The sequence below is a fragment of the Lagenorhynchus albirostris genome, chromosome 3 (assembly GCF_949774975.1).
Source record: "Lagenorhynchus albirostris chromosome 3, mLagAlb1.1, whole genome shotgun sequence".
Classification (NCBI taxonomy): domain Eukaryota; kingdom Metazoa; phylum Chordata; class Mammalia; order Artiodactyla; family Delphinidae; genus Lagenorhynchus; species Lagenorhynchus albirostris.
In genome coordinates this window covers 116,851,171-116,909,960 of record NC_083097.1, presented here as the reverse complement: position 1 = coordinate 116,909,960, position 58,790 = coordinate 116,851,171, and the positions used below count along the sequence as shown (strand labels likewise).

At 47.1% G+C, this 58,790-nt stretch overlaps 2 protein-coding genes across 2 annotated transcripts; one reads left to right on the top strand and one right to left on the bottom strand.

Moving 5' to 3' along the window:
- Positions 1-21,132: 21,132 nt before the first annotated feature.
- On the bottom strand, positions 21,133-33,456 carry SLC4A9 (solute carrier family 4 member 9). The gene is given in 25 exon segments (XM_060143738.1): positions 21,133-21,186; positions 21,530-21,682; positions 22,088-22,261; positions 22,521-22,591; positions 24,463-24,533; positions 25,477-25,655; positions 25,802-25,963; positions 27,178-27,291; positions 27,417-27,604; position 27,779; positions 27,817-27,875; positions 29,148-29,404; positions 29,570-29,703; positions 29,878-30,043; positions 30,192-30,323; positions 30,689-30,843; positions 31,201-31,275; positions 31,277-31,289; positions 31,545-31,702; positions 31,855-31,910; positions 32,346-32,393; positions 32,396-32,443; positions 32,723-32,826; positions 32,828-32,882; positions 33,237-33,456. Coding segments are annotated over 25 exon segments (2,847 nt in total).
- An 11,687-nt stretch (positions 33,457-45,143) lies between these two features.
- HBEGF (heparin binding EGF like growth factor) lies at positions 45,144-58,490 on the top strand. The gene is made up of 6 exons (XM_060143739.1): positions 45,144-45,466; positions 45,657-45,830; positions 49,519-49,696; positions 55,431-55,586; positions 56,376-56,466; positions 57,052-58,490. The coding sequence occupies exons 1-5, from the start codon at positions 45,421-45,423 to the stop codon at positions 56,446-56,448; spliced, it is 627 nt and encodes a 208-aa protein (XP_059999722.1). The 5' UTR covers positions 45,144-45,420; the 3' UTR covers positions 56,449-56,466; positions 57,052-58,490.
- Positions 58,491-58,790: the final 300 nt, after the last annotated feature.

Below are 58,790 nucleotides of genomic sequence, written 5' to 3'. Positions count from 1 at the left end.
GCCTGCAAGCCACAACTACTGAGCCCAAGTGCCACAACTACTGAAGCCTGCGCGCCTAGAGCCCATGCTCCACAACAAGAGAAGCTACCACAATGAGAAGCCCACGCACCGCAACGAAGAGTAGCCCCCGCTTGCCGCAACTAGAGAAAGCCCGTGCGCGGCAATGAAGACCCAATGCAGCCAAAAATAAATAAATAAATAAGTTTATTTTTTTTAAAAAATGTGTGAAACAACCTCACTGAAGGAAGTGAAGGAAAAATATACTGACCTACGTAACTTTGGAAATGAGTGGTGGCTCTAAGACTAAAGACAAAAGGAACAGCACATAAGCGCTGTACTATGCTTGATCAAGTTGTTTCCCATGGAGATTATGCATTAACAGTTCTGAAACCACTATGTATGTGTACTGGAACTGAACAATTATGTAAATGGATGACAGATTGTGGGAGCCTACTTTCTCACTGTTAGAGTGGGAGACTACAGATGAGCAAGGGGAATAGGCTAGAATGATCTGTGTGGTGATGGGTTAGAGCTGGAAACATGAGTATGAACTCATATTTAGTTTACTATAGTTACAAGTGAATATATGTAGAAATATGTATAGGTATGTATATTACACAAGTTAGTATACACATATTTTTTTTTGCTCTGTCAGCTAGAAATGACATTCCAGTAGCAACATGCACACCTTATACTCCTGGTTTTTAATATCGTTCTTCAATAAAAGGAACCATGGCTGCTTAGAGAAATGACTGATTCTAGGACTGGGGCAGTAAATATATTGTACAAGATGAGCCTGGATCATCTTATAGTGCCAGAAAGTAAGAAAGTACTAAACATACACACATATACAGAATAATGAGGGTATCTCAGAGAGATACAGGAGCTAACTGAAAGAGCTCCCAATGGCCAAAGCTGGGACAATTTGAGCAAATAATTAGTATTGGATTATAACCCGAAGTATAAAATAAATATCCACGAGTTCATATGTATATAAGTAAATGATTGAATAAATAAATGAATGGAGAGAATAGATAAGTCTTCCATGCACAAGAATTCCAAATTTATGTAGATACTTTGCCCTCAAGGAGGTGAAGCATAACTCCCTTTTCCTTAAGTGTAGGTTGTGCTTAGTGACATCCTTCCAAAGAGTACAGTATGGAAAAGGGAGGGGGAAGGGTAACTTTATAGTGGAGAAACCTGACAAACACTACCTCAGACAGGTGTCAAGATTAACATCAACAGTGATAAATCATGTTAATAGTATGTATCCTTGATATGTGCAAGCAGTATGAGAACTGTCATAGTCAAGAGGAGCCTAAGGAGACATGATGACTAAATGTAATATGATATCCTGAATGGGATTCTGGAACAGGAAAAGGACATGAGGTAAACATGAAGGAAATCTGAATGAAGTATGGACCTTAGTTAATAATAATGTATCAATTAGCTAATAATAATGTATCAGTGTTGGCTCATTAATTGTGACAAATGTACCATACTAATGTTAAGATGTTAGTTACAGAGGAAACTGGGGATGGGCTATTTAGGAACTCTGTACTATCTTTGCAACTTTTCTTTAAATCTAAAACTATTCCAAAATTTAAAGTTTTTATTTTAATTAAGTTATTTTATTTTTATTCTTACATTTATTTATTTTATTTTTATTGTTCCAGTTTTATTGAGATATAATTGACATAATTATTGACACTAATTGTATTAGTTTAAGGTATACAACATAATGATTTGATACATGTATATATTGCAAAATGATTAACCACAGTAAATTTAGTTATTGTTATTTTTGATACATGTATATATAGCATAATGATTAACCACAGTAAATTTAGTGACATAAATTTATGTCACCTCAGTTAGTTTTTTTTATTGTGATGAGAACTTTTAAAATCTACTCTTATAAAAGTTCATTTTAAAAAATGTTTATTTCTTGGACTTCTAAGAATTTACCTTTAAGAGTTATTTAGACATGGCACAAAATATCATATAGTAAAAAAAAAAAAATCAATACAACCTAAATATCTAACAGGAATTAATTGATGTTAACTCGATTTTGGTATACAATTTGATTCTATAGTTATTAAAAATGAAGTTCACATTATATTAAATAAAAGATAAAATTATAAAACAAAGCATATATAGTATTCCCAATACACTAGAATGGATAGAATATTCCCAAACATCAAAATGACATACACCAGACAGAGAGTTTATCTGTGGATGGTGGGATAATGGGTGTTTTTATTTATTTTATTTATTTATGTTTTCAATTTTTCTATACATAGTATAGTACTCTGGTGATCAGGAAAATAAATTTAATATAGTTTGTAAGAAAAATCACTTTATGTATAAAATCAGGGAACTGATCAAATGGGATATTTATTGGCAGTGTTAGAAGAATTAAGCAGGAACAATTATTTTTCAGATAAAGAAGATGATGATGACTTCACCCTATGTGTTTGGTTTCAAACAGCAATGGGGGGAACTTAGCCAATATAGAACATTACATGGTAAGTCCGCAAGAAACCCTCAAGAGAAACATACTGAACAGAAACAGATAAAGGGGGACTTCCCTGGTGGTCCAGTGGTTGGGACTCCACACTCCCAGTGCAGGAGGCCCGAGTTCAATCCCTGGTCGCCGAACTTAGATCCCACATACCACAACTACGCCTGTGTGCCCCAACTACTGAGCCCGCGTGCTCTAGAGCCCATGCGCTGCAAGGACGAACCAGCACAGCCAAAAATAAATACATTAGTAAATAAAATTTTAAAAAAGGAACAAATGTTTTTACTGTAACTGGAAACAAATTTTTAAAAGATGTCAAGTTGTAGCTTTGCTTTCCACAAAAAGAAACATCTCTATGCACAAAGGCCATGTGGTTAGCAATGAAGGTGAAGTCACTTTCCCCCCAGGTGAATCCTTGGTGAATATATTTTGGGTATTGCCTCCACTGAAAGATGCATACTGAAAATATGAGTACTAGCAGCAATTCTATGAGCTTCCCGCCATCCCTCAGTACTAATTAAAAGGGAAGGTCAAGAATCACACTGAGGAATAAGTACCAGCAAGTATATAAGGGTTCAGCCCAGATGCACTGGTCACAGTTGCATGAGCACTTTGACAAGAAGAGGGTTCGAAGAGCCTGCAATCAGGCTCTCCCTTGGAGAAACACAGAACCCTATCATGTGCATCGCAATGAAGCCCCCACCTATCCCATTCCACACTTGGGAAACCTGAGGCTAACCACTCCAAACATCCTCTTGTGCCCTACGACTTGGGCAGCCACACCCATCTTTTGTAGAAGCTCTTCTTTACTGGTACCACGGCATTCTGCCATAGACTTTAGAAGGTCCCACGGACCTTCTAAACCATGGAATGGAATCTCATGGTTTGGAAACTGATGGGAGAACAGTTAAATAGTAAACCCCACAGCAAGAATCAGCTTATCTTTCAGGTCATGGTGGTCTGGCACGTAGTAAATCACTTTTGAATCAGAAGGGTCTTAAGGAGTCCTTTAGTCTTTTTAATAAACACTCCTGGGTCTTCCCTGGTGGCGCAGTGGTTAAGAATCCGCCTGCCAATGCAGCGAACACGGGTTCGAGCCGCGGTCCACATGCCGCGGAACAACAAAGCCTGTGCGTCACAGCTACTGAGCCTGCACTCTAGAGCCCGTGAGCAACAACTACTGAGCCTGCGTGCTGCAACTACTGAAGCCCACGTGCCTAGAGCCTGTGCTTCACGACAAGAGAAGACTGCGATGAGAAGCCCGCGCACCGCAACGAAGAGTAGCCCCTGCTCGCCGCAACTAGAGAAAGCCCGCGCGCAGCAACGAAGACCCAGTGCAGCCAAAACTAAATAAATTTATAAAAAACTAAACATTCCCTCCTTTTAATAAAGGAGGAACTGGAGGAATGGGCATTAGGGTCAATACCTTGCTGGAAAATCTCTGAGGTTCCTCTATGACCCTGTCTATCTAACCCTCCGATGTTTCCTGTAAGAATCAGAAGTACATCATTGTTTACCAAAGTCAGGAGCGAACAAGCCCAGGATTCCAGCTCGGGGAGGAATTTTGGCTTATACGTGAGAACTGAGTCATTCTGAAGGCTGATCTTGGAGACTCTAGTGGAGTGTTTGAACTCAATTCAGTTTACCACACCCCTTGCTCATCAAGGCAGGCTCATAAATCAGGAGACACAGCATGGCATTTACCTTCAGGTCAGGTAACAGTGCCACCTCCCAGATGTTCTGCCCCAAAGAAGTGGCATGGTGTCTACTATGGCCCCGAAAGTATACCCATAGATAGTCTAGTTGAGACATGAGTCTGGTACAAGTTCACAGAAGCTGTAAGGAAAATTGTGGTCAGGACTCTACCTTGAAACTTCTCACCTAGAGGGCCTTCTTAAATCCTGGCATTGGCACCACTGGTGACAAGGAAGAAAAAAACAGCCAGGGTTGGACTTTTCCAGCAGAGATCTAGTGGATGCAAAAGGTTTGTCAGTTGAAGAAGATTCCTTCACCAATACAAGAATTATGTAGGACAAATGTCTGAGAAATGGGCAAACCTGTCAGTGGCCTCTGGTGTTTAGCTAAAGCCCTAGACTGTCCCAATGCTTCTGCCCATAAGCTGGCAGCTTTTTTATCTGAGACTGAGCTGTAATAGAGAGTCTTAAGAAAGCAGCAATATTGCTCTATCTACTAGAGATTTTAGAGGAATACTAGGATTCCTGGAGAGTGACCAAAGGATTCAGAAATATTAAAAAACCCAAGAGCAATGGTGAGACCACTATTCAGTCCCTGATCATCTGCTGCCCAGCAGTTACACTAAACAAGTCCCATGTTGCTCTCTCATATACCTTTAGCAGGAGTGAAAATTGATACAGTCTTTAGGGAAATCAGTTTGGAGGTGCCTTCAAATTTGAAAAAAAATTTTTTAAAGAATAAATTTATTCTATTTTATTTATTTATTTATTTTTGGCTGCGTTGGGTCTTCGTTGCTTCACACAGGCTTTTTCTCTGGTTGCCGCGAGCAGGGGCTACTCTTCGTTGCGGTGCACGGGCTTCTCATTGTGATGGCTTCTCTTGTTGCAGAGCACGGGTTCTAGGAGCGCAGGCTTCAGTAGTTGTATGGCATGCGGGCTTAGTTGCTCCACAGCATGTGGGATCTTCCCGGACCAGGGCTTGAACCTGTGTCCCCTGCATTGGCAGGCGGATTCTTAACCACTGTGCCAACAGGGAAGCCCAGCCTTCAAATTTTTAAATGTGCATACCCTTTGATTAGCAAATCCACTTCCAATTCTGGGGGAATAGTGCCCAGAGACACTCACACATGAGCTCAAAAATATTTGTACAAGGAAATTCATTGAAACCTTGCTTGTCCATCAATAAGAAAGTGGCTAAGTTGCAGTACAGCTATAAAACGACCTGGTATACACTTGTTAAAAAGAATGAATGAAAACTCCAAGTAAAATGTTCATGGTAAACTGCTGAGCAAAAAAATATATGCAATTATTTCTGCTTTTGAGTAAAAATATTTTATTTGTACACTTATTGTTTTAATTTGTTTACAGTGATCATATAACACTTTTGCAATAATAGATTTCCAAAAGCACCCGCCATTATTACCTTTAAACTAAGAAGTTGGTAGATGATTTTTTTAAATTTTAAAATAGCTCTATTGTTGTAATGTTACTTGTCCAATAAATTAAAATTGGGAGGAAAAAGCAAATTCATTAAAATTTAGAATGTACTTTTTTTTTTGCGGTACGCGGGCCTCTCACTGCTGTGGCATCTCTCGTTGTGGAGCACAGGCTCCGGACTCACAGGCTCAGCAGCCATGGCTCACGGGCCCAGCCGCTCCGTGGCATGTGGGATCTTCCCAGACCAGGGCATGAACCCGCGTCCCCTGCATCAGCAGGCGGACTCTCAACCACTGTGCCACCAGCGAAGCCCTAGAATGTACTTTTTAAGGTCAGATATAGAGAATTATATTTAACTCAGAGAAATGTGAACTTAGGGGAGAACTATTTTACATATATTTTAATATACACGCACATACACACACATATATTGCCACAGTTCTCATAGTATGGTTTATAGACTCCTGGAGGCCCCAAGGCCTTTTCAGGGCTGTGGAATCAAAACTGTTTTCATTATAATTCTAAGATACAACTCTTCACTGTGTTGACTTTTTGATAGTATGAAAGCAATGGTGGGTAGAGATTTCCCTGGTGGTCCAGTGCTTAAAACTCCATGCTCCCAATGCAGGGGGCCCAGGTTTCATCCCTGGTCAGGGAACTAGATCCCACATGCTGCAACTAAGACCCGGGGCAGCAAAATAAATATTAAAAAAAAAAAGCAATGGTGGGTAAAAATTGCTGGTGCCTCAGCACGATTCAAGGCAATGGTATCAAACTGTACTAGTAGTTAATGTAGTCTTCTCCACTCAGCACGCAAAGGGGAAAAAAAGCCAAATTTAATACGAATATCCTTAATGGAGCAGGTAAAATTAATTTTATTAAAACTCAACCCTTGGGACTTCCATGGTGGTCCAGTGGTTAACACACCACGTTCTAAATGCAGGGGGCCCAGGTTCGATCTCTGGTCAGAGAACTAGATCCCACGTGCATGCCACAACTAAGAGCCCGCATGCCGCAGCTGAAGGATCCTGCGTGCCACAACTTAAGGATCCTGCATGGCTCAACGAAGATCCTGCACACAGCAACGAAGATCCGTGTGCCACAACTAAGACCCAGTGCAGCCAAATAAATAAATAAATATTAAAAACAGAAAACAAAACTCAACGCTTGAGTACATATATTTTAAATATTCTATGTGAGGAAATGGGAAGTATACATAAAGCACTTCTGCTATACATTGCTTGCCTCAAGAACATGATTGTCTCAAGGAAAAAGACTTAGGCAGCAAAGCTGAACTTTCCAGTTGCAAAGCTGAACTAACCACTTTTTCATGGAATACCATTTTTACATGAAAAGTGTGACTGACAGATAAGTTTTGGCAATTCAGACTTGTGTATTTGGCAGACATTTTCTGGAGCCTGCCATCTGAAGGGAAACAGCTGACAGTATTTGTTTCCAGTTATAAAATTCAGGCTTTGGGGCAAAAATGAGGATTTTGCAAAATTGTACCCACTACCATTGGTTTACAGTTTCCCAAAACTTAAAAGACTTTTCTGAAGAGATAGTGATAATACTTTTTAAAATATTTATTTATTTATTTGGCTGCGTCGGGTCTTAGTTACCGCATGTGGGACCTTCGTTGCCACGTGCAGGATCTTTTAGTTGCAGCATGCGAACTCTTAGTTGCGGCATGCAGGATCTAGTTCCCTGACCGGGGATAGAACTCGGGCCCCCTGCATTGGGAGTGTGGAGTCTTAACCACTGGACCACCAGGGAAGTCCTGAGATAGTGATAATATTAACAAATGTGGTTTTCGATATTATATAATTAAATGTGTCAGTATTTGCAAGACCTACATAACTCAGTGGACCAATATTTCCCAAATGACCAATGGCTGGTGTTACAAACCCATATACGAGTAAAACAACCATCCAAAGATAAACCAATGAATTTTAATGTAACAGAATATGAAAAGTTTATAGTTATGTTTTCAACCTTTACAAAATTAACAGTCGTTTAATTTTGGTGTGGTATTAAAGGGAGTAACCACAATTATCTGGAAAAGCCATTAAAATATTTTTCCCTTTTCCAACTACATGTCTGTGTGAGTCCAGATTTGGTTCATGTTATTCAACCAAAATACTATATTGCAATTGACTGAATGTGGAAGCAGATAGGAGAATCCATCCATCTTTTATTAAGCCAGACATTAAAAATTCCACCCTTGGGGCTTCCCTGGTGGCGCAGTGGTTGAGAGTCCACCTGCCGATGCAGGGGACACGGGTTCATGCCCCGGTCCGGGAAGATCCCACATGCCACGGAGCGGCTGGGCCAGTGAGCCATGGCCGCTGAGCCTGCGCATCTGGAGCCTGTGCTCCGCAACAGGAGAGGCTACAACAGTGAGAGGCCCGCGTACTGCAAAACAAAACAAAACAAAACAAAAAAACTTCCACTCTTCTCATTAAATTATTTTTGTTTTGAAAGATCATGGACTTGCCTGGTGGCACAGTAGTTAAGAATCCTCCTGCCAATGCAGGGGACATGGGTTCAAGCCCTGGTTTGGGAGGATCCCACGTGCTGCAGAGCAACTAAGCCCATGTGCCACAACTACTGAGACTGCGCTCTAGAGCTTGTGAGCCACAATTACTGAGCCCACAAGCCACAACTACTGAGTCTGTGAGCCACAACTACTAAAGCAAGCATGCCTAGAGCCCATGCTCCGCAACAAGAGAAGCCACTGCAATGAGAAGCCTACGCACCACAACAAAGAATAGACCCCGCTCGCCGCAGCAACGAACACTCAACACAGCCAAAAATTAATTAATTAATTAATTAATTTTAAAAAATATGTAACTCGTGTTCACAGTTATGCAATGAAATTACGGATTTTTAAAAATTCCTCAGTTTAAATTTCTGTTACAGTAAATATTGGTAGACAAAATATCAATAGACAAAGCCTACATATATAAACAAGAGCTCTTTGGGTCTGTAATAAGTTTTCAGAGTGTAAAGGGGTTCTGAGATCAAAAAGTTTCAGAGCTGCTGCAGTACTATAGTATAGCGGTTCCAGCAGTGGCAGAAGAATGGAGGAGATGACCTATGGAGACTCTGCTGGGTTTTCAGTCTTTTCCCACTCAGCCACTGCTCATCTTTAGCCCAGCAGTCAAAGCATGGGAACAAGAGCTCTGAACTGTGCTCTGGGTATCTCTGATGTGAGTTTATGAAAGGGAAAAGGCACTTCTTTCCCTTCTTCTCCCTGTCTAAGTCTCCAGATAAGACTTATGGGTTGTGCTGGGTAAAGAGAGAGACTAGGAAAGGGAAGATGAGAGTGAGGCACCTGCACAGCTATTAAGGCGTTTAGAAACTCCGAAGTTAGCTGGTAAAGACAAACTTTCAGGGGCCACGTCTGGTCCACTTGGGCTCAACAGCATGAACAGGAAGGAGCCAGGGACATCCCCTAAAGCAGTAATACTCGGATTCCCTTCCTCCTGCTCTGGCCCATTTCTTAAAATAGCCTAAACCCGGGCTTCCCTGGTGGCGCAGTGGTTGAGAGTCCGCCTGCCGATGCAGGGGACATGGGTTCGTGCCCCAGTCTGGGAAGATCCCACATGCTGCGGAGCGGCTGGGCCCGTGAGCCATGGCCGCTGAGCCTGCGCGTCCGGAGCCTGTGCTCCGCAGCGGGAGAGGCCGCAACAGTGAGAGGCCCGCGTACCGCAAAAAAAAAAAAAAAAAAAAAAAAAAAATAGCCTAAACCCTTCAATGGCCTTTAAGAACCAACAGTACCACCTGGTTAATTAGAATAGATCAACATGAAATCAAGTTTAAAGAGAAAAAAATGTAAACCAACATAATAACAACTGCTACTTTCCCATATACCTCCCGTTCCACCTCCACATTCACCTAAGCTGCTACTTTCCTCCTACCATCCACCCCTCCCCTGGCCTGAGCCCTTCTCTCCTTAGGCTATTGCTGATTCATTAGGGATATAGTCACTAGGATGGGGAATTTAGGCATAAGACATTTCACCATGATTTGATACTCCTTTGTGCCATTTACTGGCTGTGTGAACATGCAGATCACTCTCCTTCTCTGGACCCTCAGTTTCTGCATCTTCAGATGAGATGATCTTCCAGCTCTGTGATCCTATAGTTATTAATGAACAGGAGATATGTCCAGGCTGGAGCTAAGGACTCTGAAATAAAAGTCATTGAAAAGAGCAGAGAATCTAGAGAGGGAACAAAGCTCTAGTTTGCATCATTACACATCCCCTTTGGACATGGATATATTCATGGGAGATGAACAAACACAGGTCTCTGAAAACAAACTGGAGAAACCTCCCAAGGCCATGATTCTTCCCTTGGGTTCACTTAGCTAGTACGTTCCTAGAGTTGGTATTGGAGAATTCCCCAGTTCTTCCCCGGCAGTGGTAATTTCTTTGGTCTTGGAGGCCCTAGAGGCTTTCAACTTCCCTGTTGTGACTTTTCTAATTAGATATCGGGCTCTGGCCTCTACAATTCTTTTTATTTTTTTAACACCTTTATTGAAATACAATTCACATGCCACACAGTTCTTCCAAAGTGTATATTTCAGTGACTTTTGTTATATTCACAGAGTTGTACAACCATCATATCTATTTTAGAACATTTTCATCACCCTTAAAAAGAAATCCTAAACCCATTAGCCATTATCTCTCAACATCCCAGGTCCCAAGCCCTAGGCAACCACTTGTATACCTTTTTGTCTTTATACATTTACCTATTCTAGATAGTTCATATAAATGGAATCATACAACATGTGGTCCTTTATGACTAACTTCTTTTACTTAGAATGATGTTTTCAAGGTTCATCAATGTTGTAGCATTTATCAGTGCTTTGTTCCATTTTATTGCTGAATAACATTGCACTGTATGGGTATAACACATTTATTTTGTTTATTCATGAGTTTGGGTTGTTGGGTCATTTTGGGTTGTTTCTACCTTTTGGCTATTGTGAATAATACTGTTATGAACATTGGTGTTCAAGTGTCTGAGTGCTTGGTTTCAATTCTTTTGGGTATATACCTAGGAGTATAATTGCTAGGTCATATATTAATTCTGTGTTTAACTTTTATTTATTTATTTATTTATTTTTGGCTGCGTTGGGTCTTTGTTGCTGCATGCGGGCTTTCTCTAGTTGCAGTGAGCAGGGGCTACTCTTTGTTGTGGTGCACGGGCTTGTCATTGCGGTGGCTTCTCTTGTTGCAGAGCATGGGCTCTAGGCACGCGGGCTTCAGTAGCTGTGGCACGCTGCTCAGTAGTTGTGGCCAGTGGGCTCTAGAGCGCAGGCTCAGTAGTTGTGGCGCACGGGTTTAGTTGCTCCGCAGCATGTGGGATCTTCCTGGACCAGGGCTCAAATCCGTGTCCCCTGCACTGGCAGGTGGATTCTTAACCACTGCGCCACCAGAGAAGTCCTGTGTTTAACTTTTTGAGGAACACAAACTGTTTTCCAGGACTGCTGTACCATTTTACATTCCCACCAACGATGTGTGAGGGTTCTAGTTTCTCCACATCCTTACCAATACTTGTTGTTTACAGCCATCCTAGTGGTTATCAATGGTATTTCACTGTGGTTTTGAATTGTGTTTCTCTGCTGACTAATGATGTTGAGCATCTTTTCATGTGCTTATTGGCCATTTATATATCTAAATAAATGTTTATTTAGATCCCTTGTCCATTTTTAAATTGGGTTATTTGTCCCTTTTATTATTTTTTTTACATCTTTATTGGAGTATAATTGCTTTTGTCCCTTTTATTATTGAGTTGTAAACTAGATAAAAGTCCCTTATAAGATATATGATTGCAAATATTTCTCCCATTCTGTGGGTTGTCTTTTCACTTTCTAGATAGTATCATTTGGAGCACAGAAGTTTTAAACTTTTTTTTTTTTTTTTGTGGTATGCGGGCCTCTCGCTGTCGTGGCCTCTCCCGTTGCGGAGCACAGGCTCCGGACGCGCAGGCCCAGTGGCCATGGCTCACGGGCCCAGCCGCTCCGCGGCATGTGGGATCTTCCTGGACCAGGGCACGAACCTGTGTCCCCTGCATCGGCAGGCGGACTCTTAACCACTGTGCCACCAGGGAAGCCCAGAAGTTTTAAATTTTGATGGTGCCCAATTTATTTTTTTATTTTGTTATTTGTGCTTTTGGTGTCATATCTAAGAAACCATTGCCAAATCCAAGGTCATGAAGATTTATACCTATATTTTCTTCTAAGAGGTGGTTTAGCTCTTACATTTAGGTTTTTGATCCATTTTGAGTTAATTTTTGCATATGGTGTGAGGTAGGGGTCCAACTTTATTCTTTTGCGTATAGATATCCAGTTTTCTCAGCACCGCTTGTTGAAAACACTATTCTTTCACCATTAAATTGTCTTGGCACCCTCATCAAAAATTAATTGACCATAAGTGTGAGGGTTTGTTTCCGGACTGTCAATTCTATATGTCTTTCCTTATGCCAGTACTACATTGTCTTGATTACTATACCTTTGAATTAAGTTTTGAAATTGGGAAGTGTGAGTCCACCAACACAGTTCTTCATTTTTAAGATTGTTCTGGCAATTCTGAGTTGGCCTCTACTATTCTTACCCCAAGGGACAAGGCCTCATCCACACCACTTCTTCCAAGGTATACATTATGGTCGCCTACAACCCTAATCCTCAGACTCTCCAGCCTCATCCTGAAATTTTCTCTCCCTCACTCCTCCACTCTAGTTATGTGGGCCTTTTCTCATTTTCTCAAAGATTCTGAAGTCCTTCCTGCCTGAAGGCATTTGCACTGATATTCCCTTTGCCAGAAATGCTTCCCCTCCATCCCTTCCTCCCTATTCTCAAGGCTGACTTCTTTTTGTCATTCGGGTCTCTGCTTAAATGTTAATCTAAGGTAGTCACCCACCTTCTTTATCACATTAACTTGTGTATTGTACTTACCAGTGTCTGAAACAGTCTTATGTATATATCTTTATATATTTATTTATTTTCTGTCTCCCCCTACTATAATGGATACTCCAGGAGAATAGAGATCTTGTTTTATTTAACACTGAATTCCAACATACAAACACTGCCTGACACATAATAGATATTTAATACATACATATTTGTTGAATGAATGAATGAGTAAATGAATGAAGTGACCCATCATGCCCTGGACAGCTCCTGTACTGGGATTCAGCACCAAGAAGAGAGGTAAGAAGCAGTGAACTGGTCCTCAAACCAGGATTAATTACTTTCCATGTATTCATCTCCCATTTTGCACGAGTCAGCAATTTCTCCCTCCTTTTGTTCGGAAGTTTCCCTGAAATCCTCCTTCTAACATGTGACTAATTTGAGAAGTAGATACAGACACATTCCTGCCTCCCCCAATATCTGCTGTGAATTGCTCTCAGGAAAAATGACCAAAGATGTCTCTGACCTTAGTATATATGGACAAATGCACACTCAGGTCCATTTGCAAAGACAAAAATCTAGAGTGTTGGGAAGCATGAGGCACTGGACAAGAGGACAGAAGAACACAGAACTAGGAAGATGAGAACCCAGAACCTTAGGGAGAATCAGAACTTCAAGTAGACAAACAACAACAAACAAAAACAAACAAAGAAGAACTTCAAGTAGAGAACCCAGAAATTCACATTATAACAACGTTTGAGTCCAATTCCCATGAAAGTTTGAGAACCATTGTTCCACAGCTACAGACTGGAGAGGAGAGAATATAGGTTACTGATAGGGAGGGATTTTCCCTGGGGCTTGGGAGGCTCTAATAACTGTCTATGCAGCACTAGGTCTTTCATCTAAAGATCTTAAAGAGTGCTCACTTTGGCAGCACATATACTAAAGATCTTAAAGAATGTTATAGGCATTAATTAACCCTCGCAGCACCCTAGAATCCAGGCTCTTGTCCCCATTTTACTGACAGAAAACTGAAGTCTATGGGTTAGAGCCTGGAAAGGAATATCTCAGGCCCATATGGTCTGGACTGACCAAGCTAAGGGCTAAGTCTGAAGCCAGTACTTCAAAATCTTTCCCATGGGCTTCCCTGATGGCGCAGTGGTTGAGAGTCCGCCTGCCGATGCAGGGGACATGGGTTCATGCCCCGGTCTGGGAAGATCCCACATGCCGCGGAGCGGCTAGGCCCGTGAGCCATGGCCGCTGGGCCTGCGTGTCTGGAACCTGTGCTGCATGGCGGGAGAGGCCACAACAGTGAGAGTCCCGCATACCGCAAAAAAAAAAAAATCTTTCCCATATGACAGTGGTTCCCAATCTAAAGAGTATAGAGCTCTTGGGAATTCCCTGGCAGTCCAGTGGTTAGGACTCTGTGCTTCCACTGCAGGGGACACGGGTTCAATCCCTGGTCGAGGAACTAAGATCTCGCATGTCGCCCTGGAACAGCCAAAAAAAAAAAAAAAACTATAGAGCTCTTAAATTCATGTGTATGGGGGACTTCCCTGGTGGTCCAATGGTAAAGAATCCTTCCAATGCAGGGGACACGGATTTGATCCCTGGTCAGGGAACTAAGATCCCACATGCCGCGGGGCAACTAAGCCCACACGCCACAACTACTGAGCTCGTGCACCCTAACTAGAGAGCCCACATGCCACAAACTACAGAGTCCACGCACTCTGGAACCCACGCACCACAACTACAGAGGCCACACGCCACAACTAGAGAAGAGAAAATCCGCATGCACAACTAGAGAGAAGCCCATGCACCGCAACAAAAGATCCTACATACCTCAATGAAGATCCCACATGCCGCAACTAAGACCCTATGCAGCCAAAAATAAATTAAATAAATAATAAATCTTAAAAAAAAATTCATGTGTATGTTTACCATCCTTGACTGCAGGCAGATGATAATTTGGCTGGTTCCTTGTCACTCAGGTCTTACCTTAAGGTCACCTCCTCTGAGAAGCCTTCCCTGAACATCCATCTTAAGTAATGTCTTCTCCCAGTCCTTATATTACCCTGTTTGATTTTCTTCAGAGTATTTACCATTATCTGAGATGAACTTATTCATTGTTTGTTACTTCTATCCTTCACTACAATGTAAACTCCATGAAATCAGGAACCTTATCTGACAGGATACTGTTGATGTTCAGTAAGTATTTGCTGAATATTTAAATAAGTCTAGATGAAGATGTTTTCAACAATATGTAGATGCTGTTAAAATGAACAAAATATACAATTATCTAAGTTTAAATGATACTTTTGATATATATTTCTCTCCATCAATAGATACTTAGACTATAATGTTAGGATCCTTCTTTATAACATTAAAAAGAGCCATCAGAATTTCCACTTCTGACATTGTATGGATTAAAATTTCTGAACAACCTAAATAATTAAATGCTAGGTTAAACAACTAAAATGCTAGGTTAGATATAATTTTTAACTTTAAAATTCATAGACGAACTGGCACAAAAGTAATGAGTTAGCATGATCCTAAAACAAATTTTAACCAGAAACACTTTGCTGTGAAACATTTTCTTACTTCAAGAATGATACCATATTCTTCTGGTTTTGCTTCAATGTCACCAGCCTCTCCTCAATCTTCTCCTTTCCTGGTTGCTCCTCAACCTCCTACCTCTTAACACCAGAATGTTCCAAGATTTGGTCCTTGGATCTCTTCTCTAAGTCCATTACCTTGGCAATCTCACCTAGTCCATTTTAAATATAATTTATATACTAATAAACTTATAAATTTTTATCTCTGACTCAGACCTCTCCCCTGAACTTCACACTTGCATGTCCAGCTACTTATTTGACATCTCTGCCTTATTATCTAAAAGGCATCATACTTAAAATGCCCAAATATGAACTCAGTCAATGGCAATTCCATTCTTCCTGTCACTTATGCCAGAAACATTGGAGTCATCCTTGACTTCCCTTTTCTTTATACCCCAAATGCGTAGAGGGAGGAAAATGGAAAAGAAAATTAAAAGACAAGAAAGCTCAATCAATCCAAAATAAGATGAGAAAAGGGAAAAGAAACAGAAAAACAGAATAGAAAACCAATAAAACAAAACCAAATATATTAGTAATTACTCTAAATGTAAATGTACTGAGTTCTCTAGCTAAAAGACAGATTGTCAAATTGGGTTAAAAAAAACAACAACCATATCTCTCTATGTGCTTGTTATAACAGATACACCTAAAATATAAAAACACAGACTAAAATTCAAAGAATGTAAATATACAATAGAGGTAAATTCTAACCAAAAGAAAGCTGATTTAACTATATCTCTAGCAGACAAAATAACTTTTAGGCAGAAAGCATTCCTAGTCATCACAAAATAAGACCATTACAAAATAGTAAATGGATCATTTAACCAGGAAGGTATAACAGTTCTAAACTGGAAAGCACCCAATAACACAGCTTTTAAAAATATATAAAAGCAAAATTTGACATATCCACAAGGAGATATTGACAAAATCATTATCATAGTAGGTATATTAACATACCTCCTCTAGTACTTGATAGTTCAAACAGACCCAAAAAGAACTTATGAAATATATAGAATATTTTGAACAGCACAACTAGCAGCCTGTCTTAATAGAAATAGGTAGGAAATTGCTCCCCAAAATTGGAGAGTAAACATTCTTTTCAAGCACACATGGAACATTTATAAAAACTGACCACATGCCAGGTCATAAAGTTAGCCTCACAAATGTCTAAATGCAGTTAAGTTAGAAATCTGTTATAAAAAGATAATTAATTAAGGGGGAAAAACCATAAGTTCGGAAAATTTTTAAATGTACTTCTCAACAACTTGTGGGTCAAAGAGGAATTCATAGTAGAAATTAGAAAATACTTAGAAATAAATGGTAATGAGAATACTATATCAGAACTGTGGGATGCAGCTAAAGTGGTACTATGAAGGAAATCTATAGCAGTAGTGCTTACATCAGGAAATAACTAAGGCTCAAAATAATGAGCTAAGAACTTAGAAAATTAACAGAATAAACCTAAAGAAATGGAAGGAAATAATGAAGAGTAGAAATTAATGAAGTAAAAAAATATTCAATAGAGAAGATCAACAAAGCCAGAAGTTAATTATTTAAAAAGACTAATAGGGCTTCCCTGGTGGCTCAATGGTTAAGAATCCGCCTGCCAATGCAGGGGACACAGGTTCAAGCCCTGGTCCAGGAAGATCCCACATGCCGCGGAGCAACTAAGCCTGTGCGCCACAACTACTGAGCCTGCGCTCTAGAGCCCACAAACCACAACTACTGAGCCCACGTGCCACATCTACTGAAGCCCAAGCACTCTAGAGCCCATGCTCCATAACAAGAGAAGCCACTGCAATGAGAAGCCCACGCACAGCAAACGAAGAGTAGCCCCTCCTCGCCGCAACTAGAGAAATCCCGTGCACAGCAACGAAGACCCAACACAGCCAAAAATCATAAACAAAAATAAATAAATTTATTTTAAAAAAAGACTAATAAAATAGACTAACTTCTGGCAAGAGTAACCAGAACAAAAAAAGAGAGTGCAAATAATATTAAAAATGATAAGGGACTATAGCTAAATGTGCTACATATATTAAACAGATAAAGGTTTTAATAACTTTATGCCAATAAATATGAAAACTTAGATAAGATGAATAGATTCCTAGAAAAATACAATTCACCAAAACTGGCTAAAGAAGAAATAAAGGGCCTAAAAATCCTATATCCTGAACATAAAATGGTGTTAAAAAAAATACAGTCTTTCCCAGAGCTGAGGCCATGGAGCTTATGATGAAGCTAACCATCAGAGGCTGGGTTGGGTCACACTGTGACCCGCATTCCAAAAAGTTGGTCAAGTTACAGATTTGTTTACTTCAAAGGTGCTGCCTATGTGATGAAGAGGAAGACTAGGACTCTTCAATTTAAAAAAATTACATTTAAGGGGGACTTCCCTGGCAGTCCAGTGGTTAAGACTCTGCACTCCCAATGCAGGGGGCATGGGTTCAATCCCTGGTTGGGGAACTAAGATTCTGCATGCCGCACGACATGCCCAGAAAAATAAATAAATAAATAAAAATTTAAAAATTTAAAATTATATTTAAGATCTTGATACTTCATATTTCCTTTCTCTTACTGATATAGATATCACTGTTTTAGTATATTCCATCACCATTAAAAAAAACACGCAACTGATTTAGGCCCCCATTATTTAAATCCTTATTTGGGATCATTAATTTATATTAATAGACTATGTACTGTCTTTTTCATTATGTACCTTCCCCAAAAGTTACTCTCAACTAGTGCTGCAAACTGTGAAGCAGATTTCTTAAATCATTTTGGGAAAGCGTGGCGAAAGAGACAGCGCTTTTCATTTTTTAGGGTAGAAAGTATGATTTTCTCTTCTCACTGATGTTCACTGAATATTTAACAATCATCTGTTGCATTCATAACATTTCTGCATCATTTATTCAAACACTCTTTCTCAAAACATTTATTGAGCAAATGCTTTTTTGCCAGGGGCTGAAATAGCCATAATATTATAGAAAGAGGAGGCTCAAGTCTATAAAACAATTGTTCTTTTTTTTAATTTTTGGCCACACTGCCATGCAGGATCTTAGCTCCCCGACCAGGGATGGAACCCGTGTCCCCTTCAGTGGAAGCACGGAGTCTTAATCACTGGACCACCATGGAAGTCCCTATAAAACATTTAAGGGAAGAACTTCTCAAATTATTTGCCTATTAGTCACCACCTGTAAATTCTCCCCAGCCAACATAAAGCCAAAATTACCAAAATAATGCTGCTAAAACCTGCCCTGGACCAACTGAGATAAGATAAAGATAACATTTTCAGTAATGGAAAGGCTGTGTGCTTTGGAATCACAGTTTATTGTTTATGGGACGTTTTGGATCTTCATGTTTTGGGGAAAAAATTGTAGGCTGTTAAATAATTCAATAAAAACCTTCATTTTGGGAATTCCATGGCAGTGCAGTGGTTAGGACTTGGCACTTCCACTGCTGGGAGCCCGGTTTCAATCCCTGGTCAGGGAACTAAGATCCTGCAAGCCAAGCGGCCAAAAAAGAAAAAACAAAAACAAAACTTCATTTTACCTTTGTTAATTATAAATTAAACTTAACCTCGATTTTTTATATCCTAAAAATATATAGTCTATAATTTTTTTAAAAAATCTTATAACCATTAACAAATTTGAATGAACTTAACTTTCCTCAAAGCCACCACCAGGTCCAGATGGCTTCAGCAGTGAATTATTCTGAGTCAACAGTAAAACGGATAATTGAATTGTGGTATTGTCATACAGTGGAGTGCTAAACAGCAATGAAAATAAGCCAACTACAGCTGCATAGATCCATATGAATAATTCTCAAAACAATGCTGAGTGAAAGAAGCAGAGAACTCATATACTGTGATTCCACTTATATAACATTCAAAAATAGGCAAAATAATAAATACATAAGTATACATAAATAGATGTTAAAACTATAAAGAAAAGCAAGAAAATAATTACCATAAAATTCAGATGTGTTTATGGGGAGTTAGGAGTGCAGTATGCAAGGAACATACAAAAGGATTTCTGAGGTACTAGGATACCTCTTAACCTGAGTGTTGGATACACAGGTGTTCTTTTTATTGTTACTCTTTAATTTCATTCCTAGGCGTATACTCTGGAGAAATTCTTGCACTTGCAGAAGACATTTTATATACTCTTTTGTATATATGATATCTTTTTCAATTTATAAAGTTATTTATTCTATGCAAGAGGAATGTTGGATATGTATGTAGTACCAACATGGGGAAAACATCCAACACATACTAAGTATCAAGCATGTTATAGAACTCAATAACTCTGAACAATATACACTAAAATGTGAACACTGGCTACCTCTGGGATGATTTCCATTTCAAAATTATACATTCTGGAGTGTTCCAATATTTTGCAATAATCTCATTCACTTTTGTGGTCAAAAAACTAAAGTTTATTTTTATATGTGTAAAAAAACTGTTTAAAATAGAGAAATACTTTTCTGGAAAGAGGGACTTTTTTTCCCTTTTGCAAACTGAAAAGAGTTCCCTGACAACACCCTGACTGTACAAAAGAGAATTTGTGAGGACAGAAGTTTCAAAATGGGAAGGGCTTCTAGACTTAGGTTCCTTCAATGGGGTAAAGAGTGAATGGGGTCTGGTCAGTCCCTCTGGCTTACCAGACTTTCCCAACCACAAAGCAAACCTGCTTGTCCCCCGCCATTCTCCACCCCCGGCTCAGGAGGGTGAATGAGGTCTTGGCCAGCTGCCTTCCAGTCCTGCCCCAACGTTCCAGGTTCCCAGCCGACTGAGCATCTGGCAGTTAAGCCAAAGGCCAACAATGTCCTGACTTCTTGAGTAAATACCTGTGAACAGAGAGAAAACATAGTGGGGTCAGAGCAAGGACTACACAACAAGGCAAAGAACAGAGCCAAGCCGTGATAGGGGATAAGGAGAGCTCAGGAGATCTTGTTCTGGGCCATCCCGTGATTTTCCCTGTCTCCCTCCAGCCCCCAGAATTTTCCATTGCAACTGGTGGGGACTCGGGCTCTTGGGCTTGGAGAGACATGGCGAGGTGGAGCCCCAAAGAGTTCATTTCATCAAGGGGGAAAAAATTCCAGGCTTTTGCAGGTACTGTACCCTTTGTCTAGAACGTTTTCCCTCCATCTTATCCTGGCTAGCTTCTGTTCATTCTTCAGATTTCAAATTATGGACCACTTCCTCTTGGAAGCCCTACCCAACTCCCACCACTGTACATTCACCACCCTCCAAGAAGAGATCGGAGGCCTCTCTGCTGCCACAGCCTCTCCCTCCCTTAGCCAGCACTATCCCACTCTAACAGTTGTCTTTCCCACTGGAATTTTAACTTCCTGAGGTCAGGGACCATGACTATCTTACCACTGTGTATCTCTAGTACCTGGATACTCCAAAAGTACTCAGAAAACGTTTTGATAAATGGATGAATAAAATGAAGGAAAGGCAGAGAGGGCAAGTGACAAAGAATCTTTCCACTTGTCTGGAGTGTGGTTCTAAGCAGCCTATGGGAGGAGCCTCCAAGGCAAAGAAAGCTGCAGGAGGCTTTATCCTCCCTTCCTCTCCTCCCTGCTCCTTCCCATTCTTTTATCATTGTGCCCTCCCCTTCCCCACCTCCCTCCCCTTCCCCACCTCCCATCCCTTCCAGTTTGGTGTGAGCTTGAGCTCCCTCTACTGGCCAGACTTCAGTGCCACAGGGAGCCAAGCCCATGAACCCTCGCTTGTTTCCTTCTTTCCTCTGGAGAGACTCTGCTACCCCCTCCCCCACTAGGGGGTTCAGGAGGGACTGGAGCATGTAGAGAAAACAGGGCTGTTCAGCACACTGGAGCTTTCCAAGGTCTGAGCCCGCACCTCCCCATCCTCAACACCAGGAGCATTTTCCTCACACCCTTACCTCACGCTCAGTTTCCTGGAGCCCCAACTCCATACCAGCTAATTCACAGAGATGTTGATTTCCGGAGCCTATGGCTGATACATCAGCTCTGACTATGGAACAGAGATCCCAAGATGAGTTGGGAACAGAAAGACAAAAGACTGAGACAGATAGCAGAGAAAAAGGAACCCAGAGAGTGAAAGGATATAAACCCACATTAAGACAAAGATCAGGACTTTGTCCCCAGGCCTTTCCACCCACCCTGGGCTCATATGAAGAAAAAATTTCCCTCGCTCCTTCAGTGTGCCTATGTTAATACAGAACAAAGAGGAATGATTGTGTTGATCAGATCTTCAGACTTAACAGAGATATTACACTTTAGGGGCAACTGCTGGAGAAGACCTCTCTCCCACACCCCTGCCCTGTTCTCCTGAGAGGGCCCATCCTGGAGCTCACATCTTCATTGTCACTTCCACTGAATGAGTACTCTGGCTCCAGCCCCTTCTCAGTGATGCTTCTCTCCTCTGGCATCGGCTCATCCAGCCAGAGGAGTTCCTGTGGTGAGAAGACCCACTCCAGTGCTTTTCGGACCCCCACCAGGTCTAGCAACTGCAGGGATAGAAACAAAGCCAAGGGCTGTCAGCAATAGCCATGGCTCTTAACTTCCTCAGTGAGTAAGAACAAAGCCAGAAGCCACTTACATTATCACCTTACTGAGTAACAAAAGTGCCAGCCTTGCCTCTCCCAGGTCTTCAGTTTTCTTCTGGGCTTTATATCCCTACCTGTGGCTGATCAGCCCAAAGAGATTGGGAAAGGAATTGAACCAGGTATCCCAGGTCTAGCCCATCTGTAGTCATCTCTTGGCCATCTTTCTTTGTCCTAGGATTCCCAACCAGGCAGAGCCAAGGCAAGTGACAGACGGTAGATTCTTCCTCTCATTCAGGCCTTGGCCACCCTCCCAGGCTGAGTGTCCTGGGAGCCATCAGGACACCACCCAACTCTGCCCCGAGTAACCATGAGGAGGAAGATGATGGCTGCAGGGGTAGACTTGATTATCCAAAGCAGACCCAGGCAGGCAAGTTGGATGGCTGTGAAGAACTGGACCCTCCTCAGAGGCACATGCCACAAGAGCAGAAGGTCCGGCTGGTGCTTTGCTGGCATCAATAATAGCTGCACCCTCTTCGTGAACTGGGGGAACAAGAGGAGGAGGAAAGCAGTGTACTCAGGTAGCCTGGAGGGTGTCACTGTTAGCTATCCAAGCCCAGCGTTGGGAATGGTCAGAAGGCTCCCTTGGTCCCCTCCCCAACCACAGCGTGGCAGCAGAGTCCCTATGGCCAGGAGAGGCAGGAAAAGAGGAGAGGAGGGGAATTGGCAAATGCAGGCAGGAGGTACCAGCGGGAAAGAAAAGGAGAAGAGTGGGGTTACTTGGTGATTTTAATGGACTCACCTGGATGCTGCTAATTGCTGTCACCCCCATGTATAGGAAGATGCCATAGAGCAGAGGCATTGGGATGAATTGGTAGAGAGAAGTGGAGAGCTGGCAAAGTAGTTCACCTCTGCCAGCTGCCCAGATACCCACCCCCCCAGGCTCCAACCCCAGCCTCCAGCCTCCAGCATGTAAGCTACCCACTTTGTATTGCCTGCTTTCATTGAAGCTTCACATCAATCAGATGGAGTAAATTCTATAATTTTCTCCATTTTACAGATCAAGAAACTGGATTTCAGAGAGGCTAAGTAACTTGCCCATTACCTCTCTTACCACTCTTCTCTCTCACATTCCTCTCTGCTCTCTCTGTTCCTGCTATACTGGCCCCCTTTCCTTTCCTCACTATGTCCAAATTTACTTCTACCCCTTGCAAGGCCTTTTGCTTTGCTATTCCCTCCACTTATGTTTCTCTTTTATTCCCCCCGACCAGGGATTAAACCTGGACTACCAGAGAATTCCCTATTCCCTCCACCTAAAATGCTCTTCCCTGACATCCCTCTCACTACTCACGCTTCTCACTGCTCATGTCATGACACCCCAGAAACCAGCCAATCTAAAGTAGACCCCTGGGGACTTCCCTGGTGGCTGAGTGGTTAAGAATCCACCTGCCAATGCAGGGGACATGGGTTCGAGCCCTGGTCCGGGAAGATCCCACATGCCACAGAGCAACTAAGCCTGTGTGCCACAACTACTGAGCCTGCCCTCTAGAGCCCGCGAGCCACAACTACGGAGCCCATGTGCCACAACTACTGAAGCCCGTGTGCCTAGAGCCCATGCTCTGCAAAAAGAGAAGCCACCGCAATGAGAAGCCCACATACCACAATGAAGAGTAGCCTCTGCTCGCCGCAACTAGAGAAAGCCTGCACACAGCAACGAAGACCCAATGCAGCCAAAAATTAAATAAATTTATAAATAAATAAATAAAGTAGACCCCTGGTGCTCTTAATCACCTTATCCTCTTTTATTTTTCGTAGAAGTTATCACTATCTGAAATTATCCTAGTTTATAGCTTTAATTGTTTTTATCTGTCTCCTCTCACCAGAATGCAAGATATGGATGATCTGTTTTGATCACCACTATATCCCCAGTCCCTGGAACAGTGCTTGGCACATGGCTTATGCTCGGTAAAAATCTGCTGAATGAGAGTCACCTAGTTAGTCAGCGGCTGATCCGGTCCATCTGGCTCTTTCAACTACTCTCCTCTCACCCAGCCTCCATAACCTTTCCCTCCGCTAACCTCTTGTCGTCCTGCCTGTGAATTGGTGTAACCATTCTCCACATCCTCCTTGACTGCTTTGCTGTCTTGGCTTGTTGAACCTTTCTGCTGTTACTTGTTGCTTAATTTTTATTCATGTGTATGTGTTGCTGACAGGGGCTTGGTTCCATATTCTTCTTCAATATTACTCCCCTCCCCACCCTCTTCTCCCAGGTGCCTCGCAGAGCCTTGTACACAATAGGTGTTTATAAACATCTGGTGAGGGAGAAGTGAAGGGGTTTTGCCTCCAAGTTTTTCTGGGTTGTGATGATCACACTCTTAGTCTAAGGCTCATTGAGAGTCTGGAGCAAGGGTAGTGCTTGGGCCCTGGGGATGGTGGCATGTCTGCACCCTGCTCCACTGGGTAGAAAGCCTACTGGGTCAGAGTTTGGGTTCTCAGATAGATCTGAGAAACTAGGTCTCTTGGTGGTCTCTTGTAAGCTCCTTAACCTCTTTAACCTTCAGGTTCCTCGTTTTTAAAGTGCGTATGCCTCTCAGCGGTAATGTGAGGATTAAATGAGACTATGTATGGAGAAAACTTAACACAGTGCCCAGCATGTGGTAAATGTTCAGCCAATGTCAGTTCTTCCTATATTTATTATTATTACTGCCCTGCCCCCGATGCTGGCTTGTCTGACTAAGGTGCCTTGAGTATAGGTGCCAGGAAGATGGAGATTCTTGTGAGGATGAACACCGCCAGGCCCGTCGGCCTCTGCTCTCTGTGGGGAAAGGAGGAGTTAACTAGGGTCTGGGAGAGCCCCTAGGGTGCCCAGGCTGGGCACGCTGGCCAAACATCACAACAGACCCTGGCAGGAGGGAAGCGGAGGGATCCCTCGACAGTAACCTGGCAGGGAGGGGACCTTAGCTTGGTGTGAAAAGTTGGCAGAGAGGAAGGGACAGGTCACTTCAATACGGGGGTCCCAGTCCTCTTCAGCAGCTCTAGCTCAGGGCTGCTCTTTGTTTTTATCTTTTATTTTGATGGAAAATTAGCAATTTTTATACTAACATAAAAACTTCTACTTCATAATTTGCAAAGTTGATTTCACATACTTTCGACAGTTAGACTGTGTTTCCAACAAAATTGTTTTTGTGATGGTTACTTTGTAATATCAATGAGGTGTTTCTACACTGAGTGGGGATTATTAGGTAGCACCTCATCCTTGCTCAGCCCTGGCTGCTTCCACACTCATATCCATGATGCTCCTCTGGAGGCCCCTCCCAGTCTCATGGCTGAAGGAGGAGAGGGGAAGACCTGACTCACCCACCTCAGAGCCCAGAACCCACCCATTCACCCCACAGCAGCGCTCATGGGGCAGTGAGAGAGCCCTCTGGAGTCACCAGCTTACCTTTTTTTTTTTTTTTTTTTTTTTGCGGTACGTGGGCATCTCACTGCTGTGGTCTCTCCCGTTGAGGAGCACAGGCTCCGGACGCACAGGCTCGGCGGCCATGGCGCACGGGCCCAGCCGCTCCGCGGCATGTGGGATCTTCCCGGACTGGGGCACGAACTCGTGTCCCCTGCATCGGCAGGCGGACTCTAAACCACTGCGCCACCAGGGAAGCCCACCAGCTTACAATTTAAGCTGCCCAAATAACTCTGCCCTGTACCCAATACCCCACCTTGCTGCCCACGTCTCATTCCAGCCTCCTGAATACTGGCCTCACCTGATGCCCAGGAAGCTGGGAGCCTCCCCTGGGACACAGGCTCTGCTTTCTCTCCAAAGACTGTCCATGTGGGCCAGGGAGATGACAGTGGCTGAGACATACCAGGGCAGCCCAAGAGCTGATGTAAGCAGCATCAGCACGGACACACAGAGGAGGTCCAGGTGGAAGCCAGCCCCCTTCTGCAGATAGCGGTGGGGCAATGAGGATGAAGCTAGCCCAGATCTGGGCCCTCTGTCCTCTGGGGTGGGAAAGGGGGAGCCTGGACCCCACTCTGGAGCTCCTGTCCTTGGGCTAGGGACCTAGGGTCTTACCCAGCAGGCCTTACCCGCAGTCTATATTCGGTGCGGTTGAGGATGACCCCTGTGATCTGCTGGTCCATGAAGATGAGGATAGACAATAGCAGGGCAGGCAGGGCGGCTGCCACACTCAGCCACCAGGGGTTGGCTCCAAAAGGTAACACTAGCCAGCCATGTCCAGGTAGTGTGGGCTAGGGAAGGGCAGTCCGTGGACAGGTTGGAGAGGGTATCTCAAGAGCACCTCACCTGCACACTCCAGCCTTGGCACTCTTCCACAGCTCCCCCCCTCATCCTCCCCCCCTCCCCGCATGCTCTAAGACACTGAATGCTAGGTGGGAGCAGTCTGTATGTGCACAGCTGGTTCAAAGCATCCCAGTGCAAGGATGGCAGAGGGCAGAAGGAGGGGGACCAGCCTAGGGGCTGGGCTGGAGCTAGGGGCTTTGGACTTTGGTTCTCAGGGTCCTTCCCTCCCTGCAAGAGGAGGAGGTGGTGGAGGAGGCCCGCCCACACTTCTTGATGTACAGAGAGCTTCTCCCTAGGCACCCCGCACCCCCATCCAGCGCTGGGCAACTCAGGTTCACACCTGCCTTGATCTGGGGCAGGGGCAGGGCTGGGTGTGTCTGAGTCTGCCCTGATTACAAGCGTCTGCTGCGGGGGAGGGCCCCAGTTGCTGCCTTGGGTTCTGAGCCCCTGAGGCTGCCTCAGTTGGAGCCCCCGTGCTCTCCTGCCGTGAGGGAAGCTGGAGGGGAAGTCTCCAAATGCACAGGCAAAGTTTAGGTGCTAAGTCAGTGCTGAGCCTTGTCCTGTGTACTGTCATGCCCTGGGCAGGGAGCTCCAGCTTTACTGGATCAGAGCAGGCAATCGTGGGTGCCAAGAAGAATTTGGGGAGTAGTGTAGTGGGTAGGGCCATGCCAAGAGTAGGGAGAACATGTAACAACAATAGCTAGCATTTATTGAGGTCTTGGTATGTGCCAGTCCCAGAACTGCGATAGTGCTATGCACTATGATCTTCTGTGAATCGCAAAACAACCTATGACGTAGGAACTATGGTAGTTTATTATTTCCATTTTATAGATGAAGAAATTGAGGCTCAGAATGCGGGTTAACTTCCCTAAGTCACACAGCTAGGAAGTGACAGAAGTGGAACTCAGACCTAGGGCTGGCTGACCAGAACCCATTCTTTTAACCCCTTACCTATAATAGTAGCTACCTATTCTGTGCTTGCTATGTGTCTGGCACACGATGTGTCCTCACAACAACTCTGAGACCATTATTATACTATTTCTATTTTATGAGTGAGAAAACAGAAGACTAGAGAAGAAGTATGGGATCTATTCATCTTCCTCCTCTAGGGTCCTTTCTGTTGGCCCTGCTTTGCCCTCTGCCCTCCACTCCCAGGTCTCACCTTGAACTCTCGGGGCACCGTGAGCTTCGGCGTGGGTAGGCCCAGGAAGGCATCGAGGCCACAGCCCAGCAGGATGGCCAGGACTGAGAAGAAGTCACCCAGCATCTTGCACACCTGGCCACCCAGCAGACACTCAGGTTCAGGCCACCATCCCCTTCCTTCTGCCCCCTTTCCCATTTGCAGACAGGGCCCGAGGCCAAGAGCCAGTTCTCTCCCACAGAAAGAGAGGTGACACTTACCATGGAGGGGAAGAAGCAGCTGGTCTTTACGTGCTTGAGGGCCATGGCAAAGAGGAAGGAAGTAACGAAGAAGAGAATGGAGAAGAAGGCAATGTCTGGGACTGTATGACAGCCAGGCCCATGAGGATGGCCTCCCTGCCGGGCACACTCAGGTGGGGACAGCAAGGATGCATTGACCAGGCCTAGGTCTTGTGTGGAGAGGTGGTCCTGGATGGGGTTATGGGCGTGAAATAAATGTCCACTGATGTCCACTGAGACTGAGTACACAAGATAGGAGATCTGCAACCATAGCAAATGGCTGGGCCTCAGTGACCTATGAGGGGTGGGAAGAGCCTGGAACTACTGACTTCTTTGGTCTCCACCCTTTCTTTCCCGGGCCCTCCCAGGAATAGGCCCTCACCACGCTGAAGATATCATCTCTGTCTTTTGGCTTTGTGCTTGTCCACTGAGACTCATTTCCTGGAAGGAGAGAAAAATTCAGGTGGGGACTTCCCTGGTGGCACAATGGTTAAGAATCTGCCTGCCAGTGCAGGGGACCCAGGTTTGATCCCTGGTCTGGGAAGATCCCACATGCCGCGGAGCAACTAAGCCCATGTGCCACAACTACTGAAACTGCACTCTAGAGCCTGCGAGCCACAACTACTGAGCCTGCAAGGCACAACTACTGAGCCCATGAGCCACAACTACTGAAGCCTGCGCACCTAGAGCCCATGCTCCACAACAAGAGAAGCCACCGCAATGAGAAGCCCACGCACCGCAACAAAGAGTAGCCCCCGCTCGCCACAACTAGAGAAAGCACACGCGCAGCAACGAAGACCCAACGCAGCCAAAAATAAATAAATAAAAAATAAATAAAATAAATACATTTATTTAAAAAAATAAAAAAAGAATTCAGATGATTTTTCCTCCCCTGGAACCTTCTCTAGCCCAAATCAGGAGCCTAATTTCACTGGTCCAGCTGAACCAGACAGTTCTTAGTTCTGACTCATCTGTCTGCTGACTCTGATCACTACCAAGTCTGTCCTCAGGAAATTGCCTCATGCCCTTGTCGCTTCAAATTCCCTACCTATCTGTAACCCAAGTGCCTGGCACAGGGCAGACACCCAACAAATGGATGAGCACACAAATCTGTGTGTTTCCACTGGGGCCAGAATTAGTCTTGTTCATGCCTAGTACAGAGTCTGGAACTCTTGAGAGGACACGTCTTCCTCAATCCTGGTCCACGTGGAGGGAAATGTGCAAGTGTAATACTCCAAGCTCCTCTCCACCCAGTCAGTAACTTGGCCCAGGAGAAGAGCAGTGATTTATTTGATTGGTGAGTTTGGGAGAAGAAGCTGGGCATGCCTGGCCCTGCCCCTTCCTCTCCCTCTCTGGGGAGTAAGCTGCCTGCACCCTGCGTGCATTTAGCTCTGCTCCTCTAGGGTGAGACAGTCCCTGTCCAGTGCAACCATGACTGGGTGGGTAAGTTGATCCAATTTTGGTTTCATCATTAGGAAGCCCATACCCATAGATACAACAATGTTCTTCTCTCAGCACTGGCAGAAATAAAGATATTGGGTCTGCTCTGTTGACTTATTTTTCATCTGACTCAGAACCAGAATAGGGAAGAGTGCTGCTGGTTACTGGGTAAGTACTCAGCATTTTGCTGAACTTAACTAAGGGGGACAGTACGGGGACAACCCTTCCTGCATCCTCCCTTATTTTGCCAAGCTCCCTATTTTCCTCGCCCACCTCCTGGGTCTGTGTACTGGCAGCCATAGGCAGGAGAGCCAGGTCTCTGGATGGGATAGGCATGGGTCAAGGTCAGCATTTTGCCCATGGCATCATAAATGAAGACGAGGCTGATAAGAGCACAGAAGCCTTCCTCGGTGAAGTGGGTAAAGTAGCGCACCAGCACGCTGGCCTCCGTGGCCACCAGCACCAGGCAGAAGGTGGCCACCCAGATGCCCACCCACAGGCAGAAGGGCAGGTAGTCCAGGCTGTGATCTCTGGGGCATGAGAGACAGGCAGGGCTTGGAAGTGCCCATTCTGCTCCCAACCTACTCCAGGTCAGGTGCCCCTGGAGCCAGTTTCCACCCTCCCCTATTGACCCAGCTGAGACCAGGCTGAGGGTGTGCTAGTGAGGGTCAGGTGAGGTGGGGGAGTTTTCCTACCTGCTGAAGGAGAAGAGCAGGTGTTCAAAGACTAGCACTGGCCCGGTGCTGCTGAGGATGGTGAGGGGCTGGCTGGCCATCAGGCAGAAGGCAGCTCCAGTCAGTGCCGTGCCCGGGAAGCTTTCCAGCACCCCATAGAAGCCAACAGTGGGCCCTGTCAGCACAGGACCCTGGATTCCTCAGCCTAGGAACCCAAGCTTCCGAGGAGTCTCCTCAGCCCAGCCATAGACCCAGAGGAGGGGGAAGGGCATGGCTGGTGGAACACCAAAGCTACGCCTACTCCCCACACGCCCACCTCCGCCCCCCACCTGAGCACCGTCGGTGGCTTCTCCCAGCAGACCCCCGAAAGTGATGGCGTTAGTGACGGTAACCAGGTAAATGTAGAGCACGGCCGAGAAGCACTGGGGGTGCAGGGCGTCCAAGAAGTCTTTGGGGTACCACGAGGCCTTCTGGCGCACGTCCTGGACAAGGAGCCTCCCGCCCGTGGGTCATCAGTGATCCAGGTTCCCGCATCCCACGTCCCTGGGGCCAGGTGAGCCTCCCCCGCCCCCCCACAGTGAGCGCACACCTCGGGGCCCGTGTGACTCCTCTCCCCGCCCAGGACAGCTACCCTCGCTCCCACCCCAGCTCTCCACCCCTGCCAGTCCGCCGCAACTCCGGGCTGGCCACGTGCGGCCCGCGGCCGTGCCTGTCCTCAGCCGGGGTCCTTCGCCGGGCAGAGGGACTCTTGGGCTCCCACAGTTGCGAGGGGAGCCTGAGGACAAGGGGAACCCGAGTTGGCTGAGGATCCCCGATCAGACCACAACTCGGCGCCGGAGTTCGCAGCACCCTGCCCCCTGGCGGCGGCTCGTGTCTCTGCTGGCTGGGGGCGCGGCTCTGACCGCGGAGACCCGGGCCTCATTTCAACAAGGTCCAGATCACATTCTGACCTTCTAACAAGAGTGAAAGCCAGGCTCCGGCAGGGGAAGGTTCCAGGTCTCACAGCGACAGAGTGGTCCAGCAGAACTCAGGTCTGCTCCTTTCCTGTCCCCTCCCCTACCCCACTGCCCCTCCTCAACAGTGGAACTGGACCCAAGGCCTTTGGGGAAGGATCTCTATGGCATGATGACCCCCAGATACCTTTTGTTCTCAGAAGGCAGACATTTAGGCGGGGTAATCTGAGCTGTTGGGTCCCATCGACCTAGAGGGAGCACTGTCACCTCCTCTAGGAAAGCATCCAGGGCTGCCAGAAGGTCATGAAAGTTGGTGGCCCACCGAACTGACCACTGGAATTGCTGGGGATAGGGGCACAGAGGGGCACTAAATACAGATCTGCACCCTTACATGCATTTTCACAGTTTCAAAACTAGACACAAGTCACATAGGCAGACGAGTCATTCAAGCATTTATTCACGCATGCATGCATTCAGTGAGTATCTGTGGGTGCCTCCTGTGTGCCAGCCCTGTGCTAGGTAAGGGGTGGAGGTGTGGTGGTAGCCAAGGGAACTTCAGTCCTCATACTCACAGACATGAAGCCACACTCTGCTTCACTGCTGTACTGATCACACGTAGAGAGTCCATATACTCACTGACACAAGCGCGCACACACGTATACACACACACAGAGACACACACGTGCCTGCCCAGCTCACCGGGTCACTGAGGAGGATGGCCACTGCCTGGCCCATCTCATGGTGGCCCCTTCCCTGTGTGGGAGGGCCAAGGAGGAAGGCAGAAGAACCTGAGGAAGGAACCAGGTCCCAGAGAGAGTCAGAGGCTGCTATCTCATAGGGCAGCCCTTGCCTCTGACCTCACTACCAACCCCCTATACACACTCCTGTGCACACCTTCTTTGCAGCGCTGACTGCCACCCCTCCCTGAGTACCAGTCCCCATCCCCACCCCCAGAGAACTGGACCCAAGAACCTCCTAATCCCCTCGCAGGTAAAGGCCTTCTCTGGGCTCCAGGATATCCAACCCCCACTCAGCAGCCTCACCTGCTGGGGAGGGGCACCTCAGTAAGGGGCCCCAGAACCACTGGATCCCGCAGTCGCACAAAGACCCCCACTGGCTGTTCCAGGAAGCCGAGCTCTCCTGCCAGCACAGCCCCTGCTTCAGCCCCTGGTGGGAGCTTCTGTCTCAGAGGGTTCTGATACTGGGTTGGGGTTCAAGGAGACACAGAGGATGAAAGGTTATTCAGGGAAGGGGATGTTGGCAGGATCTTGACTGAGGAGTCGTCCAGTGGAGGGTGGACCTCTGTTAATCCCTAACTCCTCTCCCAGCCCTGCCCAAGGAAGTGCCACAAACCTGTCCCTTCAGGGGGGCTTCCTCCTCGTAAGAAGCCTCTCTTGGACGAGCAGCTCCTACAAAACAGGATTATGCGGTGATTACGAGCACAGGCTTTTGGGGTGGATCTACCAGGGCTCCCTGACCAGCTTTGCCAAATTGTGAAAACTGGAGCACAACTTCCCCCTCTGCTCCTCAGTTTTCTCATCACTAAAATGGGGATAATTGTGGTATTACCTCCCAGGGTGGTTGTGAAGATTAAGTAAGATACTGTGCGTGGACCTCTGGCACAGTGCCTACCAAGAACATCCCTTCACAGAGCTCTGGCTGTGGTGATTCTAGCCCCTCCATTCTTCTCCCCTCACTACTACCCCAGCTTCTTCTCACTCATGAGTCCTGGGTTGAGGTCCAAGCTGAGGTTAGGCCACTCTTGGTCCAGGAAGGTGCAGGGGAGATCTGGGACCCTCCCACCCCAGGGTTTTTGGTCTTGGGCCCAGGGAGGGGCCTCTCACCTCAGCAGGGGCTGGTGCCTGTGGTCTGGATGAGGTGTGGGGGTCTCTCAGCTGCCCTCTCAGCTCTGGGCTCAGCGACTCCGCTCTGGTCACCTGCTCTGGAGAACAGAGGTGGGGCTCCCACCATTTCCTGCGAACTCCCTGCCCCTGAACTCTCCCCTTTGCCCTCTGCTCAGGTCCCTTTCCCTTCTGAGAGTCTAGGGAATGCCAGTGAACTTTCTCTTCACTCTGCATTTCTATCTCTCCCCTGTGACGGGGATGGGTAATCCCCCAGGGTGGGGCGGGGTGGGCTCTGGAGAATTCCAAAACTTTGTGGGGGAAATCTTATAGAAATGGCATGGATGCCCAGGCCCTCCCAGCAAAGGGTCGCAGCATACCCGCGAGCTCCAGGAGGCTCTGAGCTGGACAGTCCAGCAGGACAAGGCCCTTGGCCATCAGGCTGCAGAGCTTCTGGAGGCTGGGCAGTGCCACGGTGGGCACGGGGGGCGCTCCACCTGCCTGCACCCACTTCCAACTTCTCCTCAAACAGCAGTCACCTGTGGTGAAGAGGGGCAGACAATGTTACTGAGGGCATCTCTCCCAGGTTCAGTAGTGGGGACACAGGAGAGCCAGGGAAAGTGAGACAGTGGGGAAGTTGCGGGCCCAGTGGTACAGAGTATGCCCCTCCCGGGCAGTCAGCCTTCATCTTGGGTCTTGGGGAACTCAAAACCAGACTGCAGGGAAGGCTGAGCAGCCTTCATAGAGGGTGAGGGTCTGAAATGGGGAACACAGGAAGGAACTCCTGATTGGGGGTGAGAATACCATGCCACACACAGGAAGAGCTGGGAGTCATGGAGGAGGCACCAGTGGGGGAAGGGGAAGGGCCCCGTAAAACTGGCCTGGGTCCCACTCATCTGCCTGTCTCTCTCCACTCCAGTGCCTGGGGCCAGCCCAGCAGCTCATTCAGCTGAATGAAAGGCAGAGGGTCCTTGGGTACCCCCTGTTCCCTGCTGTCTGTGTCTAAGGGGCCGTCAGGGCTGGGGCCAGAGCCAGGGCCACTGTCCAGCTCTCCTGTGGGTATATTTTCACAAGCACTGGAGACTTCAAACTCCTCCTGGTCTGGCAGCTTCATCTCGGTGAGGCTTGCACAGACTCTCAGGGACGGGTGTGTTCCTAGGTTCTGAGGCCAGGGGCCCGCTGGCTGGCTGCATTTATAATGCACCCCGCATGCAGCACAACACAAACAGCAAGGCCTACTGACTCCAGAGCCAACCAGTCACCTCCTCCCCTGCTTGTTTTCCCCATTTTCTGCCAGCCTGAGAGTGTGAGGCTAGCTTGACCTTTCCCAGGCTCTCCAGAAATGCCCAACCTGGGGCAAAATGGTGGTGCGCATTTCCTGTGGGATCCGGTCTGACCCCACTGCATTTTGTGTAAATTAACAGGAATATATCACTGGCTTAGGTCTTAGGACTGACCCCCAGATTATACTACCCACTACTCTGCATCAAATACAAACACCGGATACCGTGGACTGTTTTGAGTGTCACCAACACACCCTGAGGGCACTCATTTGGACAAACAGAGACCTAATAAATAACTGGGTCTATAGAAGTCAAGCAGGCTAAGGGAGAAGGGAGATAGCAGGCAGAGGCCCTGCCCACTAAATGGGCTGATGATGGAATGTGGAGGCAGTTCATGAAGAACAGATGCCTGAGTCTTAAATTCCTTTGTCCAACAACACCTGGAAACTTCCTAATTTAGCTGTGTGCCTGGGGTCCGCCTCTCTAACTCAGCCCCGCCGTGAGGATGGAGGAGCCAGCTAGGGTGTGCGTGTGGAGGAGTTCCTGGCACTAGATGTGCAAGGGAGAACGTGGTCTATTAGCAAGTCCTGTTGGCTCTACCTTCAAAGCAGTTCTGGAATTCCACCACATCTCCCCACTTCAAAATGGTCACCCTGTTCCAAGCTGCCATCATGTCTCACCCGAATTATTTCAATAGCTTTCTAACCTTTTACGGTGATCTCTCTGCTTCCACTCTTCCATTCTCCACACAGCAGCCATAGGGGCCCTCATTTATTTTTATTTTTATTTTTTTAAATACATTTCCATTTCACTCAAACATAGAGGTTCTTTTAAAAGGCAATCAAGCCATATAACTCTTCTGCTCAAAACCCACCCAATACATTCTCATTACTCTTAGAAGAATAATCGAACTCTGTCATGGTCTATAAGATCTGATCTATAGTCTGGCTCCAGCCCTCCTGCCTCCCTGATGGACTCTCATACCATTCTGTCCTTGCTCACTCCTTTCCAGCCACACTGGCCTCCCTCTCTTATGTGAAGCCTGTTCCTGCCTGAGGGTCTTTGCAGTGGCTCTTCTCTCTGCAGGGAAGGCTTTTACCCCAGATCTTCACAGGACTGGATCCCTGTCACCTACGTCTCATCTTAGATATTACCTACTCATGGAGTCCTAAGTTTCTCCATCACATTTCTCTGTTTTATTTTCTTTCTGGCAATTATCACTACTAGTAACTGCCTTGTTTATTTATTTTTTTAATCGTTTATTGCCTGCCCCTACACACACACACACACACACACACACACACACACACACACACACACACACACACACACACACACACACACACACTGGAATGTACCTTCCACGGAGCAGGTATTTTATCTATCTTCTTCACCACTGCCCCTAGAGCACCTGGCGGCACTCAATAAATACTTGTTCAATGAGGTCATAGGAAGGGAGGGGCTGGGAAATGAGCTGAGCTTCTCATTGAGGCCACATGAGGGCGCTGCTCCCCGCGGAAACGATCGCTAGGGCCGCTCCCTTGGTCCAAGCGGCAGGGTTTGCTTCCCAGAGAGGACCCACTAGGGCGCAGAGATGGTGGGGATGGCAAGAAGGGGTCCTTGATCCTCCGCCTTGCCCTGAGCCACTGCAGACTGGCCTGGCGGGATGGGGTGCGGGGGAGCGCAACAGCGATGGGGCGAGAGACCCATCAGGCTCATCTGAATGCATGTCAACCTCCCCACTGGATACCTGGGACCCATTTCCTCTCTGAAAAATGGGACTCAGGCTGGCCCTCCTCACCAACTCCACGTCTGGACTTGGGGCAAATTTCTCAAGGCCAAGGAGTTCCCAGGGCAGGAATTAGAGGAGCAAGTCACTATATTACCAGTTGGGAATTGGGTGCTGAGTCTGATGGGGGAGTTGGTTTCAGTCCCAGGAAGAATAGAAACTGGCCTAGGGCTTGAGAAGGCGGGGAATCCCCGTGACCACCCCTTCAAGAATGTGTCCCAACCCCAGGGGCAAGTGACTCAAGGGAGCCTGAGGGGAACAGGCGCTGGATTTGGCATGAATACCCCCTCACAAGCACAGCCTCCCTTCCCTCCCCCATTCCAGCTAAAGTTCAGAGGGTCTGCCCTTGCCCTCTCTGTGGCCCCAACTACTCTGGCTCCCCAGGCTGCCTGAAATAGAGGGCCACCATGCCTCCACCCTCCCTGGGCCCTTCTCCCTCTTGGGTCTCAAGTGCCCTGAGCTGCACAGGTTGGTGAGGGAGGTGAGTGAGGGTCTGTCTGTGGGCATCAGTGGTCTCCCAGACAGGGCCAGTGAAGGTGTGCTGTCTGGGAGGGCAGCCCTGGGCATGAGCCCTGGAAAATACCCTGGCCTAGGAATTCAAAGACCTGGTTCTCATCCTAGCCGAAACACAGACTTGTTGGGTGTCCTTGGGCAAAGCCCCTCCCCCCTGTGAGCCTGTTTTCTTCCACCGAAACTGAGACAGTTGGAGTAGATGATTTCCAAGGTTCAAAGTAGACCTTTAGCAGTACACTGAACTGGCCCTGAGGGGCAGGAAGCAGTGTCACCAACTGGCTGCCTCGGTGTAAATCCCGGCTTGGTCACTTTCTAGCAAGTGGAGAAGAGATTTACCTTTGCAGAACCTGAGTGTTCCTAACAACAGAAGGGGAATAATAAAAGTGCCCACTTCATAGGCTTTATTAAATGGAACAATGCATGTAAAATAGGCCTGGTACATAGTAAACACAATAGAGGGAGGCTGTTATAATTAAAAGCTATGAAAATAGTCACTTCCAGAGTGGGGAAGAAAGAAAATATCATATAGTGAAATGTCAGTTGCATCCAACCACTGTGCTAGGCACATTATCTCATGTAATTCTTATGACAAGCTTTTAAAAAACTCACAGTTTTTTAAAACTTTTAATTTAACTTATTTTAAAAAAACGATGTGAGTCTAATCATAGAAGAAGAACTATAGAAGAAGTTGTAGGGCTTCCCTGGTGGCACAGTGGTTGAGAGTCCGCCTGCCGATGCAGGGGACACGGGTTCGTGCCCCGGTCTGGGAAGATCCTACATGCCGCGGAGCAGCTGGGCCCGTGAGCCATGGCCGCTGAGCCTGCGCGTCCAGAGCCTGTGCTCCTCAACGGGAGAGGCCACAACAATGAGAGGCCCGTGTACAGCAAAGTTGTAAAAAAAAGCAGGTCTGTGGCTGGTACCTTTCATCCAGCTTCTCCCAATGGTAATATCTCACATAACAATAGTATAATATTCAAAACCAGGATGATGACATAAGCACAACACTGTTAACTAGACTGCAGGCCTTATTCAGATTTCACTTGTTTCCATATGCACTCATTTGTGTGTGTTTGGGTGTATAGTTTTATGAAATTTTATCACATGTATAGATTCACTTACAACCAGCTGAGCAAATTGCTCAGCCTCGTTAAGCCTTGGTTTTCCCATCTATAAAATGGGGGTGGGGACATCCCTGGTGGTGCAACAGTTAAGACGCCATGCTCCCAATGCAGGGGACCGGGGTTCGATCCCTGGTCAGGGAACTAGATCCCACATGCATGCCACAACTAAGAGTTTACATGCCTCAACTAAGGAGCACGCCTGCCGCAACTAAGACCCGGCACAACCAAATAAATAAATAAATAGATAAATAAATAAATAAAAATGGAGGTGAAGATACTCTTTTCCTCAGAGAGCTGTTGTGAGAATTAAATGAAATAATGTATGTAAAGCTCTTAGAACAATACCTAAAATGTAGTGAGTGCTCAATAAATTTAAGGGTTTTTTTTTAGAAAAAAAGCACATTTTTGAAAAATGACTTCAATACATAAATAATTCGCATGTGTTCTAGAGAAAACAGAAAATGCTCATAAGAGTAAAAATAACATAAAATAAATTTTCAAATGCCCTTTTACCCCAAAATAACCACTGTTAATTTTACTCACACCACAAATTTGAGGTATATTTCATTATTCTTACTTTATCATAAGAACACTGAGGCTCAGATAGGTTGAGCAGTTTGCCACAGTCACTGAACTTATGAATGAGGAGCTGAGATTGAATGCACGCTCTTGCCTCCAGGAGCTCACAGCTGGGGCCAGCAGACAGGCCTATGAGTCATACCAATCCAGGGCAGATTGGAATGAACAGCCACTGCTGGTTTCTGAGTACTTGCTATGTTCCAAGCACTGCCTGAGCACCTTGCAGGTTATCTCAGTGAGTCTTCACAGTAGCCCTTTGAGGTAGCTAATGTTCCCATTTCTGGATGAGGAAACTGAGGCTCAGAGAGATATTTTGTTCAAGGTCAGAGTTAGGGGCCGGTGGACCCAGGGAGCAGAAAGGTGTCGGTCACATGCCTCAGCCCAAGCTTAAAGCCTCCTCTCTGAGGGATTCAGACAAGATGCTAGGAGAGTGTCTGGGGAGAGAGAGTCTCTCCAGCTGGAGCTTTGGGCATCTTTCATCCTGGGGCTGGGGTGCCCTTCTCTGACCCCACCTTTATCCCAGACACCAAGATCCAGCCAAGATTTGGAGTGGACCCTGACAGCTGGAGCCTGCTTCCACTTGTCACAATGCCGTCACTCCATCTGGAGTGGAGGGGTGAGAGCCTTTGAAAGGAAGAGGCAGAGGAAAAAGAGAGATCGAGTCTGCAGAGCAAAACCACCCGAGCCCTCAGTAAACCTTTTTACCTCAGGCTTTCCGGTCGCCTCTGACCTAGACTGCCAGACTCAGGAAGTGTTGGGAAGGCAACTGCAGGTATGTGATTATTGAGTTTCAAACTAATTACTTATGCTCCCCTTACTTCCAGAAAAGATTTAGACAACAAGAGACATAGAAACAAGTAAATATTTACAGAAGGATTAAAGAGCTCCATAATGAAATCAAATTGGAGAAGTAAGAAATCATTGTCTTCAAAACGCTGGACTGGGGATAATCACTGCAACTGAGCACCAAAACTTAACTGTGAGCTTCCTGGCAGTGGATGCAAAAAGGGAGCATATGAATTCCACACCTGCATTATCTCATAAAAGGAAGTACCTATACCAGATACCAGATGAGCCAAACTTCCTAACACTGAACTACAAGAGGAGTTTATTACACCTCATTCAGGCACTGGCCAGGGACCTTCTACGTAATAATATCTAGAACAGCGTTTTTACAAAGGATACAGATATTCATATTCCATGTGAACATCTCTTATGTTAGTGGTTCTCAACCCTTTCAGAATCGATATTTCCTTTTTATTTATTTATTTATTTATTATTTTATTTTTTTTTGCAGTACGCGGGCCTCTCACTGTTGTGGCCTCTCCCGTTGCGGAGCACAGGCTCCGGACGCGCAGGCTCAGCGGCCATGGCTCACGGGCCCAGCTGCTCCGCGGCATGTGGGATCTTCCCAGACCGGGGCTCGAACCCGTGTCCCCTGCATCGGCAGGCAGACTCTCAACCACGCGCCACCAGGGAAGCCCGATGTTTCCTTTTTATAACAAATACATTAACGTCTCTTTACTATTCGGAAATGAATTTCACAAATAATATCCTAACTGCACATTTACTCTTTAAAGAAAGTGAATACCCTAATTAATATAAAAGAGGTGATTTAAAATAAAATAATATTATTTGAATAGGCAAATGCTTGGTCAGACTACTCTAGAAATCTCAGTGAAGTTGCACCTACACAGACTTACCTTGAATGTGACAACTACAAATACTAACGGACACAGGTTTGTCGTTTGGCAACTCAGATAACGCCAAAATGAAAACTCATGCTAATTTCATTCCTGGAAAAGTCAGTGCAAAAACTCTTTTTGTATTTTTGTGTGAATTAGAAATGAGTCTAGGCTCAAGTAATTATAATCAAAATTTCACCCATATGAGTATCTGACGGGACACTCAAAAGCAGTGGAAGTTGGGGCAATTCTTAATTGTGTGTGCCTGACGTCCTTCCCCCACAAATGCCTGAAGACTCCTCAATCGGTGACAACCAAAGACTCTCCCACAGATTACTAAAATATCCCCTAGGAGGTAGTATCTCTTCCTTTGTGAACCATTGTCTTAGATCAACCTTAAGTTATAAAAAAGAGCAAATGGGAATTCCCTGGCGGTCCAGTGGTTAGGACTCCACGCTTCCACCGCAGGGAGCATGTCCCGATTCCTGGAGAACTAAGATCTCGCAAGCCACATGGCGTGGCCAAATAAAATAAAATAAAATAAATTTTAAAAGAGCAAATGGATATTGTTAAATTGCAGCTCTGTGACCACATTTCTAAGAGGAACCAAACATACATTCCTGGTACAGGATGTGATGTGACCTCGTTCCAAGGCTGAGCTCTGGAGACGTTAATAATAGTACTGACCTATTTATATAGGGCTTTCCCTTTTGCCAAGCACTTTCAGAGATGCTATCTCCTTCAATTGTCACAAGAACCCCCTAAGTAGATTGTTATTCTCCCCCCATCTGAAGATGAAGACACCGAGGCACAGAGAGGAAGTTATCACACCCTGTAGATCAGGCATTGTTGATCATCATAGAATTGTCTCAGCAAGACTGTTCACAGCAGCACGACTGCCAACAATTCACCCTGGACATCACTGGCCAGTGCCTGAATACAGAACAATTGTTTCAAACCTTCATTTTCTATGGAGAAACCTGAGGCTTGAGGAAGGAGGCGGGTTGTGTGATGGATGAGAATCACTTGCCTGTCCCTCCAGTGCGCCATCTGTGCTAGGGGATGACGGAAGGGGTAGAGTCCTGGGGCTGGAGATTTAAATCTCTTGAAGCCACAGAAATGGAGGAGGATGGCTTGGAATCCAGGCGTTCGCCAAGCACATCATAAGTATCCTTTCCTCAACATCTTCTGGGGATGATAGGGATTTCAGACGTCCCCTTAACACACACCCCCACCTCATCCATTCCTATCTATCATCCTATTCAAATGGATCTTGACCCCAGGCCATGAGACATAAGAGCCTCTCTACACCCAGGTGCACAAGAAGTATTATCTGGCACTTCCTCCAGGGGCCCCAGTCAGCATAGGAGGTGCATGGGGACTCCAAAGATCAGGCCTGAGTTCAAATCCCGCTGCACCCCCCCAAATTGCCTGATCAACTGGCTCTCATGGGGATAGAGACATGGATGAGAGAAATCAGCCTGGGGTAGGAGAAATGACCCCTTACCGTGAGCTTCCAAGTTTGGGTAACTGGGCTCATGGCCACCTGGTGATAGAAGTACCCTCAGTGGAGGAGCCCCTCCGTTATCCCCAGCCAGCCGAGTTCTGGGTCTACTTGGGACTCACTTTTCTGGTCAGAATGGAAGGAGAAGGCAGCTGAATCCCATCCCCCAGGGGTCACATGCTTCTCTCTGAGCGATGAGGGCTGCTGTTTTGGGTAGAGGTTTCTAAAACTTTGAGTGGCCTTGCAGATCCACCAACTCATTGGTAAGAATGGCCATCTCGCAGCAGAGAGGGACCACTTCAACTGAGGATGACTGGCCCAGGTGAAAGCAGCACCTTACTAAATTCCCACTGGAAGGAAAGGAGGGAGGAAGAAAGGAAGGAAGGAACAAAGAATGGGAGGGAGAAATGAAGGAAGAAAGGAAGGAAGGGGGAAAGGAAGACAGAAGGAAGCATTTGGTCCTAACTGCAGCTGTCACCAAGTAAGCACCTACTATGGGCCAGGCATCATATTCTGCTACTATTATTATCCCCATTTTACAGATAAGCAAACTGTAGATCAGAGAAATTGACTAACATGTCCAAAGTTAGAAAGATAGAAAAATAGCAGAACCTAAATTTGAACCCGTGGCAGTCTGGCTCCCGGGAGTGTACCCATTTCACTAGCTGCCCTGTTGCCCTTACCTAGGCCTCCCTCCAGTCTGTGAGGCAGAGATTCTTAGCACCTCCCCCCAAGACAGATGGAGCACTGAGCCTCAGTAAAGCTGAGGATGTTATTGTCGGTAGAGGCAGAGAGAGGGCGGCCATCGTCTCATGCATTTGTTCAGAATAGTGTTGAGCTTAAGAGCACAGGCCGAGGAAACAGAGAGGAATTCTAATTGAGGCTGAGATTCTTACTAACTGGGTGGCCTTGGGCTGTTACTCACCTGTTTTTGGCCTCACCCTTTTAAAATAGGGAGGAGTATCTAGTCTTAGGGCAGTTGTGAGGATCACGCAAGATCATGAGCACATGGGAAGTGTCATTATTTAAAGTTCTTCTGCCTCTGCCTCAGAGGTTCAGATTTCGTTCAGATGCTTAACTCATTATCCTAATTATGCAGACCAGTGCTTCATAAACTGGCTGATGTCAGAATTGCCTGCCAAAAGTGTAAATGCCTGGGACCCACCCCAGGAAGTTTTGAATTAGGAGGACCTCTTTATCTTAAATAAGTTCCCAGGTAATTCTGATGCACAGCCAGGTGTGGGAGAACCAATCTATTAGCATAGACATCTCAGCCACAGTGGGGAAGGGACTCAGGTGGGTCCCCTCTCCAAGTCCCCTTCTCCCATTTCTTGTCACCGCCAGCACCTCCTTCCCACTGGCTTGCAAGTGCTCTCCCTAAATGAAGGTCTGTATGGCCTAGCTGAGTCAGTGACAGTGTCCCAAGGGGCCTGTCTTTCCAGAGGCCTGGGAACCCAGCACAGAGCTGGGAAGCAGGATGCCAAGGTTTCTGCTGTGGATTTGCCCCCTTGTGACTCACTAGTGGCCCAGGGCCAGTAGGGTTCTAAGCCTCAGTTGCCCACGGTCCACAGATAGTCAGGGAAAGAAGAGTGGCCTGTCTGCTTCCTCAGGAGTGTGTCCCTGGCACTTGACTGCCAGAGAGCAGGTGGGTTAGAGAGGCCTGGGTAGAGAAAGGGGAAGAGGTGAAAGAATCCTGCATAACGATGCTTTCTCACTGACATCCCTCCTTTGATGCTCACAGTGATAGGGAATAAAATCCAGCATCTACCTTGGGCCTGTAACATTCTCTGTTATCTGTCACTAGCCTTTGCTTCAATGTTATCTCATAACCCTCCCTCCTTTCTGGCCTCCTTGCTGTTCCCTGAGTGCTCCAAACTTGTTCCCATCTCAAAGTTTTTGCCCTATTTGCACGGCTTAGAATACTTTGGCAATGGATCATCACAAGTCTGGTTCCTTCTGCTTATTCAAGCATCAGCTTACAGGTCACAGGCTCAGAGAGACCTTTGCTAATCAGTCACCGAGTCTAACGTGTTGTCCCAAGCACTGGGACACAACATCCTATAGTATATCATTGAATTTTAACTTTCATCTTAGCAATTGTCATCATAGGATCTAGTTTACTTTTTAATTTACTTCACGTGTTGCCTGTCTCCCCCTATGGTAGAGTGCAAGCTCCATAAAAGCATATCCTTGGCTGTCTTGTTTATCGCTGTGTCCCTAGTGCGTGGTAAGTGTTCCGTGATTATTTGTGGAATAAATGAGTTAATGACTTTGTCCCAGAATGAATCGTGATTCCTTTTTCTGATTAGAGGACACCCAAAGTTCTGAGAGAAGTGACTGTCCCCAAACCATTCCAGGCCCTTTGTATTCTTTTTGCAGGTCCTTCCCATAAAACCTGGCTGACACACAAACTGAGCTGGGGTGAGGCTCACAGGTGTGATGAAAGCTTGGAGTTGCCCCATGAATGGGCTAAGACTGATGTGAGGGTGAGAAGGCAGAAGGTCACAGTGTGTGAAGGGAGAGGCAGGCTGGGACAGGAGAGCAGGGTGTGAAACTGGCAGTGGTGAGGGGAAGGGGGTGACTTGGCTGTGTGTCAGGAAGTGTTTCCCTCCACCCTCCCCTGGGGAGAGCCCTGACCCCAAGGTGGCTTCGTTTTGGGGAAGCAGGCTGTCAGGCAGCTGCCGAGGGAGAATAAAGGTGTGTCCTGGGTGGTGACAATCTACTGAGGTCCTAGGCCCAATACTGACCATCAAAAGGAACAATCCCACAATGGCACTTGGCCAAATAGGTGACAGGTGAGCTTCCTCCTAAAAACCAGCCCAACCACACATGGAGCCTCAGACCTGTGGGGAAGGGAGAGAAAAGAGGTTGCTAAGGAAGTGGAACAGTCAGTATAGAATGATTAGTAATAATAATGATAATAATAGGTCACATTTATGACAATATGTCTGGCCCTATACTAATTGCTCTATATGCGTTCCCTCGTTCAATCTTCACGAAGCTCTCTACAAAGTAGGCATTATTATTATTGTTATTCCCATTTGAGAGATGTGGAAACTGAGACTCAGTGAGATTAAATATCTCGTCCAAGGTCACACAGTAAGAAGCAAAGTTAGGATTCCAGCTTAGATCTGTAGTGATTCCAGGGCATTATGGAAACCTAAACCTGGGGAGAGTTGCTAGGGACAAATTAAGAGGGAAGAGCCCCATTTACCCCTGCAGAAGTGGGGATGGGGAGGGAGAGTGGGATAGACTATGTATAAATAGCAGGCCTGTTTTTATCCCTACACATGGGCTGAATCAGGCAAGCAGCTCTACCTGGCACAATTTGAGGGCTCTGAAATGCCAACTCAGCCCTGTGTCTTACAACTCCCGTCCCAGCGTGTCCCTAGGAGCTGAAATGCCTACCGAGAGAGTAATTTCTTTGGGTCAGGACATTGACTCCAGAAGACCCCTGTAAAAATTCGTAAGTTGGAAGAAAAACACATCAATCTCCTGGCACCTGTTGAACGTGGCAACCTAGGTTAGCCAGCTGGGTCCTGTGGGAGGGGGCTCAGCTTTTATGTTGGAGAAGAAGGTGGTGTTCAAAGGCAAGGAAAAGTAGGAGGCTTGTTTCACAGCCTGTGTCTCTCCAATCCCAGAAGCCTGGGAATTATACTCAATAGTTCAAAAATCCTAATGGAGACAATGTCCTCTGGGACAAAGATGGGGAGAAGCCACTCCAGGGGCTGGAAGAATACCACTAACTTCCTTTGCTTTTGCTGGGTTGATACCAGGTGCCTGCAACTGCAACTCTGGTAACCTTGGGCTCACAAGACCTCCTGGCATTCATGTGTCTAATTTTAAATGATAAATGAATTAATTATTATTTACTACTTGATTTATCGGTAGGCAAAGAAGAGGATTTCTGAAGCTCAGAAGATGACATGGGTGGAGGTCTCTGGTTTAGAGCACGGATGACCGGAGGGACCAGGCCTGGAAGAGAGGAAGGAATGAGGGGTGTCCAAGGGCGAAGCGCAGCTCAGCAGTCCCAAGGCTGCAGCGTGACAAGCATCTGGGGAAAGGTAGGAGCTGGTCCCCGCCACCTGCCGGTCAGCAGCCCTACCCACAGTCAGGCCGCGGCTGCTCTGGCCTAGTCCCAAAATATGTGAGCACCGCCCCCTTCTCCCGCCCCTTTTCCCAGCCGCGCCCACGGGGTCCGGGGCTGGGCGGCAGGCGCCTGGAGCCGGGCGGGAGTCCCAGCGCGGGAGGAGGGGGGGCGGGGCGGCAGGGGGCGGGGCGGAGTCTCGGCGCCTCCTGGAGCCTTATTCCCGGCCGCAAGCTCGGGAGCGCTCAGTCTACCGCGGGAGCTGCGCGCGGAAGGCACCTGGCTATACTTACTGAGGCTCAAGGGCTAGGGCGGACGGACAGACAGAGTGAATACAGAGACGCCCGGCGGCCGCGAGCTCCGCTGAGATCCCAGCCAGGCTTGCACGCAGAGGCCGGCAACAGAACGTGCCCGGCAGGATCTCCTGTGCTCCTCCCACCCGGCTCCCGTGCCAGCGCCCGGTGGCCGCCGCCTCCAAAGTGATTGCTGCCTCGCCGCCTCCGCCGAGTCCGGGACCATGAAGCTGCTGCCGTCGGTGGTGCTGAAGCTCCTTTTGGCTGCAGGTAAGAGGGCTGCCGGGGGTCGGGGGGGATGGGGACGCTCTGCAGGGGACACGAAGGAAGATCGCTGCAGCGCCCCCGGCGCGGGCCACTTGGTGGGGCCCGTGCTCCCTGGCAGGCGGGCGCCGGCAGCGGTACGTGGCGACGGGGGTCTGGGCGGCGGGTCTGAAGCGGCCTCGTCCCTCACCCGCAGTGCTTTCGGCGTTGGTGACCGGCGACAGCCTGGAGCGGCTTCGAAGAGGGCTGGCGGCTGGAACCAGCAATCTGGACTCCCCTACTCAATCTACGGACCAGCTGCTGCCCCCGGGAGGTGGCCGAGGCCGGGAAGTCCTGGACTTGGAAGAGACAGACCTGGACCTTTTCAGAGGTGGGTGTGAGGGATGCCCATCCTCGGACCCCGGTGGACAGTTGAAGAATAAGTGGATCTGGCATTTATGCCGATTGGGCACACCTATGGTTTGGGGGTTTTCATGGAGGACCTCAAGGAAAAGCCGCTTGGCCTGATAAACTCACTGGGGGGTCCTAGAATGTAGATCCTGTTGTCTTTCTTGCCCAACGTAGTCTCACATGCCACGTTGCTGCCTTTCTGGATACTCTGAGGCGAATTGAAACAGGCAAGGTGTGTGGGGTTGGTACGTTGCTCTGAGGTAAGCTGGGTGATAGGAACAAGGAATGGTTGAGATGCTTTCCTTAGAGTTTCTATGAAAAAATGTGCACAACCCCTAATTCCCACATCAACTGACTATTATGTATAAAATAAGGTAACAGATGTGGAGATGCTGGGCACATACAAGGTGTGCAGTGTTAGTCTCCTCCATCCACCTGTCTCCAGGTTGGGGAAACAGGGGAACGAGGAGCACTTGGTCCCCCCTCAGGTTAGGCCAGCACCTCCTCGGGAGGCTGTGAATGGTGAGCACTGGGTCCCTAGAGAGCTGTATTGATATGCTGGGTGTCTACAAATCCTACACAAGCCTGGATACTTCCTGACCACCTTGAGTCCCTGAGAGAGACTCCAAGGGAGGAAGGACCAAATGGGATCCTTCAACCAGCAGAGGTGCTGTGGCTAAGTAAATACAAGCACAGAGCAGAGTCCAGAGCCTCCAGTTTTGCCTGCTTCCTTGCCCCCAGTCACCTGCAGAGATTCTTAAGGGTGGAGCAGGGACTGAGCCCTGGAGCCCCGGAGTGACTATATTTGGTTGGAAAGATACCCACCTGTTCTGGCTCTGTCTGCTCCTCTGCCACCCTTCTTCCTTACCCAGAGTTTCCCTTAGGTGCTATCTCTATTTAGTATACATCAGGGGTCTGCCCCAAAGCTGAGGCTGGGTTCCCACCTTCCATCCTCTCACAGTGGCCCTCTGGGGGTCACTCCTGGCCTGAACAACCTGTATTCTCCTGGCCCTCTCCTCATAGGCAGGGCAGAGCTGGGCTGTGACTCACCCTCCACCCACACAGCTGCTCCTCCTAGCTCTGCAGACCTGACTCACTGCTCCCTCTCCCCGGCAGGAGCCTGGCTGTCACTCTGTCACTCTCTCCCTCCCTTTTCTTTTTTTAAAAAAATATTTATTTATTTATTTATTTATTTATTTTTGGCTGTGCTGGGTCTTCGTTGCTGCGTGCGGGCTTTCTCTAGTTGCAGAGAGCGGGAGCTACTCTTCATTGTGGTGCGCAGGCTTCTCATTGCGGTGGCTTCTCTTGTTGCAGAGCACGGGCTTTAGGCGTGTGGGCTTCAGTAGTTGGGGCACACGGGCTCAGTAGTTGTGGCTCGTGGGCTCTAGAGTGCAGGCTCAGTAGTTGTGGCGCATGGGCTTAGTTGCTCCACGGCATGTGGGATCTTCCCGGACCAGGGCTCGAACCTGTGTCCCCTGCATTGGCAGGCGGATTCTTAACCACTGCGCCACCAGGGAAGTCCCTCTCCCTCCTTTTTCTGATCGGCTGGGCCCTCCTGCCTCAATTTCACCACAGCCATGGTCATTGGTTTCCTCTGAGCATCTGCCTCACCTTCTGAGTTCTGAAAGGGCCTGGGTCTGCACCAGAGGAAGCAAGAGTCTATGGGACTACTACTGGCATCTGCCTCTTCTTTTTACTTGGGTTTGCTGGGCAAAGACTATTTTTCAGGTCTAAGGATCCTATCACCTAAAATAAATAACTGTTACCATTTATTAAGTGCCTCCTGTATTCTAGGCACTTAACATGTTATTGTGGGTTAATTAATCCTTGCTGCAACCCTCTGAGATAGGAACACCTGTTCTTCACTTTTTACCAAGAGCTACAGGGTTCAGAGAGATTAAGTGACTTGCCCAAGATCACATGGCTGAAATTCGAGCATGGGTCTGCTAACTTCAGAGCCCATTCATTGTCTCATTCCTGGCTCAGCATCCCATGTGCTCTAGGCTTGTCTGGAAGAGGGGACTGGGTTGTGTGAGGTAGCTTGGTGTGCTGGGAAAGAGCACTGGATATGGAGTCCAGAGACCACATTTCAGATCCCAAACCTGTAGGACCTTGGGCAAGTCACTGCCTTTCAGGACCTCAAGTTTTTCAACAGAAAATGGAAAGCCATATTTTTTGAAGTCAGTTCCACCTTGAGGATCCTAGGACTCCAGTCTAATGTATGACGCTCATCCTTCTACCAGACATGTGGCTATAGCCATAGACAGCAGGCACCTTTTTTCTGCTGGGACAGGGGAGGGGAGACTTGTGTCAGACCCCTGGGCTGATGGGCATAGCCCATGATCAGTCCCAGCTGGATGTCTGTGTGAGGTTGTTTTTCCCTTTTTAAGTGTGGAAAGAATGGGGAGAGTTATCATTGTTCTAGTTCCTTCTGATAGTTCTTTACTTTCCATCTTTCTGCTGCTTGTGCACTGTACTCCCCATTCTAGGGAGCTATAAACAGGACATCTGGGGATATATGTAAATGGACCTTTGAGAGAAGTGGTGAGCTGCAAATAGCACACAGAGCAGGGTAAATATTTTGCTTGATGTCAAAAAAGCAAGGCTCTTTGAAATTAGCACACTATTGTAAATCAACTATAGATCAATAAAAATATTTTTAAAATTAAAAAAATTTAAAAAGTTAAAACAGCAAATCTCTGACCAGGGGTGGCCTGCTTGCTGTCCCTGAGCCTGGTTCTGCTCTGGGCTCATCATGGTCCGCTGCTGCTAATGGGTACCCCAGAGGGGACCACCTGGACCTGGGCACTGTTCTTATTTTAGGAGCCTCTTCCCTCTAAAATACTCTCCAAGTACCTTCTCCAGAAGCAATTTTTATCTCTGACGCTGTCTTCCTGCAAATGGGTCACTGAGTGTAGCATCAGGAAATGAGGCTGATTTAAGGCCAAAATAGAACCAAGTGGGCGTGGGGGAGTAGGAGATGAGGATGGACAGTGGGGTGGGGGTGAGGTTAGTAGAACTGCCCAATCAGCTGCAGTTACTCAACAGAAGCTACTCAACAGAAGCTAGCATTCTTAGAATGAGGTCCTTTTTTTTAAGTGTCACTTGGACCCAGTAGTCTTTTTATTTTTAACATCTTTATTGGAGTATAATTGCTTTACAATGGTGTGTTAGTTTCTGCTGTATAACAAAGTGAATCAGCTACACACAGACATACATCCCCTTGTCCCCTCCCTCTTGCGTCTCCCTCCCACCCTCCCTATCCCACCCCTCTAGGTGGTCACAAAGCACTGAGCTGATCTCCCTGTGCTATGCGGCTGCTTCCTACTAGCTATCTATTTTACGTTTGGTAGTGTATATATGTCCATGCCACTCTCTCACTTCGTCCCAACTTACCCTTCCCCCTCCCCGTGTCCTCAAGTCCATAGAATGAGGTTCTTAAACTGAGTTTATGAAATGTCTTCCTTGGGACCCCCCAGCCTCTACTTCCTCCACCACTTTTGGGAGGTCTGCCCAGTCTTCCTTCAGCTCTTGGGAGGCACTGAGCCGAGAGGCCTTCTCAGGCCTCTGACTTCAGGTAGGATCAAAACATCCTTCCAGACACTGTGCTGTTCTGATTTTTTCCCCTGAGGAAGTCAAAGACGTAACAGGGTACTTTTCTACCGCAGCTGCTTTCTCTTCCAAGCCACAAGCTCTGGCCACACCGAGCAAGGAGGAGCGTGGGAAAAGAAAGAAGAAAGGCAAGGGGTTAGGGAAGAAGAGAGACCCATGTCTTCGGAAATACAAGGACTTCTGCATCCATGGAGAATGCAAATATGTGAAGGAGCTCCGGGCTCCATCCTGCATGTAAGTGTCCCTTCCCCGGGGCTGACTGTTAACAGCTCACTCTTTGTCAGCCTGGTGGCTGTTCCTGGTTGTCACTGTTCCTTGAATTCATAAATCCACCCAGTTTCTTCTCAACCTCTGGGAGGAAGTTGGGAGGAGGGGAAATATTTTTAGTCAGCGGAAGGGGCTCCCCCCAGCATAGGATGCAATTTCCTGTGGCGTGGGTTTGTGATGCTCTTTCATCTTTGGGGGCATTTCCTGCTTGCTCAGAAATGAGCACACGCTAGGAGAGCTGACACCTGAAGGCAGGTTCTTCATTTCTGCCTCATGCCCTACTCCAGATGGGAGAAGCCAGTAGGAAACATGGCAGAGTGGGGCTCCTGGGTGGAGTGGAGCTCCCGTGGCCTTCTTTCCCAAGTCCTGCAGGTAGGTATGAGGTGCATTTGGATATGTGCTATGCAGGTATGTGTACTCAGACATATGTGCATATGAATGAGCAAATGTGGGTTGATTCTAAGACATGGCAGGACTGTAGAGAAAGCAATCATTGTGGGAGCAGGGAGAAGCCCCTCCTCCCTTCTTCCTCACCCTGGCCAGGGCCAGGAGGTGGGGGACATGGTGGGTATTGACCTTTGGCTATGGGGGTGGGAGAACACTTCCTTTGTGTAAGATTAACGGAAAATGGAACCCAACTCAGTAGGCATCAGCCCCCGGTCAGGCAGCACCACCCCTTCCCTGGGCAGGGGTGTGGGTGGAGAGGCCATGGGTTCCCCAGCCACTCTGCTAGGCCAAGCCCAGCAAATGGCTGCCTTGGCAACCCCTCAGGGATGACGACACTGCCATGCTCTGTGGCAGGCATAATGTCGCCACTGTGCCTGAGACCAACACCCACATCAGGCTGTAAACATGCACTCTCTTCTGCTGGGCCTGAGTTTCTGTGGAGTGGCAACCTCTGTGACCTGGGAGGCTCTGGACAGAGTCAGGAGATTGCTGTGTGCACACCACTTCCCAGCCTGTCGAGAAGGCTGGCTGCCTCGCATCTCTTCTGCTGTGATTGGTACAGATCCTTTGTTTTTTTTTTTAAAGCTTCCTTGTCCCATCTGATCTCATACAGCAGAGTTGCCCTGTATTTGGCAATTGTCAGACAGACCCGTCACCCCCCTCCACGTCTACAGTCACTTGTGTGTCCTCTCCTTTCATATCCTTGTCAAGAGCTTGGTATTGGAGAGGGTTGCTTAAGAGTGACCTAGACAGTGGGAGGGAGACGCAAGAGGGAGGAAGTATGGGGATATATGTGTACATATAGCTGATTCCCTTTGTTATACAGCAGAAACTAACACAATATTGTAAAGCAATTACACTCCAATAAAGATGTTAAAAAAAAAAAGAGTGACCTAGACAGTCCCCCAATTATTCTTCCAGAAGTCTTGAGACAGGGCAGGGAATGTTTGTCCTAAATTTGTAAACTGGCCTCATTAGCACAGGGTGGAGGCAGTGACTCTGAGCGTAGTCAAGATGGATCAAGGCCAGAAATCTGTCTGGGCCGAACTGGTCCGGGGCGTTGGTGGAGGGACTTCCACTGCTCAGCTGAGAACCCTTTTAAGGCTTCTCTCCTGGAGAGCTGAGCTTGACTGACCACCTAAACCCAGAGAACCTAGATAATGGTGTCCAGGGTCAAGGTGGCCCTAGGGATGGTGATGGTAACTGTGACAGTGCCTTCCTTCCTTTGCCATGGAGCTTTACAGTTTACATTTAATATGAGTTGAGCCCAACAGGTCTCTGTTGAGCACCTACTTGGTGTCAGCTATTCTAGGGGACGGGAAAATACAGCCCTGTATTCTCAAAAGCCCTCTGCTGGGTAGGCAGGGCTTGCTGTCTGTACTTGAAAGATGAGGAAACTGGAGCCCAGAAGTAGGAAGTGATTTGTCTGAGATCAACAGCTAAATAAAGTGTGTGGAAACAGGACAGGCACTCAGGTGCCTGACTTCCCGTCCAACATGCTTTTCATGCCCCCAGGCTGCACTGGGTGTTGGATTGCGTCCTTCTTCCCTGTCTGTTCTTACAGAGTTGGAGCACGATTTTACAGAGGGCAGCTATTATACTAGAGGTCTCCTAAGGCTTTTTCTAATTGAAGAGCATGGAATCTGATGTGAAGACTCTGTGTCTGCTTCCTAGGCAGATTTTCAAGGGGCTGAATTCTGTGTCTGGCTTGGCAGCCTCCTGCCTTCAGCCCTTGGTACTCAGGGCAGCAGGCAGCAAGAAGACACAGAGCTCCTGGATTGGGAGAATGTGACATCTGGGCACCTACATCTGGGACACTCTGTGGCTCCTTCTTGCCTCCAGACCCAGCAACCACCAGCTGGGTGTGTCAGGCTGCCGTGGTGAGCTTGAGGCTGGCCGGCTTCCTAAACCAGCCCTCTGCAGCCATCACCCACAGGAAAACCCTTTTGTGTCACCAGCCAAAAGTTGCCCTCAAAGAGCAGTTTCCTGGGGCTCCTGATGAGCTGCTGACCCAGAAACTGGCTGCAAAGTTTCCTGTGGCTGGAGGAAGCCTGGGGACAGTTAGTCTGACGAGGACTCAGAGCTAGAAGAGAGACAGGCTTGAAGGCTCTACTTGGCCTCACTGCCCAGATGCCAAGAAGGAATGGCGAGCCCCCTTCTCTTTGGCTCCGTCTGACTTTGGTGCTCCCTTCCTCAGGATATGGGCAGTATCCTCCGGAATCTGATTATATAGTAACTCCCACACATGTGGGACTTGGCCTTTTATTAAGTGCTTTTATTTGTATTATCTCATTTGAGCTTCGCAAAGCTCTAGTGACGTAGGCATTTATTATTCCTGCCTTTCACATGAGAAAACTGAAGCTTGGAAACGCGACCGTAACTTGCTCCAGATCACTTGGCTAGAAATAGCAGCAGGACCAGTCTGGAACTCATGTATTCTGAGTCCCCTGCGCCAAATGGTGCCCCCTCTACCTCCTGGGGTAGGGGTGGAGAAATCCAAATTGGAAGATGTCTCTGTACTCTAGAGGGTCCTTGCTTCTGTTGTAATACAAGTTCTGAAATGGGCCACAGACGTGGGTAGGAGCAACACATCCCAGTTTGATGGGTCACTGGCTCTGGGCAAGACATACGATCTTGCCCTCACCCTGGGATGCTTGGAATGCTCCTTCCCTGGGGGAGCCAGGGGTTGTCTGCAAAGGGAGGGGGACGTGGGTAATATTAGGATGTTTACATTATTATCCTTTTGACTCAGGGTGGGGGTGGAGGGATTATGTAACTGAATTGCGGGACTCTGAGGCCAAGCTTTATTTCTATCATCTGAGTAAGTACCTGTGGGGTTTGAATGATGGGCTGGAAGTGAAAAACAGACTCAACTTCACCTTCCCTCCCCGCAGGAAAGCACAGTCTCTGAAGTCAGCCAGACTGCTGAGTCAAATCCTGGCTCTACCACTCACTACCTGTGTAATCTTGGGCAGGTTATCTAACAGAAGTTTGGCCTCAGTCTCTTCATCTTTAAAATGGGGATAGTAACTCCTACTTCACAGAGATGTTGGTTTTTTATTGTTTTTTTGCGGTATGCGGGCCTCTCACTGTTGTGGCCTCTCCTGTTGCGGAACACAGGCTCCGGACGCGCAGGCTCAGCGGCCACGGCCCATGGGCCCAGCCGCTCTGCGGCATGTGGGATCTTCCCAGACCAGGGCACGAACCCACGTCCCCTGCATCGGCAGGCGGACTCTCAACCACTGCGCCACCAGGGAAACCCATAGAGATGTTTTTAAGATTACATGAAATGATCCTTGTAAAGCAATCAGCACAGAGTACTTGGCTCATAGTAAGCCTGTAATGTGTGCTATTAATTGTTATTTATCATTCAAGATAACAGTAATAATAACTGAGAGAGCAGAGTCAGACCGCTCTCTGTTTCTGCTCCAGAAACCCATCAAGCCCATCAGATATGTATTTCCTTGGGGTAACCTACACTGTTCAGAATGGAAATAATTATGAATTTGGAATTTGGCCCTTCTGCTCCCTAGTTGTGAAACATTTAGCAAATCATTTACTCTCTCTGACCCTAATCGTAGTCTTTCAATATGTAAAAGAGGTTATACCTGCCTACCAGGGTGTTATGAGTCTCAGTTAAGCTAGTCGATAAGGACAGTGTCTTATAAACTGTAAAGTGCTTTGAACAAGTGATTTTCCAGGGGTGCTCCTAAGAGCATCCTCTATGTCCTGGCAGGATAGGGGTCATTGTTTTGTCCACCTGGGCCGATGGGACAGATGCATGGAGAGGCTGGGCAAGGAGCTGTGTGCTCTGCTGTGGGCCTGACCTACATTTATCCTGCAGTGAGGTGGTTCCCCGAAACACCCAGAAGGAGCTGGGAAAGGAAGAGGTGCTGGGAAGGAAGGCAGGGGCAGCCCAGCCCCTGGGTCTGATAGGTCTGCTCCTTGGAACTTTCCTGGTACCTCTCGGCAGGAAGAAGGGATTCCTTGCTCTGAGGAACGAGGTGCCTAACCTTTTCCCCAGAGGATGTGCAGTTCAGAATAGAGGGCCACCGGGTTCTCGGTGCTTCCTTCAGCAGTTAGTGGCCTAAAGTCCCCAGGCAGACAGTGCCACGGCATCCCTGACTGGGCATTTATGGATGTGTGTGGGCAGCACACTGAGCTCACCATCAGACAACCTGTGTCTATGTCTCTGCCCTGCTATGTGACTGTGGGGAAAATAGCTCTGCCTTTCTGTAACATGGGCTCTTACCTACATCAAAGGATCTCTGGGATGTTCAGATAAGGAAAGGGATGTGAGGGAATTCCCTGACAGTCCAGTGGTTAGGACCGCGCTTTCACTGCTTAGGGCCTGGGTTCAATCCCTGGTCGGGGAACTAAGATCCCACAAGCCAAGCCGCGCAGCTCCCTCGCAAAAAAAGAAAGGGACGTGAATGTGCTTGTTCAACTGTAGGCACTTGTCAGTCTTCCCAAGGGCTTCCAGGAAAAGTTTTGTGTTAGAAGAGGCAGTTGCCATCTGATTTATTTCTTGAGTGAGAAAAGCCAAGGTTTTTTTTGTGACATTCTAAAATGTACTGGCAGGACAGCTAGGCAAGAAGATATTTTCTTGGTTTGTTTGCTTTGTCCTGGGATGAAGTAGGCCTGATAGCCCAGCGTTCAGAGGCCAAAGGCCAAAATTCAGCTTTCAAGTTGGGCCTTGCACCCAGGGGGAGCTGGGAGTTAAATGAAGGAAACTTGAGAAAAATGACTTCTGGCAAAGGAGCAGGGCCTATTAATAGGCTGGGCCGTGGCAGAGGGACTGGACGCTGGAAGCATTGGTGGGGAAGGCTGGGTTTATTTCTGGGTCAGAGTGTTGAGGGGCCTCACAAGAGGGAGTGATACTGAATCCCCTCAGTCCAACCCACCAGCTCTTGTGCCCAAGTCCTCTGAACATTTTAACACACATGTCATTAATCATCCACACGTGGAACAATCTAGCCAAGACCTGAAGTCCTCCTTTGCTTTTTCCCTGCCTGGAGTAGGAGTTTTGTGCCAGAGGACCAAAGGGAATGCAGAAGGGGAGGGCGTGGAGTGAAGGAGGAAGGCCACAGAGCCTGTAGAGGGGCTTCTAGAGAAGGCTAGAGGAAGGACAGGAATCGCAGTTAGGGACTGACAGGCTGAAGCTGTGAGGAGTGGGCTCTGGCTTATGTAGGTGGCCCGTTGCCAAGAAGCCAAACCACTAACTTCATCTCTCCTTTGTTCTGTTTTGGACCAGCTGCCACCTGGGTTACCATGGAGAGAGGTGCCATGGGCTGAGCCTCCCAGTGAAAAATCGTTTATATACCTATGATCACACGACCATCCTGGTTGTGGTGGTCGTGGTGCTGTCATCCGTCTGTCTGCTGGTCATCGTGGGGCTTCTCATGTTTTGGTGAGTGTTACAGGCTGTTTTTGCAAATCACTTCTATCCCTCCTCCTCCAGGATCTTCTACCTGATGGTCACATGAGCCCTCTAACCTCCCAAATCCTGGGCTAGGAGTCTGACTAACACTCCTGGGTACAGGCTCTCCAAGAACCTGGCTTCTCTGGTATGACATAGGTCCAGTGTCTAGAGCCCAGGAAAAAAATTGCCAGGACGTAGGAGGTCCTGCTTCTCGCAGCAGGCTCAGCAACCCACCCATGGAGCCACATCTTCACACAATTCTTTTTCCTGACTCTGTTCTCTGATGGCATTAGGGTGTGGTTTGGTAGTCAGGGCAAGGGTGGTGCTATTGGTATATCCTTCCAAATCTGGGGCATCTGGTCCCCAGGCCATGCTTTCAATCCAGCTTATATTCTAGACTGAGGAGACCTACTAAGCACTCTGTGCCCATTTACAAGCATGCAACTCATGTGTTGTGAGACCTGGATCAAGTTACCTGTCTTTCTAAGGGTTGTAATCTTTCAGTGATTGTAATCTCTGTTCCCCTACCTCATAAAGATGTTGTGAGGATTGTATAAATGAGGTGAAAGTTCTTAGCAAATTGTAGCCTGCCATTAGAGACAGGCATCCTTTGGGGCAGTTGGACCTTTGGCCAGAGGTCTGTTGAGCTGCCGTATCCTCTGGGCTTTTCCAAGTATGGAGAGAATCACTGGGCCAGAATCTTTTGGAAGGACCAGCTCTGGGGCCTGCACCCTGCTGTAGCAGGCAGAGCTTGCTCACAAAACTTACTTTCCTCAGGTACCACAGGAGAGGAGGTTATGACGTGGAAAATGAAGAGAAAGTGAAATTGGGCATGACTACGTCCCACTGAGAGAAACCTGTGCTCAAGGTAATGGTCCATCCTTTGCCCAATGGTACCATCACCACCTTTCCTGGATCTGTTTCTAGGCATGCTGAATTCTTCTCTTGACCTAGGAGCTAGGGGTTGGGCTGCTATGGAGTCAGGGTCCCACTGCAGAATTGTTTTCAAAAAGGTTCTCAGTGCTGCATCTCCACTTAGGGTGGAAGTTGCTAGAGAGATACCCAAGACCCATGCCTGAGAAGACAGCTTCTCTCATCCTTGTCTCTTCTCCTTCCCACCCCTTCCCAGAGATCTTTCCACTTCTTTTTTTTTTTTTTTTTTTTTTTTTTGGCGGTACCCGGGCCTCTCACTGTTGCGGCCCCTCCCATTGCAGAGCACAGGCTCCGGACGCGCAGCCTCAGCGGCCATGGCTCACGGGCCCAGCCGCTCCACGGCATGCGGGGGATCCTCCCGGACCGGGGCACGAACCCGTGTCCCCTGCATCGGCAGGCGGACTCTCAACCACTGCGCCACCAGGGAAGCCCTCTTTCCACTTCTTAAATCTGGACTCAGGAGACTCTTAAGACCTCTTAAGCTGGATCCAGCTTTAAATGCCTTCTTCTTGTGCTTTAGGAATCAGCTGGGGACTGCTACCTCTGAGAAGATACAAGTTGATGACAGACTCTGCAGAGGGGAAGGACTTCACAACTAGCCATGAAGATTCCTTCATCCCCAGTTGCCATCTAAATTGGGCCTCCCATAACTGCTTTGCCAAAATACCAGAGCCTTCAAGTGCCAAACAGAATATGTCCAGTGGGATCTGGGTCAGAAGAAAGCAAAAGTGAGGGACCTTCGTGCCCTTCTGATTCTCCTCCACCAAGCCCTACTTACCCCCATAAGTTTGTTTAAACACTTATCTTCTGGATTAAAATGCCAGTTAAATTCCATATGCTCCAGGATCTTTGCCTGAAAAAAAAGGAAGGAGAGGAAGAAAGAAAGATTCGGGGACTGGAAGAAAGTAACAAAGATTGAGAAGCCATGTACTCAACAAGCCACCAAGGGATCTGCCATTTGGACCCTTCAGTGCTGGATTTGATGAGTTAACTGTGAAATACCATAAACCTGAGAACTCTGAATTTTGGGACTTCTACCCAGATGGAAAAATAACAACTATTTTTGTTTGTTTGTTTGTTTGTAAAATGCCTCTTAAATTATATATTTATTTTATTCTATGTATGTTAATTTATTTAGTTTTTAACAATCTAACAATAATATTTCAAGTGCCTAGACTGTTACTTTGGCGATTTCCTGGCCCTCCACCCTGCATCCCCCACCATCTGGCTCAGCATTAGTCTCCTCTGCTGCAAATGTGCGATGGCTCTGTGATCCATCTGTAGTAATCTATTGTCTGTCCACATTTCGGAAGATCTTCCATGATCTGAGTGCCACAGGGGGAGTTCTGTATGGTCAGGCTGTAGGAATTAACTTTGTCAGATCCACTCTATGAGTTGGACGGCAGTCTTGCCTAGGCAATTGTGTCTACCGTTTGTGTTTTGAAAGCCCAAGGTGCTGATGTCAAGATGTAACAGATATCGGTATTCCCCTGTGTCCTCTCCCTGCCCAGTCTCAGAAGAAGTTGGGCTTCCATGCCTGAAGCTTTCCTGGCCCCTCACCCTCCACGGGTCCAGGTCCACAGAGTGGGAACTCACTGTCCCTTGTGTCAAGACATTTCTCTTATCCTGCCATTCTTCTGGTGCTACTCCATGCAGGGGTCAATGCAGCAGAGGATAATCTAGAAAAGGGATTAGCAAAGAAAAAGGCTGAGGAGGAACAGGAAACATTGGAGCTGACTGTTCTTAGTAATTGATAACCTACCAATTGCTACAGAGAAGGTTGGAGGTGAGGAGGGCTTTTGTGTAAACCCACCCACCTCACCAAAACTACAAAGGTATGCTATCGTGGTCCCTTCTGGAAGTTTCTGGTGCCATTACTGAACTGTTACAAACCTGAATTTCCAAACCTGGTTTATATTTATACTTTGCAATTCAAATAAAGATAACCCTTACTCCATAGCCTTCTGTCTGATTGTTTTAACTGGGAGCTAGTTTAACGTAGGTATTTTCTAAGCCCATAAATAGCCCAGGCCTATTTATATATACTATCTCAGTATCCCCAATAACCCTATGTAGGAGGTACTATTGTCCCATTTTTCCAGAATTGGAAACTGAGGCTTGGATAGGTTAGGTAACTTGCCCGAGGATACACAGTTGGTAAGTGAGAGAGCTGCAACTGGTAATCTGATTCTAATCATTTGTCTTAGTACTTATATCATACCATCTCTGAGACAGTAGAGAATAGATCTTTCACATAGG

Excerpts from the sequence above, each read along its gene's own strand:
- HBEGF (XM_060143739.1), top strand. The coding sequence starts at position 45,421 with ATGAAGCTGCTGCCGTCGGTGGTGCTGAAGCTCCTTTTGGCTGCAG. Across the intron at positions 45,831-49,518 it reads AGACCTGGACCTTTTCAGAG|CTGCTTTCTCTTCCAAGCCA; the intron begins GTGGGTGTGAGG and ends TTTCTACCGCAG. Across the intron at positions 55,587-56,375 it reads GTGGGGCTTCTCATGTTTTG|GTACCACAGGAGAGGAGGTT; the intron begins GTGAGTGTTACA and ends TACTTTCCTCAG.